Raw genomic sequence first — 72089 nt, 5'->3', positions numbered from 1 at the left:
ATTAAGACCTGTATTTTTTAAAAAATAAATAAATAGTACAGCTATCTGCAATTTCAATACCTTAATATATATGTTTTTTCCTCTTTAGTGGATAAGGCCTCCAGCGGCATATATTTTTGCAGTGTAAAATTTATATTATATGCTGTTACTTTCTTGTTGCATTTTTTCCTTGTGTGTATGTGGTAATGATAAGAGCAATTAAGCCAACAATACTCAATTAAAGCATCATTTTGGAAATGTTAGTATATATAAGAAAATATCACCTTCTGCATTGATGCTATTGTTGAACTGCTTCATTATGCATCGTATGATGAAACAAATAGCAAGGAGAAGGAAGGGATATAGAAACGTTAGCTATCTATAGTCTTCCAATAATGGAAATTTGATAATTGAGTTCAATGACAGCATCACTTTTTTTCAAAGTATTCCTATGAATAATTATTTTAGAACGAGAGTCTAAAAGATGACTTCAGAGTTACAAGCTGGAGAATTTGGCCCTTCTTTTTTATTACTGTACCTGCATAGTAATCTTATAATAATTACACTTGTAGTGCATATTTTATTGATACTTAATATGCTTTAAGTTTGAGTCAGCTCATTGGCCTGGGATTGTCTATTCTAATATTGGCTTTCTGAGGTCTTAGATAGATGTCTCATCTAGCCCTACTATCTGAGATTCTTTTCAAATTGGAGATGATGCAAATGGAGGCTGCAATGCAAATGGAGGCTGAAATTCATGTGCCTGCTGATTTTAGTATTTAAAAAGCCCCAGGCACTCTGGGTCTAGAGTCTTTGTCGTTCCTAATCTCTCATGTTCTCAATAATGTATCAACCCTTTGCCCGACCAGAGTGTCACCTGTCTAGGTGAGTTGTGCCATCTTCTATCTAAAGTGACAGCCATCTTAGAGTACCAATATCTTAACTGACTTCTCTTTTATCATCTCTGTTAGAGAAATAGCATTTTTGACAGGATGTTGGGTTTTCTTTCTCTTGTTCCCTCCGCTTTCCTTTCCTTTGACCCTCGAGAGCACCTGATTAAAAAAAATAGCTGAAAAAGACTATTTGCTTCCAAATGAAATAAGCTCAGATGAGATGGAACACAGAAAGAAAGTGAAATGTTGATGGTGGAAGTTAATGAATCAAGTAGAGAGGGAGCATTATTGATGCGGCATAACATGCTCTAACAGCTTTCTCTCTTCTTCTTCTTCATATAAAGATTGCATGGCAGTTAGTTTTGTGGCTTGATTCTAACATCTGTCCTACCTTATAACGGTAATTTGTATAAGTAATGGAAACAGGTTAAATGCTCTAATGTTGCCAGCAGGGATGAAAATGATTGGGTTTTTTTCCAATTAGAATATTCTTGACAGTAGAGTGGCGGATGGTCTGATTAATATACAGCTCTCTTTGGTGATCAAAACATAAAAAGAAATGTTTGAGTGTGTGGTTTATCTAACAGAGAAAGAGCCATTCTTTCTATTAGCATTAGAGTGCAAGCTGCTTGTCCCACTACTTAAAAATATTGCCTAATAACTCTAAAGACCAAAAGGGTGGACTGAGAGGGAGGAGGTGAGAAGTTATCAGATTTAAGCATTCTTATTAGGTACATTATGCAGAAAAACTGCTGATACTGTAGAACTCTGGCATTACTTTGTGAGTACTTATATTTTGACATATTTCCTCTTTTCAAATTGGTAGTCAACTACATTGTACTGTATTTTTCTTCAATGTAGAAACTGTTCAACGGTTATTTTATATATATGCATACGCAGACTGAATCCTAGGATTGAGCTAAAACCTAGAATAATATACCTATTGGAAACAGAGTTCAAATAGACATTATTAACTTGTCTTTCTTATTTCATAGAGTCTTTTTGACATGTGACTCAGTTGGGAGCCAATTGTCAGGAAGGGAAAGTTTGATTATTTTGGATACTTAGGTTGTCTTTGGACAGAAAAGTAGACAGAAATGCCCAGAAACTTTAAATTATATCCACAAAAGTGATAGACATAATACAGAAAAGTTACCAATTGATTTATTTGTATCTGTCATTAATATATTTTGGTTCATTAATAATCCTAACTTGAAATTATTTCATAACTGCTTAATTTTGTCTAAACCCATCAATCAGTTACTCGGAGGTAGATCTACAGCCATGAAGTACTTGAAGCTGAAAAGCTTGGGATTTAGCCAGTTTATTAACCTTGAGGTCAATGCTGTTAAATGGGCTAAATTGCAAAGACTTGTATTATACAGAGCTTTTGATGTTAGAATAGTCTTAACTGTTTTGCAGATATATTTACATATGTGCATATATATTGCTATTCTGTACTCACCTAGAAGGATTTTCTTAATGTGGTTCTCTTTTATTCAGAGCAACAAAAAATAGCTATAATCTTGGGATTTTCACAAAAGCTATATATTTTTATGGCCTTTTAAGTGGCTTCCAGCCTAAATGGTTTTTTTGTTTTTTGTTTTAATTTGATTTATATGCCGCCCTTCTCCGGAGACTCAGGGCGGCTTACAATGCGTTAAGCAATAGCCTTCATACTTTTGTATATTTATACAAAGTCAGCTTATTGCCCCCACAAACTGGGTCCTCATTTAACCTACCTTAGAAAGGATGGAAGGCTGAGTCAACCTTGAGCCTGGTGAGATTCGAACTTACAGTAATTGCAGATAGCTGATGTTAATCACAGTGCTTTTAGCCTGCTGAGCTACCAGGCCCGTTAATTGATAATAGGGTATATTAGTGATTCCTCTGCATTCCATAGCAAAGGGTGTTGATAAATATTGTATGGTGATAAATAATCACAGTATATATTGTAGTTCGGTATACTATATGTATTATATTAAAAGTCCTCCTTCACCAAAGATAGTAAGTTGATTCAGCAGGACATGGTGCTTTTCCCATGCAATTGCAGTTTCTGCATTTACTATTTATCAGTGAGAATTAAGACTGCTGAAAATTGAATGCTCCTATTTGTAAGTGCCTTAGGAGTCTGGGTGAACTTCAGCTGGATTGCAACGAGTATATAACAAAAGCATTTGTAAGTAGAGGCTTAGTTATAATACTGAAGTAATCTAATTATATCGAGCACAGTTAAAAACAAATGGAATCTGCAACCTACTGAAGTCCATCTGAAATGTGTCAATAATTTTAGTGGCTATGGGTACTTCTGTGCCCATTTTTTAATATTCCCAGCTTTATAATTGTGGAAAATATGATTAATATAAATAAGAGTGATCATATGGCGAGAATAGCATGATACGTGTTTGTGCAACTGATTAAGAAACAATGACGATGCATTTAATATATTTTAATCAGACAATTTGATTCCGCCAACATCATTATGCTTTGGCTTTTCTGACAACCGGCTGACTTATTTACAATATATCATCTTTTTACTGAAGCAAATCTTAAATGTGCTATACTGTTAACAGTTATAATATTGCTATAGTGGTAACAATACAATATATAGTGCTTCATGTTGGCTTACATTGGAATGCAGACATTTTAATGTTACTCAAAGACGATAGTAGATCTTTGGGGTGATACTGGTATCCAGAAGATATGTCATATATACAAAGATTTTTAACATGATATAATAATAGAAAAATAAAACAGGTATCTTCAGTCTCCAGTTAATTTTGTTCTATAATTATAATTTGTAGGATATTCCTCCTGTGAAAATTCAGAGAAACAGAGGGTCTTAGTTTTACTGTGCATTGTAATACAGAATGTACTGTAACCATATTTTTAGGTATTTAAAATCAGCATAAATCTAAATATATTGTCTGTGATTCCTGATCACAGATCCATATCAAGCTTTTTAAAAAAATCTATTGAAACACAGGGAGTGAGGAAAATTATTCACTGGGCAATGTTTCATCACAGTATTAAATTATTAGTTGACCTCTTTGGTGCTATCAGATCCTAGCAATTTAATGCAAAGCTATCTTTTATCTTTAATACTGTAGTAGCTGGCTTCATGCAAGACAGGGATTCGTGTAAGGCAAAATACTAAAATCTAGTTTGAATATATTCTAAAAAAATCTAACCTTATTTTACTACATTTTCTTATTTTGGGGCTTAAAAACATTGACCTTAAACACTGGATGTTATTTTTGTTATAACATATCAATGTTATTGATATTAACATTGAAAAATCTGAAAGCTGTTGTACTTTCCATTGACAAATATGGATCAGTGATATTGAAGTAAATTTTGGTGATTTTTATCATGACGAATTGAATTATATATTAGTTAGTCTGTGTGTTTACTTCTTAACATTTCTGCATTGATATAGTATAGCAAAGTTGTATAATACATTTATCTGACAGTAGAAGTGTTTCTCAAACATAGATAAAAATGCCGCCTAACAATTTAATCCTTTATACTTTATAATGTCTGTAGAAAAAGTCAAGTAACCCAAATAAAATGTGTTGTTGTTTTTTTAATGGAAAGGGATTAAAACCAAAGAAAGTCAGTCTCAAGGCCTGACTTGTTTTTCCCTTTGTCAGTGAGCATCAAACTTATTTTGTATTTCTGGCTGCATTTTGAACAGTGAAGAAGAAAATATTTTCATTAAGAAAAAACAGTTTATCTTGAAACTAATAATAGTTCAAAAAAAATGCAGTTAATTACAGAAGAGTAGGATAATATCTTACAAGGCCGTCTGAGATAGGAACAATCTGTCCGTGTAGTTTTTGATGTTCTTTATAAATTCAACCCCCCCCCCCATTTTTGCAAATATCTGTAGACATAATATTGCTCAGGAAATAAGTGATACAAATTCTTTCTCTTTGCATTGCTTGTATTATAGATGATTTTAAAAAATTCTTAACAGAGCAGAAATGTCTATTCTTGTTTAGAAAATGTAGTTTTATATATGTTAAATCAGAATTAAGTTTTACAGTCTCTAGAATTGTAATTTTTGTTATTGTGAAGTTTATACTAAATGTTGAAAAGACTCAAATATGCTTAGTTCATATGCTGTTGCAATATTAGGATCATATATATTCAGCATGATGTATTAAACACAAAATGCAGATTTTTTATGGACAATACGTTTTTAAAACCTTGTAAAATGCATATTGTTATGATAGCCCATGATAATGCAGAGTTTTCTGATCCTAAGCTCTGAACTGGCTTGTTGGGATATGCAAGTATACAGTAAATATGACCATTGATTAATCAGTCAGTTTTTATACCCAAATGGAAATGTGTAGATATATATTCAAATATAAATACAAATAATAATACATTCAACAATGTTCCACTGTGTTTTTAATCATGACTGAATGTTTCTGGTTATAATTGGGTGATTTCTATCAATTTTATGTCTTTTTGCTTTATTGTAGATTTTGGGTTACAAAAATTGTGAATTAAATAAACAGACAAAGCTTTTGTCAATTTTGTAGGTTTTCCTTAGTCAAGTGAGAGGATGCCAGTTTAGAGTAATGATCTTAGTGTATTAATGTTTGTGCTAACATATTGTAGTATAACAGTAATTTTTTGGTCCTTTGCTCTACTCTCTAAGGTAGCATAATATAAGGCAGAAGGTTACCTTCTCTCTCTTGGCAAATAGTTGTGACCTCTGTGTTGAAACAGAATCTGTTGGGGAAAAGGCATTTTTAGCAATGTGTAGGAGAAGGAATAAATAACTATATTTATTTTACTTTTTTCTCAAGTTCACTTTGTTTTAATACACAGTTCTGAATGAAATGTTTATTAAGAAATATGTGAATTTGTTCTAATAGAAAAATGAAGCAAAGCAAACAAAGTCAGTCTCCTCATATTTTAAATGAAGATCTATGATTTGGAAGCAAGAGTGGACAAGTTCTCCTTTGTCTTTCTCGATCAAAAATGATCAAGTATAGGAATCACAACATTTACAGAATGAGATAATGTAGAATGAGGTGAAGGATAGAATAGAGACTCACAATAATTTTTAATGAACTATAACCATAAAGCTGGATTTATAGATCATTTTTCATAGATTTTTGTTAGAATGTAGTATATTAACAGATGGCAGTCTCAAGTGTTCAAAAGCATTCCAGTTGGGAAAATATTGATTTGTCTTCCTTTTGCTAGATCTTTATCTTTTTAGCTTTCGTATTATTTAATGTTATATTATTTGAAGAACTTTTCCATTATTATTAAACTGTCCTTTCAGTAAAATAAAATAAGATTTGGGAAAAGGACGAATTCAGTGGAGTGAAAAATAAGTACTGCAGAATACTGGTAAATGAAAGGGGAGAAAGAGGCCTCTTATTTTTTGGCAGGCAGATTTCAGAAATGTTGAATGCTACTGAGAAATGGGTCAGATGGGAATATCACGAATTTTAGCATATGTTTCTAAGAAAAAAATATAGAGATTTAACAATGAAATTATATACACACATCCCTATTTAGTAGAAAGTCCTCTAGAATTAAGTGGAACTCACTTTCAGGTGAGTGTGCATCAGTGTGTAGTCACTGAGTTATATACTATTGATAATCTCTTTAAAGTAAAAAAAAAACAAAATGAACAATATATATATATATATATTAAAAACACCCAATTATAAAAGTAAGATTGTTTGGTCTGGCAGCTATGCCTGCTGGTGCTTTTCTTCTTCATCCATCCAGTTCTGTTTGCTTCTGGTCAGATCATATATCTGTTATTTAATCTTCCCGTGGTAACAATTCGTATTCTGAATCTAAATTTAGTATAATACTTAGGTGTATATAAGACCTTTTTTTTGAAGTGGGCCCTTAGAATAGATGTATTTTGATATAGTGACCATCTGCTCATGAATATCACATTTGTTAGTTAAAAAGAATAGTTTGATTCCAATAAATACGTAATTTTGGTTAGATTGTATCATTTCACCAGGTGGCAACACAATAGCAAAGTTTGATAATCAACTTGGATATGTCATTGCTTGCTTTATGCTTGTCACTTTTAAATATTTATCTCTTATTTTATTTTTAACAGCAGACCACTCTTGTTAAAATTGTTGCATGACATCTGCGTCATAGATTGGTAGGAGGCTCAATGCCACAGGCCAACCTTAGTAGGAGGCAAAATTCTGAAACAACCTGTCATGTTTAGTTTCACCATTTCTGTTTAATTATAGCTTATTAATAGAATAATGCACGGAATTTAAAATCAAGCAGTGGTGCAGCTGGTAGTGTTTAGACCTTGGACCCAGTGGTCTTAACTGGGCCATTCTTTACTGTATCTTACTACAATTCCATCCCTATTACTGCTTCTGTTCCTTTTTTCCCAGGAACAAAGTCATTTTTTCCAGCACTTAACAGCATTGAAAAAGAAATATTTTGAGCATGTAGAGTTTTAATCACTTAAACCATGGGATCAGGTTTTATAGGAATGGACTGAAATTCGTTATACTAAGGCTTTTTTTCTTACTGAAATGAGTAATGTATTTTGGAAAGTAAGAAACAAATAAGTAAAATAGCTGTTGCCACTATGTAAATCTTTCATTGTCTGCTTTCTGATTATTGTATAAAGCATTAAAAAAAAAATGAGGCAAGAACAAAAGGGTAGCAAGCGGTATAGTCTTGGCAGGTCTGGCCTACCTGTGCTGACCCTGGACCTCTTTGATGTTGCCGCTAGAGTTACATTCCTGAGGGGTCATTTCATTGTTGATCTGGGTGACAGTTATAATAATCTCAGCCCTGAATATCTGTCCGAAGTTGTACTATAGGAATTATAAATGGACTAATAAATTTATAATTATTTATATTAGTCAGGACTAAAGCCTAATATTTATTACAGTACTGTCTCTTTTTCTTGCTGACAGTATTACAGTACCGTCTCTTTTTCTTGCTGACCAAATAAGTTTGACATATTTCGCAAAGTCTTGACTAAATAAAGAACAATTCAATTTTTTTAAAAAAGGTATAGATTTATATTAGAGTAAATCCCATTGGTTCAGTAGGGGTTTCTTTCAAGCACATGATCAGAATAATTCTGAGATTTACATTCACAGATAAAATTTCATCCTTGTCCAAGATCTATACATACAGCTTTTTTTCTATTTAATTGTTTTGTGGTTGAATTTAGAATGGCTAACCTACTCTGGTTAGCTATTATAAAATACATAGTCTATTTGGATTGAAATGAACTGTAGCAAGCCCAGTCTTTTCACTTCTTCAGCTTGTCATGGAGAGATTAGAAGCATTCAGTTTTTGTTAGCTGAAGGTTAATGTTATGTTTGAAGCTTACTGGGTGATTGCTGAAACAAACCAGTTTTATAATATGTGGTTTAACACTAACACATACCACATAAGGCATACCTATATGTTTTAGAATTCAAGAAAAATTATGTATTATATGTTTTGCAAGATAAACAACCATATAAATATGGGAATAAATAAATAAGGTGTATTTTAAATCTATACTATATATTGTAATTACACATTTTAAATTTATATTAGAGCTAGTTTGGTGTAGTGGTTAAGGCATCAGGCTGGAAACCAGGATACTGTGAATTCTAGTCCAGCCTTAGACACAAAGTCAGCTGGGTTACCTTGGGCCAGTCACTCTCTCTCAGCCCTAGGAAGGAAGCAATGGCAAATCTCTTCTGATATTTGGCCAAAAAGCTGCAGGGAGTTGTTCAGGTAATCATGAAGCACTGATTTAAAAAGTAAAAAAAGAAAAATCCTATATTACATATTGTAATTACATTACATATTGCAAGACTTGTGCTGACTGCCAATGGGTTTCTCTGTAATAACTCCTGTGTAACTTCCAGTTTTTTTTCTTTCAGAAACTGGTCAAAACATAATTGTTCTGGAGGGTGTTTGGAAATTAATGGATGTTGCCATCTGTAATGGGCTGTGAAAGAATCTTAAGAGACAGGATGAGATGCTTCAGTGTAGACAGTGATGTGATAAAAGAAATCTGGGTCCAGAGTAGGAATGAGGTTGAAGAAAGCATTTCAAAATTGACTCTCCCTAGTTCTCTGGAACATAAAGGCAGGGGATGGGAAAAATATTTCAGACTTGCAAGACTGGGTTATTATAACCTTACAATAAATGTTGTATTAGTATTCTTTGTTTTGATTTCCCAGTCAAATCTGGGTACCTTGTTTGGATCTTGTTTCAATGTTAAAACTGAACATAGATTAATGTGGTTTTTGTATTGGTTTTATTGCTTCGAGATAGTTTAACTGTATTATGTTGTAGAATTTTATTTTACTGTTAACCGCTGGGAGTACTTTGTTATGTGGTAGTTAGTTAATTAGTTAGTTAGATATAACTATATTGTAAATTGTATATTGCAACCAAGAAGTGGATCCCTGCATATTCTCAGGGTCTCAGGCTTGGGCAGAGAACCAGGGCCTTACAAAAGGCCAATATTGTCAGGGCCTTCCTGTTTCCAGAGGTAGAATGTTCCACAGGCTTGGTGCTATGGCAGAAAAGGCAACAACCAAAACTTTGAATTGTACCTGGAAGCGCACTGCCAACCAATGCAACTCACAAAATAGTGACATTACATGGGCCAAAAAACTGGCACAATTTACTACCCGTGTTGCTGATTCTGCACCAGTTGAAGCTTCTGGGTGCTCTTCAAATGCAACCCCATGTAGAATACATTGCAATAGTCCTGACTGGAGGTCACAAGGTCATGAGTGATAGTGAGCAGAACCCTGTTTCAGGATAGGTAGTGCACAACCTGATGATGAGTTCTTCAAGCTGGAATCATTAGTCCAGATTACCCATAGGTCTGTCCGAAGCAGTGCCACTCATCCAAGGCCAACAATGGAAGGCACCCACTAGCAGAAGGTGAACCAAAGCTATTTTGTTTTGCTTGTGTTGACCTGTTGCACCTCATCAGGTTCCCACAGCTTCCATATATGGGCTAGGCATCACTTAGGAAGCTAGGGGTGGAGATACAAACATGAGGGTCATCCACTTATTGATGATACCCCATCCCAAACCATTGAATGAGCTCATTCAGTTAAACTGGAGAGGAGAAGAACTAAGCTCTGTGGCCTTGCACAAAGTAGGAGCTGAGGACTGGACCTCCCCCCCCCCTTGACAGAAACCAGACCTAGAGGAAGGAGTAGAATCAGCAGAACTTTACCCACCCCAAACTCCAAGAGCAAGTCTAGAAGGATACCCATGATCGATGGTATCTAAAACCACAGCGAGGTCAAGAAGAGCAAGAATAGATGCATTGTCTCCATCCTGCTCCTGTCAGAGGTCATCCAAGAGTATGATCAATGCTGTTCTGTCCTATACTCTGGCCTGAATCCAGACTGAAAGGGATTTAGAGAATCAACTTTCTCACAATAATACTTTACCGATTTTTAGAATTCCAACAGATTTGGAAAAATTGAGGATTTAAGTTTTTTCCATTGTTTGTGCCAATTGCTGCTATAATATTTAGCAATTAACAAATAATTATATCCTTCATTGGAGTATTAATACTAATTAGTATTCTTACATTACTGTTCTAATGGAATACAGTATTTGTCCAATGGATTTATTCTGTAATGTTGCTATACGGACGATGAGACAATTAATGGACGCAATTTTTAGGCTCTTTGTGTGTAACTTTGGAATCTAAATAAGTCCTGGATACGTATTATAATAATAGAAATACTTAACTGTATTTCTACCCTCCAATAATGTGTTAAGAAAACTTAGTTGCCTAGTACCTATTGTTATTTCTATTCAAACACTTAGTTGTATGCCTTTTACCAGGTTGATTCTTTGTATTGTATTTTATGGATAGGTTGTCTCATCCAAATAAATTGGGGTAGATTTTAAATACAAAATTAGAATTTAGTTTAGCTACAGGTTTAGTCTTTAAAGTAAAAATAGCACCATTCAAAAGAAAAAATTGAGGAAAAATATGAAGAAAAAAATGCATTGTTTTATTAATAATATAGGCATATATAACTCTTAATGATAACAATACTTAATTAGTATTTAATTTAAACTCTAATATGATTTTTTTTTAGTTTTACTCTATTTTCATAGAACTTTATAGTAATACTGTGTTGCATAGACTGGATTATTGAACATAGTATAATGAAGCTAAACTGGATAATTTTCTATCGTTCTGGAAAAAAATTACAATAACCCATCCATTTAGCAATCTGGTAAATGAGTAAATAAACTGAAGCCATAATCCTCAGATTATTTATTCCTTGTTGGATACGCCAGCAAAATTGTAATGTAATTATATCATAATAAATAACTGAAGAATGTATTTTAGCTTCAGTCAGACTTGGTTATTCTGCTGGTAAAACATTAATCCTACTGAGGTGTCATGCCGATGTTTAGTTGTAGAGGGAATGCCTTAATTTGAGAAGGTATATTATCATACTGAACTAAAAGCTATGAATATGTTCTGTTCAATATAACCCTCATTTTTATTGTAATAGTTACAGTGTGGAAAAATGGATACATTCTTTAATTCTTCTTTTCTCTCTCTCTCTTTTCTTCTCTTTCTTTCAAGCTTATGTTCCTGAAGAAGAACTGAAAGCAGCAGAAATTGATGAAGAAAGTGGGGAGGATGATGGGCTATCTCTGGACATCCAAGAAAATGAGTACATGTGCCAGGATGAAACAGAGATCAAAGAGGCTCAGAGTTACCAGAATTCTCCAGTCAGCACAGCAACAAACCAAGATGCAGGTTATGGTTCACCGTTCAGTGAAAACAGTGATCAATTGGCCCATTTCAAAAGCTCTTCCTCTAAAGAAGAGAAAGAAGATCACAAGTGCTTGGACAATGCTTCCTACCCACAGGACAGTTTAGCACAGATAAAAGCCGTATATGCGAATTTACTGTCAGAATCTTGTTGGTCTGGTTTAGCATTAGATTTAAAAAAATCAAAGAATAATGAAGACAGCCCGAAAGAAAGCACCACTAACAGCACCACTAGTATCAATACCCCAAATACAAGTGCCAGTACCAGTACCAACACTACTACCACTACAAGCATCAGTAGTACTAGTAACAGTAGCAGTGGCAGTTCAGGTTATGACTGGCATCAAGCGGCTTTGGCCAAAACTCTGCAACAGACCTCATATGGACTTCTACCAGAACCCAGTCTGTTCAGCACAGTGCAACTTTACCGGCAAAACAATAAACTGTATGGTTCTGTGTTCACTGGTGCCAGTAAATTCCGGTGCAAAGACTGTAGTGCAGCATATGATACACTGGTAGAGCTTACAGTGCACATGAATGAAACTGGACATTACCGGGATGACAACCAAGATAAAGAATCTGAAAAAACCAGACGGTGGTCAAAGCCCAGAAAGCGATCACTTATGGAAATGGAAGGCAAAGAGGATGCCCAGAAAGTACTAAAATGCATGTACTGTGGTCATTCATTTGAATCTTTACAAGACTTAAGTGTCCATATGATAAAAACAAAGCATTACCAGAAAGTGCCTCTGAAGGAACCAGTACCAGCCATCACCAAACTGGTGCCTTCTACCAAAAAACGAGCACTTCAGGACTTGGCTTCACCTTGCTCACCTGAGCCAACAGCAATTACTCCAGAGACTACACTTAGTGAAGCAGCAAAGGATCAGAAAACTGCCAATCCATATGTAACTCCCAATAATCGCTACGGCTATCAAAATGGTGCTAGCTACACTTGGCAGTTTGAGGCCCGCAAAGCTCAGATACTAAAATGCATGGAATGTGGCAGTTCTCATGACACTTTGCAACAGCTGACTGCTCATATGATGGTCACAGGACATTTTTTGAAAGTAACTAATTCAGCCTCTAAAAAAGGAAAACAGCTAGTACTGGACTCGGTAGTTGAAGAAAAGATACAGTCCATACCTTTGCCACCTACCACTCATACAAGATTACCAGCTACAAATATTAAAAAGCAACCGGATTCTCCTGCTGGATCTACAACTTCTGAAGAAAAGAAGGAGCCAGAAAAAGAACAGGTGATTGTTACTGAAACGGACAAAAAAATTAAAGAAGAAAATGAGGACTCTTCAGAAAAATTTGAGCCAACAGCTGTATATCAGTACCTCCGAGAAGAGGATCTAGATGAAAGTCCAAAAGGTGGAATCGACATATTGAAATCTCTGGAGAACACAGTGACCACAGCTATAAGCAAAGCTCAAAATGGAGCACCTTCCTGGGGAGGCTACCCTAGCATTCATGCAGCTTATCAGCTTCCAGGAACCGTTAAATCCCTTCAGCCAACTGTGCAGAGTGTTCAGATTCAGCCATCGTATGCTAGCAGTGTAAAGTCATTGTCTTCAGAACACAGTGCGCTGATCCATTCACCAGGCAATCTGACACCCCCTCCTCATAAAAGTAATGTCTCTGCCATGGAAGAGCTAGTAGAGAAGGTCACGGGCAAAATCCATATTAAGAAAGAAGAAAAGCCTTCAGAAAAAGAGAAATGTTCTCCAGTCAAGCCATTGTCCCCTGCTCCTAAGGAAAGCAAAGACTTTCCAAAATCAGAGGAAAGCAACAAGCAACAACAACTACATCAGCAGCCACTGCAGCAAAAACAAAGTCCTGAAGCTGAGGTTCAGAAGGTCAAAAAGGATGTTCTAGCTGATCCACATGCACTTAATGGTACTGAACCGCCTAAAGCAAAAGTCACCAATGGCTGTAATAACTTGGGTATCATTACAGACCATTCACCAGAGCAATCATTCATTAACCCACTGAGTGCTTTGCAGTCCATTATGAATACCCACTTAGGCAAAGTCTCTAATCCTGTAAATCCTTCTTTGGATCCTTTGGCCATGTTATATAAAATTAGTAACAGCATGTTGGACAAACCCATTTACCCCACAACTCCAGCCAAGCAAGCTGAGCCTATTGACCGGTACTATTATGAGAACAGCGATCAGCCTATTGATTTAACAAAGTCCAAAACCAAACCACTGATTTCCAGTGTAACTGATTCTGTCTCATCTCCTCTAAGAGAAAGTGCCCTAATGGATATTTCTGACATGGTAAAGAACCTCACAGGGCGCTTGACTCCCAAATCTTCTACTCCGTCTTCTGTGTCAGAAAAATCTGATGCAGATGGAAGTAGCTTTGAAGAAGCTTTGGATGAACTGTCTCCAGTACACAAGAGGAAGGGTAGGCAGTCAAACTGGAACCCTCAGCATCTTCTCATCCTTCAAGCCCAGTTTGCTTCCAGTTTGAGGGAGACACCGGAAGGCAAATATATTATGTCGGACCTAGGCCCACAAGAACGGGTTCATATCTCGAAGTTTACTGGTCTTTCTATGACCACAATTAGCCACTGGCTGGCAAATGTGAAGTATCAGTTAAGGAGGACAGGTGGAACTAAGTTTTTAAAGAATTTGGATACAGGTCATCCTGTTTTCTTTTGCAATGATTGTGCCTCTCAATTCAGGACTGCTTCCACGTATATAAGTCACTTGGAGACACATTTAGGGTTCAGTTTGAAGGATCTGTCCAAATTGCCACTTAATCAGATACAAGAACAGCAGAATATTTCCAAGGTCCTTTCAAATAAGACTTTAGGCTCACTTGGAATTGCCGAGGAGGACTCGGGCTCCACATTCCAGTGTAAGCTCTGTAATCGAACCTTTGCAAGCAAGCATGCAGTCAAACTGCACCTTAGTAAAACACATGGGAAGTCTCCCGAGGACCATCTGATCTATGTAACTGAGTTAGAAAAACATTAGCGTCCAGGTAAGCAACCAGGTATGCAAGTGACCACAGGAACATTGCACTAAACTTCATAGTACTGCACTAGGCCTGATCTGAGCCTCTGAAATCAGTCTTACTTTTGTTGCTGAACTGCCTATCTGGAGCTTGGTTTTTCTTACATACGTTTTGTAGTTATATTTATATGCTCTTTGTCTGATCTGTGCATGTTTTTAAAACCTTTTTTTTCCCTTTCCTTCCCCCCTTCTTTTTCTGTGAGTCAAAGTCTGACCTTTATTTTCAACATATGTCCTTGATGTTAAGCTATCTTTTGTAGACTATAGTGGGAGACACTATTGAGAGACATTAATTTAGCGGTAAAGAAAGACACAAAGAACAATAACAAAAAGACATTCTAAAATTACAAAGTTGCCATGACAATAAAGGTCACAGAACCCCGTAGTGTCAGTTTTTAACCCTCTGAGGACTATAATAGTATTCTGTGCCTTTCCCAAAAAGAAGGTGTGTGTGATTTTTTTTAAAAAAAGCATTTCATCCTAATATAACTGGGTCAAATTCACTTACATTTAATAGGTTTTTCAAATGTCAAAAGGCGTTTTTTTCTCTCTCAAAAAATGCAGTCTAATTTGCAAAGAAAAGATGCATGCCATTCTTGAATAATTATAAAAAGTGATCAAATGCTCAAGGAGTTAGACACGACCCATGTTTTAAAAAATAAAATCACAAACCAATTTGCCACTATGCCCAAATCCTCTGAATGCTGAATATTGCCACTTGATTGGCATAAAAAGTATGCAAGTTATTTTAAAAAATGTAAAAATGTTATTTCTTTTTCCTGTAAGATACTGCAATTTATAGTTATTTACAAATGTAAGCTTTGGTACAGGCTGATCTTTCTATAGTGTGCTGCATTGGTACATGAAAATGAAACAAAACAACAACAACAACAACAAAATGGGGCAAGTGTTGGATTCTGATCCTTGTAAATTGCCAGCATCAGCTTAGGTTAAAAAAAAACAAAACAGTACATGTTGCATATTGTACCATTTTAAATTGTTCAACTTCCTTTGTACCTTCTGGCTGTATGCTTTCTCTCTTAACTTTTTATATTGTCATTTTATATTCAATTTCTGTGTATATAATGTAAAAACACACTTTTTTGAATAAAATTGAGTTCCTTGCAGCTTGAGTTAAATAGAGAAATTTTACTGGCACCTGCATCTTCCCAGATGCATGTACTCAAAGGAGCTATCTGACAAAATAAATAAATAAAAATAAAGCAAACAATGCACTATGAATTATACATTTTGATGTTTTATCATTAATATTGTACAGTACCTTTTTGGTTCACGCAATGAAATCCACTGTTTTCTCAAATGTAAAATAAACCCACATGCAGTTCTTGATTTGTGCATATTGTGATGTCATCATTGCTTTGCCTTTGAGGTCTTCATTTCAGCAGCGACAAAATTACAGCCTGAAGTATGTTTGAATTGATTTCTGTACTCTAATATGCTCCATTCTGTTACCTACCCAATGGTGATGTTCCAATTGTTACTGCACTAGTTTACAGATGCTGATGAATACATTGTGTAATTTTTTTAATGTGTAAGCCTTTCATCTGCTTTGAAAACATGACTTTTGCCCACCTGAGTGGTGTATAAGTTCCTGATAGCTACCCAGTTGGACCCTACTCATTAAAAAGCATCCACTTGCTCATCTTCATCTTGATCCCTGTTTTTGTGTAGCAGAAATTGGCAACTTCTTTCAGACTGAAGCCACACTTGGTTTTTGAATGGAATGCTGCTGACTACACTTCAGACAGTAGGAGGCAGTTAGGACAAAAAGTACATTCTATTTCATTTATAGTCAGTTAATAGGTGTCCTCATAAATAATATATTTAATACATTTCCTTTTATATTGCATTAAAAAGAACAGTTTGATACATTTACAAGCTCTTGGTGAGCTTAAGATACATGTTTCTATTGAAGTTTACAGCTCCTCAGATGGAGGCCGAAAGTCATGAACTACATCTCTTACAATTTCCCACTTCAGAAAAAGTTGCATGATGATTATGACTGTGTCCTTTTCTTATGACTGGTCTCTCTTAACAATCGTTTGAAGTTGCGACGGATGTCATCAGAGCTACTTACAATCTGGTTTTGGAGTTACATGGTCACATGATTGCATTTTAGGACCTCTGCTTTACAGCTTTTTGCTACATTCTATTGTAAAGTGACTTGTGTTGTGCAATTTATTTATTTTGCTATTTTCTGGCTTTTATTCCAGTATGTTTCTGGCAAAAATTGCCCACTGGGAAAAATTCATTACTTACCAGTCATCTTAATGACCATCACATAAAATTAGGTCTGATCACATGTCACCACAACTTATAACTGCAATGGCTTACAACCATAATTGTGCAGTCAATTATTTATATTCTTTATTAAATTTCTTTGTGGCCCATCTCACTGCGAGGTGATTGGGCGGCTTGCAACATTAAAATGAAACCAATTATAGTAGTAAGTCAAGACTTACTTATCAGTACTTATCAAGACTTATCAGTACAGTACGAGGGCTGGCCTTTTAGCCCTGTGTCCTTGCTCTACAACAAATAGTGGCAACTTGATGCCATCCAGATATTTGTAAACCTCAACAGCCATTTTCAGTGGGAAAACATAATGGAAGTTCATCCAACATATCTGTAGGTCACCTGGTTTATTCACTTCTATCTTCAAATTCATTTATTTTGGTTCATCTGTTAATTGTTGCCTTGGAGTCACTTGTTAATTGCTAACTTGGAGTCATATTTTCTTCTCTGATAGAGAATATTTCTCACTTATTGCTCCTCCTGTCTCTTAATAAGCATATATACTATATCCTCTGAAGCCCCTAGATATAACTGTAGGTAAATATGACTTTTACATACAAACGCTTCTGATGGATCAGGCGTCTTGGTGCAACACTTTGTTTTTTACAATAGCCAGCTATCTCTGAGCTGCCAGAAGTGGGAGGTGAAGACATTTTCTACTGACATATTTATTTCCCTGCACTGAATTTGGAAGCATGCTGTTTGCAACTTGGAGGTATCTTTCAGTCTTCGAAATTATAGACAGACGAGGCCACAGATAGGGTACCTGTCATGGTAGGTTTTGCTCTTCTGGGCATCAATTTATATTTGCTTAAATTTACAGGTAGTCCTCGACTTAACAACGGCAATTGAGGCCAAAATTTCTGTTGCTAAGCAAGACATTTGTTAAGTGAGTTTTGCCCCATTCTATGATCTTGCCGCAGTTGCTAAGTGTATCGGCACAGTTGTTAGGTTAGTAACACGGTTGTTAAGTGAATATGGCTTTCCCATTGACTTCAGTTGTCATAAGGTGATCACATGGCCCCAGGACACTACAATAGTCATAAATATGAGTCAGTTGCCACATGTCTGAATTATGATCATGTGACCATGTGGATGCTGCAACGGTGGTAAGTGAAAAATGGTCATAAATCACCTTTTTCGGTGCCATTGTAACTTTAAATGATCACTAAATAAACTTGTAAGTCCAGGACTAGCTGTAGCTGTCCCATTTTGCATTTTGTTCATCCATTTAAAAGCTTGTTAATTTTTTCCACTTGTTTTTTTTAGCACTTTGAATGTCTTCGGAAACTTGGCCAGGTCACTGCTTACCATTAAGTAAATATCATTTATGAAAAGTTAAAAAGCACCTGTCTAATGCAACTCCTTGTGCGCCTGCTGCTTTTTTCTACTGATAAAATTATTGATCTATATTGTCTATATTTCACTTTCCCTTTTTTAAAAATTAGTTGGCAATTCATAAACAGGCATATTCTCTTATCCGATGCTAATTTTCCTTCTACCATGCTTGTTTAGGGTTCCTCCCAATGTGCCTGGAACATATTATTAAGATGACCAGCCTATAATTTTCCTTCCTTTCCTTTTAGGAAATTGGTATCACATTGATAACATTCTAGTTCTCCTTAAAAGTATTTCTGAGGGGAAAAGTTAAATATTTTGCTATTGGAGTAGTCATTTCACTTCAGTTCTTTAAGAACACTGCAGGTGAGTGACACTAGGACCCAGTGATTGGTTACTGTACAAAGTTATCCTAGAATATCTTCTCTTGTTACTTCAATTTCCTGTAGTTATTCCTTTGAAAGTCAGTACAGGCTCAGATCTTTGCCCTGTATATTCTCCGATAAGGACAATAACAAAAATGTGTTCTCTTTCAATCTCTATTCTCTTGACATTTCTCAGAATTAGTTGTTTATTTTTCTAATCAGAGAATGGGACATAGCAGGATTTATATGTTGGTCTGGTATATAGGCTTTTCATTTTTTTTTTTAAAGAAATGTAATTTGAGAAGCAACCCTCACAATCTAATTCAGCATGTTTATAATGGTTGAAAGCTTCCTAATAAGATGGCCTGCTTAATGACTTGTTCACACAGTACGTTTGAAAAGAATAGGTGTAGCATTTGCTAAAGATTAATTAAATTGTGGAAGTTCACGGCAATGAAATAGGTGCACCAAGCCATATAAGACCGGTTTAACACTGAGATTTCTATTAATGTTTTCAAAGTGCATGTAAGGAAGCATCCATAATGCTACAAAATTAAATACCTTGGGAGGCTGAAAATGTCTGGCCCTGCTGCATATCTTGCCGTAGTTAGGTTGAGTTAACACTGGGACTGTTGGAATGCCCTATATTTGGGCTCCGGTCCAGAACTAAATTAAGACAGTGGGAGAATTTATTATCAAATTTGTATATTCAGGCACCCAGTAAAACTGTGTTTGCGTGCATGTGTGCACACATGCCTGCATATGTTGAAAGGAAAAGGTTAAATTCTGCTGTTTGCCAACATTTTCATCTTTGCCCTGTTCTATGCTAATGGGTTGGTTTTTTTTTTCAAAAAAGGGAGGGGGGAATAAAAAGACTTCAATAGAATCCCATAATATAGCTTGAATCTTATATGATCATAATCAAGTCTGGCTTGCAGACATGCACCTGTTTTTGTTTTCTACTATTTTCATGAAAAATATGTAGAAGCAAGTTGAAACTGGGGCTTTTATCTGGTTCAAAATATCCAGAGAATCACTAGATGAGAGCAAATAGACACAGTCAGTTTTTAATTCTTTGTTTCCTCTCTTCTACAAAGAGTAGCTGAAACGATACAGCTAGATAAGAAATGATGTTCAGTGCTCATTGCACACCAAAAGCACAATGGAAAGAATGCTAGGCTAGAAAACATTCTACTTCTTTAAACTTCATTTCTCTGTATATCTGGGAGTTTTTAACTCCAAAGGAGTAAAACTTAATCTACTGTTATGTGAACCAGGAGAAACTTGTTGATTATCAAAAGACGTACTTTTAAAATACTAAATATGTTATTTGTTCATATTATACAAATTAGAAAAAGCACAAGGCAGCTCTGAAAGTAAATAATATCTCTTTCCACCAACACAAGTCTGTTCCTTCTAATCCCAGTAATTTATCATTCTTCTTACATTCCTCACATAGCTATCCATCCATCCCTCCATCCATCCATTCCAGGTGTAATAGTCCTCCAGAGTTTTGACATTAGGGTACAAGGAGACAGAACTGTATCTTTTAAATAGTGCATTTTGAGATAAAGTCAAATTCTATCACAGCAGGACAAAATGTCCAGTATGGATATTACTTATCAATGAGCTGCCTATGCTTTTTTTTTTTTTTTTGCTTTATGCTATGAAGGCTGTAACAATTAACACATGGAAACCCAGGCATTCGGTATGCAGTGCACATGTTAAAAGGGCATTCTGTAGGAGTACCTCAGAGATTTGCTTCTCAGGTGAGAAAAGCAGTAACAGTCCTTTGCAGTACATGGAACGTCATATGAAACTTTTGCACTGCTATAATTTGTGATCTGACTTGGATTGATCTGGTTTTTAAGTAACTCAGATTGTCTTCTTCTAAATGGCTTCTTTATGAAGTTAACTTGGTCTTAATGTAATTGAGGAATGGTGATCTTCTGACAGCCATTTTTCACAATTTTTTACCCCAAATTTTCCACCAGCAAATAAATACTTAGTTGCTAATATTATACAGAGTTTATGGATGCATGGTAGAAGAATAGATATATCAATGTGAACAGAGTACTATATTTTTCAGGTAAAGATAATTTTTGAAAAATTATGTTGCCAGATCAAAAGATTGATTCTTTGTTAAATCTGAAGGGTTTCCTCAAATTGTCTGGCATGTAAGATCCCAACTACAAATAACGTTCTATAGTTGGCTTCAAGACATTTTTCTTGAGGAATTTGACAGTAAAATGTCAAGGTTTCATTACTTAGTAGCCTAATGTCTTTAAAAGCTTAATGTTTCCATTACTGTGAGCTATTATGACACAATTTTTCTAAATATTAAATTGTTTTAATTATTAATTTATTAGTTTTAAAAGTAAAACAATGGACATTGCTCAACGTCTCTGGTTTCTAACATTTACGTCAAAATCAAGTTAATAAGTAATTATTCCTTGCTCTATATACAAATTTACATATCTCCTACTTCATTATATATCCAGTATTTTACTTCCTAACCAACTATACATATATTTAATAAACCAATATTACAGTCACAAGTTCAATATACATTGATATGTTAATATACATTGATATATGCATTTCCAGACATTCGTTATCCCTTGTTTTTGGCATTCTTCCTCTTATCTAACCAATTATAAAATTTATTCCAAACTTCATGGTATGTTGATTCACTTTTGTCTTTGAGTTCTAAAGTAAGTTTGTCCATCTCTGCACAGCTGTAAATTTTGTGTATTACTTCTTTTAGTAAGTAAAATTGTTTTGTTTTATATAAACAATTGTGTGTATATGTGTTGAAAAACCAATACCATAAAAAACAAAATACTTTGTTTAAAAAAATAAGTATTTGGTAATAGTCAAGTCTAGATTTGAAACTATGTTAATCTAATATCACAGAATTGTTTATTGCTTCCATGTCTATTTTGTTTGTTGGTTTGTTTCAGCAGCAAACACATGTATTCTTACAGCATTGTATGATTTAGGCATTTTATTTAATTTGTTATTGAATGATGGTGCATTTAAGCCCCAAAAGTAAGAGAATCAAGAAATGAAATAAATAGGACTAATTTTATATTAACACTCTTTGAAAATTCTGCATAGAAAAGTATCTTGGCATAATTAATACTCTTTTCCCAATTGTAATGACTCTTATTAGTATGTGATTTAATATCTTTTTTATGTTCCAGATGTGACGACAGTTCTCCATCACTGCTTTTTAACAATTGAATTAATTCAGTCTTATTCTAATAAATAGCAAGACTGTGCTGTTGAATATACAATTCTCTTTGGGTTATTTGGTTAGAAAATAAGACGTATAACATAGGTTAGAATGTTAGCATTACAGTTGTTATTTAATGCATTAACAACACAAATGGTGATCAATAATAAGGCAATGGGATTTAGATAAAATAGTTTTCAATAGTGTTTATATGTATATATGAATTCATGTATCTATGTTTTAATGTTAAAGAAGGCAGCTGTTTTTATGAACAGAGATTCATGATCACCTGCATAACCCTTTCAAGGCCCACATAAAGAACAGTCAATATAGGTTTGCTATAGGGTGTGCCTATACTATAAGTCTTTCTCTTTACTCTGATTATATTTATTGCATGTTTTCCCCTTTTTAATAGAAGTACTGGCTTCCATTTGTTCTGAACACATTTTTCAGTGTTTACTTTTTGGCATCTAGGAATTTGAATGAGGACATTATCCTTTTTCGTAAGTGAAAAGTTTGATGATTTTGAGGGCCACTTTCTTCAGAGTTTTTATATATTTCTCTGATGTTCCTGAATGGGTATTTGTTATTTCTAATTTCCAACAGATTCTGTACTTTAATAATGTCCATACATTATTCTTTTAAACACTTATAATACTTGCCATTTCAGATGCTTTGGAATGCAACTTCATAGTTTCCTGTCAGCTTAGCCAAAAGAATTTACACAAGTTAGTTCCAACCATCAGGAAGATATCAGGAGAAAGAAGACTAATTTATAAACTCTCTGACAATGCAGATATAGAACTGGCTCATAACAACCGTGATTTGCGGTACCCAAATAGACTTGTGAACACATGCTTCCTCCTATTTTCCCTTCTTAAATTGATTTCATATATTAGCCATGTTTTTATATATATGTCTATATAGAAACCATAATTAATTCAAACCATAAATTACCCTCTCTTGGTATTACCCGCTCTGAGCCTGTGTACATGGCATGGGGTGCGAAGTCATTCTAAAGTGGAAGTGGTTCTAATTTGCATAAGTATTCAGCCTTAGGTATTTGGATATTGTACAAGACTGTGCCAGTAAGGGTTTCCTCTATATGAACTGCACTTGGAAACAATTGCACATACACAAAAGGAATGTATAGGGGATGGAATGTGTATGCATTAACTTTGCCTAAAATCTGTATGGTATTATCTGTACTATAGGAAAGCGATTGTACCTGTTCATATTTGAAGATTCAGGCATTTTGCTGAGATAAAACTTTCAATTTCAACTTAAAATGTTCAAAGTTTCCATACTGTGTAAACTAAAACTGTTAGCACAGACATATATTAATTAGTAATATGCAAATGTTTTGAATTTGAAACATTTGAAGCAACTGTTCCAAGTTCATAACAGGTTGTTCTGATCTTCTTGGAAGTGTTCCAGTGCTGTTCTGACCATGCCAGCAATGTTTGAAATTTAAAATAAGATGAATATGAAATGTTTTAGATACCCCTGAGTGTTATCAGTCAACTACCAGTAGATTGCAACAGCTTCTAAATCAAAGCTGGGCATCAGACAAACACTGCCAGATCTCTGATCTGAGTGTGAGCTACATAGTACAATAAGCATGTAAATGACATTTAAAGGATGGTGATTTCCCAGGTGAACCTGTTTGATTATTGAGATCTTTGTTTCTATTCCAAATGCTTTCACATAGCAGAGATTCAACAAATAGTGATCAAGGATAGGACCTTTACAGTAGGTATAAAACTATCTGTTTCTTTCAATATCGATAAATGTAGTTCTCTGATCCGGCCTCTGGAAATGAAGGAACCTGTATAGTAAGTTTGCTTGCCTTATAGTACCTAGGATATCATAGCTGTTTACTGTAATTACCATATTTTGATTTTTTTCTGGTGAACTGGTTTGCTATTTAAATATTAAGTATACTATTTAAGTTTATAGTAGAAAGATGAAGGGTAAATATTTTAAATAAAGCATACATGCAAGTGGGTATAAAAAAGAGAGTGAAAAGATCCTGGATCTAATCTACAGGTTTGTTTGTTTTTTATAAATTAAACCAAACTGCTCACTAATAGTTTCATATACTTTGGCAGGAACTCTTGTAACAATTGTGAATGTCTTAAACAAGACAAGCACTTAAAGTTTCTTTAGGGAAGATCCACATGAAGTGTTGATCATATTCAGCAGTAAAGATGACCAAAATCCAGAAAACTCAAAGGAATGGTAGGGTATATTACTTAAAAGTTGAGGTTTTAGTGTGAAACATTCTTGCCATTAACCATGACTGAAAGCAGTGTCTAAAAGGTATGAGAATACTGTACACTTTATACTACAGTATGCGTGACTCTGGCTCATGACTCGGCTGAAGACCTGGTGGCTGCCTGGGATAGTGCGGCCGCCGGGGCTTTGGACTGCGTCGTGCCTTTGCGGCCTCTGACCCGGCACCGAACTCACCTAGCTCCTTGGTTCTCCGAGGAGCTGAGGGAGTTGAAGCACCGGAAAAGACGCCTGGAGAGTAATTGGAGGACCAGCCGCTCCGAATCCGACCGAAGACTGGTGAGGTCTCATATTAAGACCTACCTAGTGGTGATAAAAGCAGAGAAATCTAGCTATTTTGCCGCTCTTATCGCATCATCAGATAATCGCCCAGCCGCCCTGTTTAGGGTGACCCGCTCCCTCCTCCATCTGGAAGCGCGGGATGATCCCTTGCAGGGTCGAGCTGAGGATTTTGTGCAGTATCTGTATGACAAGGTCGCTCAGATTCGGGAAGGCCTGGCCTCTGACTGGGTAAGTCCGGATGGGATGACTGAGGCAGGTCTTGAGAGTGTTATCTGGGAGGCATTCAATCCTGTGGCTCCTGAGGACGTGGACAGGATCCTGGGACGGCTGAACGCGACCACATGTTTATTGGACCCGTGTCCCTCCTGGTTGGTACTGGCTTCCCGGGAGGTTACACGAGGCTGGCTCCAGAGGATTGTTAACGCTTCTTTGAGTGAGGGGGTCCTGCTGGCCGCTTTGAAAGAAGCGGTGGTGAGGCCCCTCCTCAAGAAGCCCTCTCTGGATCCAGCTGTATTAGCTAACTATCGTCCAGTCTCCAACCTTTGCTTTGTTGCGAAGGTTGTTGAGAGTGTGGTGGCGCGGCAGCTTCCCCAGTACCTGGATGAAGCTGTCTATCTAGACCCGCTCCAGTCTGGCTTCCAGCCTGGACACAGCACGGAAACGGCATTGGTCGCATTGGTGGATGATCTCTGGAGGGCTCGGGATAGGGGTTGTTCCTCTATCCTGGTCCTGTTAGATCTCTCAGCGGCTTTTGATACCATCGACCATGGTATCATGTTGCGCCGGTTGAAGGGGCTGGGGGTTGGGGGGCACCGTTCTGCGGTGGTTCTACTCCTACCTCTCTGACCGGTCGCAATCTGTGTTGACGGGGGCAGCGGTCGACCCCGAGGCGCCTTGCGTGTGGGATGCCACAAGGGTCGGTCCTCTCGCCCCTTCTGTTCAACATTTATGTAAAGCCGCTGGGTGAGATCATCCGTGGCTTTGGGGTGGAGTTCCATCAGTACGCTGACGATACTCAGCTGAAAATCTCCACCCCAGGCCACCCCAACAATGCCCTTGAAGTGATGTCCCAGTGCCTGGAGGCCGTGTGGGCCTGGATGGGGAGAAACAGGCTCCGACTCAACCCTTCCAAGACCAAGTGGCTGTGGCTTCCGGCGTCCCGATATAGCCAGCTGGTGCCATTGCTGGCTATTGGGGGCGAATCACTGGCCCCCACAGAGAGGGCTCACAACTTAGGCGTCCTCCTGGATGCACGGCTGTCTTTAGAAGAGCACATGACGGCCGTGGCCAGGGGGGCTTTTTATCAGGTTCGCCTGATATGCCAGTTGCGCTCCTTTCTGGATTGGGACTCCCTATGCACGGTCACTCAAGCACTCGTCACTTTCCGCCTGGACTACTGCAATGCTCTCTACATGGGGCTCCCCTTGGGGTGCACCCGGAGGCTACAGTTAGTCCAGAATGGGGCCGCGCGGGGGATTATGGGAGTGACGGGGCACTCACATATGACACCTCTCCTGCGTGAGCTGCACTGACTTCCTGTGGTCTTCCGGGTGCATTTCAAGGTGTTGGTGACCACCTTTAAAGCGCTCCATGGCTTAGGGCCGGGTATCTGCGAGACCGCCTTCTGCCGCCAATAGCCTCCCACCGACCGGTTCGCTCGCACAGAGAGGGCCTTCTCAGGGTGCCGTCGGCCAGACAGTGCATGGACAATACTGGTTCCTTCAATTAGGAAACAAAGATTAGCACCGCCCCCTAGAGTTGGACATGACTGGACAGAGGAAATCTTTAACTAGTAATGAAGATAAAGATATATGCAATGGTGGAATCAAAAGGTGTTTTTTTTTTTGTTTGTTTGTTTAGGAAAAAAAACTAGTATAAATAGGAAATCAAAATTACTTCACTCTGTTATAAATCGTCCCTTTTGCATTTGTTTTTGCATTTTGTCCTGAATAATCCCAATGAAAATAAGCCCTGAAGTAAGGTGGCCAAGATATAATATCATTTTTAAAGGATTGTCCTTTGGGTTTCAAGTCTAAGCTTGGCATGAATACTAAGGCAACATGCACATGCATGCACACTTGTCCCCCTTTTCTGCTGTCATTTCTTTCCCCCATTGTTCTGTAAATGTAACATGAACATTTTTCTTTAAGCCCTGGTTAGACTTGGGTTGTCACTGTGAGGTTCCAATGTATAACATCTTATTTGTTGTCATGGAAGCAGAGTTACAAGCTCAATGTCACAAAAAAGCCATCCTCCAACAAAACAAAGAAAATTGGCAGAGCATCTCAGCAAGTCACCATCCTGCTGTAGATTCTCAGGGAGAAAGGAAAAAAAAACATGGTCTTTTTGAAAGGGAGTACATTTTGAATATTTCGGGTGCCTTTCTTCATTTCAATCAGAGTAGATTTCCACTGATGAAATGATGATGCACCTGATCCTAGCCAAACGGAGCAGAGCAGGGTATTTTGCTGAATGCAGTTCTTAAAAATGGGGTTTTTTTGGTGTGTTGCTTCTTATTGAAAGTATTTTACATGAAATATTACCAATAGAACAAGTAATTTCATGGTTTCTACAACTAAAAGAAACATGTTATGAGTAGACATTCCTTGCAGATATATCACAGAAAAGCTTTATTGCAGTGGTTCTCAACCTTCCTAATGCCGCGACCCTTTAATACAGTTCCTCATGTTGTGGTGACCCCCAACCAGGGGTGGGTTCTAAATTTTTTTACTACCGGTTCTGTGGGCGTGGCTTGGAGGTCATGTGACTGGGTGGGCGTGGCTATGTGTATAGGGACTATTCAGAGGGCTGAAAAAAGTCATTTCTGACAGGTCCTCGCACTTTTGACTGGTCTTCGCACTTATGACTGGTCATCATTTATGCCCATTGTAGCATTCTTAACAACTGTGTCACTCATTTCACAACTGCTTCTCTTCACCATGGTGACAAGATAGGGCAAAAACATAAAATGTGAGGACAGTCGTAAGTTTGAGGACTGGTCAAAAGTGCGAGGACCAGTCAGAAATAACTTTTTCAGCCCTCTGAGTAATCCATATGCATAAAAGGATACAGCAATAGAGAGGGATGAAGGAAGGGAAGGGAAATTAGAGTAGGAGTGAGGGTAAGAGAGGGAGGAAGAGAGGAGGAGAAGGAGAAAGGAAGAGGAAGTAGGGAGGAGAAGAAGAGGGGGAGGAAGAGAAAGTAAGAAGGAAAGAAAAGAGAGAGGTGGTAGGTTTGAGGAGAAAGACTGCTGTACAATAAAAAAGATGAAAGGGAAGAAAGCCAACCCCAAACAAATATAAAGATATTAAGATAAAGAATGAATTGTTAAACTTTAAAGAATAAAAGAACAAATATGAATAAATAACAATAATTAGAAACACACATACAAACATACAATGTATTTTCTTTGAACAGAGTTTGGCCGGTTCACAAATTTAAACAGTGTTTAGTCATTTCAATTAAATTTACAATTTCTATATTTCCTTTTTGCCATATTTATTCCTCATCTATTTTTGTAAAAAACCAATATTACCCTTCATCCTCATCTCTAATCTTAATCAAATTCAATTTTTCCCTTCTATTCTATATTATACCCCTTCCCATTGTCATCTATTTTTATATCCATCCTCACATTGGTTAATTATGTAATATTACAGTTGTTTAATATGAATTCAACATTTTAATATAAATCAATTAGTTATATAACTAACTTTTTTGTATATTAATCAATATGAACATAAATATTCCAATTATTTCCATGCAATCCAATTTCTTACAAATCAATTAATTATATTTACCAATAATAACAAACCAAATAATTTCCCCCATATATTCCTCCAAACACAACTTAACCATTTCTGCTTTCAACACAATATACAATTAATAATATCTCAATTATTACAATTCCCTAGTTAAATAGAGCTTTTTTTCTTTTGTGTTTTAAAATCTCGAACTCTCCTCTTTTTCCCTAAATTTCCCATTGTTTGCACCTACCTTTTTTGGTGAGGAAAAAGAAAAGAAATCTGCCTGCCTAATTTTCCAACGTTGCAGCAACAACAAAGCCAACAGCCTGCTTTACTTTCAGTTTCGTTTTTCAGCATAGCTAGGGGAAAAAATATCTGCTCTAGCAAGCAGCAGAGCCCTGAGCAAAACAGCTGAGAGCAAATCAGCTGAGAGCGGGAGCCGATCTAATCAAGGGCTAATTAGCCTATGCTGAAGCTCCGAGGGGCAATAAAATTACAAAAAAACACCAAACCATTTGTTAAATTGCTGGCTCGCCCGCCCCTCGCCCACCACTATTTATTGGCAATAAATAGTGGTGTGGAGGGGCGGGGCGAGCCAGCAATTTAACAAACGGTTCAGCCGAACCGCCGAGAATCCCATCACTGGCTATAGGGCGGCCCTTTGAAGCCCCGCGGCAAGAATTTAAGCAGTTTTCTTTCCTCTAGCCATCAGCTGGGACTCAGGAGGCAGCAATAGATTGGGAGTGGGTGGGATAAGCGAACGGCCGGCGATCCAACAGAGCAGAGAGTGAGGGTGAGTGAAGGCGTGGGGGGTGGGCGAGAGAGGGCTTTGGCGACCCCTGTGAAATGGCCGTTCGACCCCCAAAGGGGTCGTGACCCCCAGGTTGAGAACCACTGCTTTATTGCCTCAGATGATTTTGCACTAAACAGGAGACATTGGTATAAGCAGTCTATTGTGATTCTCAACTCCTACATTACCTAGCCCTCAGGTAAAATAATTAAAAAAAAGTTCCAAATGTGTAATAGGTAACCAATGAATGAGATAATTAGAAATATTGCCTAATAATTAATAAATTATCATTGTGCCCAGCAAATGTTGGCATTAGACTTACAGCTGTAGGAAGTTAGCACCCACCCCTTTCCTGGAAGAGTGCTTTTATGTGTTTATTGTAATGTTTAAATAATTATGCTTGGAGAAAATGCAATACATCTCCACTTATATCCACCTCTTGTTGAATTCTTGCTTTTTGTGCTGCAGCTTGCAGATTTCTCTGCAAGGTGGTACCATGGATACATATCTTCTCTGTAGTGCTGGTTGGCTGTAGAATGATCTCCCCAGTGTGATACATCAGGCCCTAATGCTGCTGTATTCCAGACATCTTCTTAAGATTACATGTGTATGTCAGCCTGTCTCAACAAGTCCTTCTAACTTGTTTACTTGGTTTTATTCTATTTTTCTCTTGTTAGGTACAACCAACTTCAATTTCGCTTTTTTTTCTCTTCCTCTACCTGGGAAAGAAATGCTTTAAAATTTCTCTAATATTGACCCAGAGTAAATGTGCATTCCCCCAATCTGGTGATATATAACAGAAATGAGAAGGTAATTTAGTGGATCCAAGCATTAACCTGTTGGCTACAGCAAATATATATTTGCATTTACTAATTAGAAGTCTGATGTCACAAAGACAAAGAATGTATAAGGTTATGCAGAGATTTAAAACATTCATGTCACCCCTATATGGCTGGACTTCTCACAGCATTTGAAGATATGTTATATAAGAATCATGTATTATAGTCTGCCTTTCTGGAGTGAAAATAGATCTGTATTGCTATATTACCTGAAATGGGCATGAAAACAGAAACTGGTGTATGCAGTTTAACCAGGACAGTTGAACATACAAATACATTCCTCTCTCCATTGAAACAACACTAATAACACACAAGAGCAGTGGAGTGTAAATCTATACACCAACTAATCAATGATTAAGGCACCAGGCTAGAAGCCAGGAGACTATGAGCTCTTGTCCTGATTCAGGCATGAAAGCTGGCTAGATGACTTTGGGCCAGTCAGTTTCTTTCAGCCCAACCTACCTTACAGGACTGTTGTTTGTGGGGAAAATAGGAGGAAGGAATATTAGGTACGTTTGCAAGCTTGAGGTGTTCATAAAACTCTTAAATGGATAATTGTTGGAATATTACAAATATTTTAAATCCTGTCTAATTTATAGAATTTAAAGAATTTAATAACAATATTGGTGGTATTTATTATAAAAGTCAGCCCCAACCCATTAAGAAGCCAAGCAATAATATAAAAGTATAAATGTTCATGGACTTAATTGATGAAAAGAACTACCAGGAAGGATTTTTTTTCCTAAACAACCTCTCAGAAATGGCAACGTGTATTTTGTCTAAATCAACATCACAAATGTGATTTATTGTTTCTTCTAGTTTCCTGATGTAGGAAGAAATATCCTTCTGGGTTCTGCTCCAAGTGGGGAAAAAGACACTGGAAACATGGAGACTACTTGGAAAGATGGTTTAATGGTGGACAGGATCACCTGGCTTGAGTTCCTGAACAGAAAAGGGGCAGATACAGTGAATCTTCGGGTTTTTATGCTCTCTCTGGTTTTGCATTTCCTGGAGCCCCAAAAGAGTATCCTGATTGGTTGTCAGACTTCCAGGGGGTGGGGGTCTTAGCTAGCCTTTGTGGCTGATGTAATCTTCCCAGGTGCCATGTGGTGAGTTTCTATCTAGATGGGTCCCATTGTGTTAGTTTCTGTTGCTTTTGTGTTGCAGATTATGGCCCATTAACAAAGGTATGGGGTGAGGGGGAGGCAGGAAGCTGTTTGTTTTTTAAAACATGCTTCTCCATTTCTCATACAGGGAAACATAATATTCTGACTTTTTAATATTTCCCAAAATATTTCATTCATCCAGGAAAGGGGTGGGTGCTAACTTCCTACACTGAGTTGGTGAATTGTATTTCTTGACCATGATAATATAATTCACTGGCAGCTAGGCGGGGTCACAGCTAATCTGTCCTAATTCTAGGTTAGTACCAGCTGCCTTCAGGTACTTTTTAATGTTAAGAACCTAGCGAGAATGTGAGTCCAGACAAATCAGCATAGTCCTTTTAGGGTTAAAGTTCCCTACGCTTTAAAGAGAATATATAAAAGATTTTTTTCTGAAATAATTTATGGAAATGCCATGCTCCCTTTGAAGGTTCCATGTCACTGCATAGCACAACGCAATGTTCTTTTTCTTCACCTGTCAGACAAGGACCACCTCGAAGAGTCTCACTACTGATTACTAGTTAATTGTCATTAATAAGTGACAACTGACATTATGGGGGCTTAATGCAGAGAGAACAGAAAAGAGCCACAGATATTCTAATGAGCTGACTCCTACGTGCCCTCTATTGTTGTCGAAAATGAGGAGCTGTCGTCATTGTTCAAGAGATGGGCTTCAATTGCTCTGGAAGAAAAAAAAAATCTCTTCTAATTTCTTTATGCATAGATAATTCTAGTGCCTGCTCCCTTTCTTTCTCTTTTTTATTCTGTCACATATACACACATGCATGCGTGCACACACAGACACACAGTACATACTACACACACACATACACACATTGAACTTTACATACAGAAATATATTTAGCTATTCTAGGAATGTACTTATTCCTTTAACTAGCTACTTGTTTTCCTTACAAAATCAGTGGATTAGTAAAAAAAAAAATAGATATGTAAATTCATATTTTTGTGTCTGTGTAGAAAAGAGAGAATATGCCTAAGAGAATAGACAGAATCAGATGTTTAAGTCAGAGGGTGAATATTTTAAATTAATCAGAAGGGGGGGGGAAAGAAATAACTGGATCGGTAGAGAACTGCAAATGGATTTTCATGACTTGACCATGATAAAAAAAATGGTAGATGAAAATGCTTGACCTACCATGCTAAGATCAGTTTATTTAAAGAAATGCTCCCTCTGCAGTGTCTCTTCAATTCCCATTTCAACAGTGTGAAATACTTAACTGTCAAAGCTTTGGAAAATGGATATATATCCATCAGAGGTAATAACTTACATGGAGTTTGGACTTTCCTTCCCAAGAACATGGGCAGGCAGATGTTATTTTATGGTGTTAAAGGTATTGTTGCAGAATGTAAGCAAAGCTGTCTTTTGCAATTGATTGATGCTGATTTTGTAAATGCTGATGGTGTTCATGTGGTGCTCCAGATGTATTGAGTTTGTATCCAAGGCACCTTTTACTATTGGTACTGTCTTTGCCATCTTTTGCCACAGTTGTTCTGCTTCTATTTGCAAGTCTTTGTATTTGGTAATTTTCTCCATTTCTCCTCTCCTCTCCTCTCCTCTCCTCTCCTCTCCTTCCCTTCCCCTCCCCTCCTGTTATCTCCAAGAATTGCAGTGTCTACTATCCAGACTTTGTGATTTTTCTCATAGGCAATAGTTAAGTCTGGAGTCTTATGTGGCAGGTACTTCTCTGTTTGAACACTTTAGTTTCTTCATTTTCTATTACTTTGTCCAGTTCTCGTTTGCAGGCAAATATGTTACTTGCATATACCCCAATGCAACATTGTTGTTATTGTGTTCTTGTCATCTGAATGAAAGCAGCATTTGGAGATAAGGTTTGGCTAATTTAAAAAGTGTGTAGGTGGGAGGAGGCAATTCCTGAAATATTTAAATCCCCAATATTCAAAGTAAGCACAAGTACTTTGCGTTATTGTTTAAAATTTAATGGATTTCCATTAAGGTTGTTAAAATATAGGCAATATATCAGTTCAAATCACTAGCTGTTCTAATCTTCCATAACATAAATGTCTAATCCTTTTTGAAAAGCAATATTGTACTATAATACTTGGCAACAACTAAAGTGAGATATATTTATTATTTATTTATTTATAAAATTTATAAGCCACTCATATTACCTCAAAGTAATATTTTTGTGACTTATAGAGATGAAACATGATGTTCCAGCCAGGACAGCTTTGCTAAGAAATAATTTGGTTTGCTTAAGGTTCCAGGGTGATATCCAAGCCTTATTTTCTTTCAGGAGTGCAACCCTGTCTGCATATATTTTTCTGAACTTGGTAAATCAGGGGACCTCCATCTTGTCAGATTTAAATCCAGTATGGAATAAAATCAGGCCTGGGTCCAGGAATCCCAGAAACATTGAATTTTGATGAAAAAAAGAATCTGAAATAGAGAAATTGGACTGCAACATTAATTAGGCCATGTATCTACTCAGGTAGTTAAGCTCTCATCAATTTAATGTACACCAGTCTTTAATTTTATTGATTACAAACATAGATAGGAAAGGGAAATCTTAGGTAGGTTGAGGTAAAATAAATGGCAAGGATAAGATAAAATGACAACGGTTGGTCAGATTTTAGTCTGAAACAAAAGTAAAGAACCAAGACAGAATAGATTTAATTATGCAAAAAAAAAAAAAAAAAAAAACCAACAACCCTACTCTCAAAAATAGGATTGTATTCTATATCCATTTCTTCAATGATATTAATAGGCAATCTATCAGAGACTGGCACATGTTAAAAAGAGAAAAAAAGTAAGTTCTAAATGTAGGATTAAAAGAATGATTTAAGTAGCAGAATGCTGTATTGTTCAGATTGGTTCATCATCAACATACTGGAAACATTTCATTCAAAATCTCAAGATTTCATGAAGCTATTAGATATCCTTATATTTTTGGACTTTGTTATCAAAAAGATTCAAAATTCAACCCAATCTTAAGTGATGGTCATATGTAACATGTACAAAACCCCCCAAAATAGCAAGAACATAGAATACTAGGAATATAATTGGGTAGGTTCATACGGTAGTATGTAATTTTTCTTTGGACAGCATACCGTTCATTTCAAAGCATTTATTCTGACTCATTGTAGAGCATAAATAGCTCCAATAATTTTACTATAACTGATTCTATTTATGGGAAGCAAAAGATTGTCCATATGTCCTAAATAATTTTAATTTGAAATAATCAAATTAATCAAATCAAGTTGAAATATAAGAATATTTTGCTTTTAAAAAGGTTGCTTAGGACGAATGTTATTTTGTACAACATTCCTCATCTTCCGGTTTTTATAATGAATACTTTGCTTTTTTTCTTTTTTCTTACAAACGCCTGGTTGTTGACAAGACAGTTCTAGCCAAAGTTTTCCAATCAAGCTTCAGGCCATGAGCTAAACATAAATGCATTATTTGTTCTGCAAAGGCTTATCCTCACACACTAAGTGGATATTCAAATACCTCAAAGGCCATATGGCTAAATTATCCAAAATATGGTAGAAACTGGTTTCTTTCATAAATACCAGCGAGGTTAGAAGAAAAATCTGAGGCCAGTCTGAATCAAAAACTCTGAAATAAAGGAAGTTAGCAAAGAAAAAATGTATTTGCAAATTACGTCTTCAAGACTATAAATAGTTGTTCCTTTGTTCCCAAAGTTCCCAAACCAAGAAGTTTGGACTACTGTCTTCAAGAGCACTAATATCTTAATGGTTTCTAAGCAGACAGGAAAGCTTAGAGATCATTAATGTAATGTAAAGGAGTTTAAAGGATAAATAGTGTTGTACATAATTTATATATAGCTATATGTGTCATGCTGCCATGTGTCATTCTAAATATAATCCAAAAATAAATATATAAAAATAAATATGAGCCAGCAATGAAATAAGTTTAAACAAAGGAAAGAAACTAAAGAGTGCAAATCAATCTTGAAGTTATCTTGAGGTCTCCAGAGGGCCTGCTGTATTTTATGGATGGAGCGTCTACTAAAGACATGATTCAAACTGCACTACTGTGCTCTGAATAGTGAGTAATGGTAGGGTTCTACTCAAAGCACTAGACAAACTAAATGCAGCCTTGGTTTGGTATGATTTTTAAAGAAAAATTCCTCCCCCTGCCTCTCCATTATTATCTGTTTCTTTTATTCCCACTCCTTTTTCCTAAGCATTTGGAAAAGAATGTTACTTGGCAGAGGGGATGTGATCCTCTTCAGAGTTTACCATGACATCAAAATGACATGAAATCAATACCAGAAGTGGTGGTGAAGATTTCATTGGGTTCTCCCCCACCCCCTACTGTTTGGATTAGCTGATTGACATGGTAGCAACACCACACAGGGACCATTTGCGGCATCCCAGTATTCATGAATAGCTAAGAATAATAGCTAAGAATATGGCACTAAGAGTCTGCCTTCTAGTCTACTTCATCTCTCAGCCAGGCCAGAAGGAAGGCAATGAAGTTGGGCATCATGGTGTCAGCACAGGAGCGAGCCATATCACCTATAGATAGCAACTAAAGAAAAGGTATAAAAGAGATAGAAAGAACTGCCCCATGCTAGCCCAAAAGAGTCATTTAGAGAGTAGGTTAAAGACCAGGATATTTGGGGGAGGGTCCATGAGTTTACAGTATGCAGAAAAAGAGAACAACTCCAAACTCCTCAGTGTTAAACCAAACTTGAAAAGATGAAGCCCTTGCTATAGAAGCCAGATTTCCTATAAGAGTTTTAAAAAAGGGATATCAAAGATTGAAGAATTCCAGGATTTTTTCCTCTTGTCTCCCCAAAATGTTCTGCATATGAAGCAATTGATAAGAGTGAAGGTTTGCAAAGAAATAGTTCCTGGCCAGCTGTTCTGGCAGATTCTGCACTCCTATTTGAGACTATGTTTTCTTTGTTGTTTATAACATCCCTAACCTACCCCAATCCTACAGGTAGTCCTTGACTTACAGCAGTTCATTTAGTGACCATTCAAAGTTACAATGACACTGAAAAAACTGACGTGTGACCGTTTTTCACATGATGGTTGCAGCATTGCCATCGACACAGTCAGATGCTTGACAACTGGTTGATATTTTATGACTATTTCCGGGTCCCTAGATCATGTGATCACCTTTTGCAATGTTTTGACAAGCAAAATCCATGGGGAAGCTAGATTCACTTAACAACTGTGATGTTACTAACTTAACAACTACAATGATTCACTTAACAACTGTGGCAAGAAAGTTCGTAAAGTAGGGCGAAACTCACTTAAGAAATGTCTCAGTTAACAACATAAATTTTGGGCTCAGTTGTGCTTATAAGTTGAGGACTACCTGTATTTGGGTAACAAACAACAGAAGTAAAATTACAGAGGGACTCACTTTCCTCTAGGAAACTGTCTGTAGATCTCAAAACATGTTTTGTCCATCAAGACTTTAGTTTTTAGTTTACTCCTAGAGGGATTAGAAAAGTGACTGAATGCTAATACTATAGACTAGCCCTGTCATTAAAGTCATGCTATTAAATGGAAGGGGGGAGGGATGGGAGGTTGAACCTACTCAGTCAGTTTTGAAATGGTTGGCCGTCTTTGATGTTCTTTTGTTTCTCACATTTTTCATGTAATCTAGAATATTAATTAGGTCTTGATACCTAGGTATCTCTTTTTTTAACTTTATGATACAGGTAGCTTGAGACTGCTTACACTTAAGATCTTTTTCTAGTAGACATCATATCATCAAGATGCAAGTTAATGTGTGTGTTTTTTTTTAAAAAAATCCCAAGTTATATATTTTGTACAAGAATCTAGTGATGCTTCAACCTGGTTGCTTTTTTATTCCAAAGATTCACTCATTCACTTTATCATAGCGCACAGGAGATTTATTTGCCTTCCTTTTGTCCTAAATCCTTATTACCAAGGAAAGTTTTGGCATATGGTTTATGCTCATAGGGCAGTCTGATTTAATTTGGATAGTTCTTCAGAGATTTTGGAGATCTGAAGGGTTATTATTGCTTTTTCGGCATCAATCTATGAGGGACAAAGAGACACAGACTTCTATTTCCATTGGCTTAAAGAATGTATTTTGGGGGCCTTTGCAGCCATGTGCAAACAGCCTCCAGCGAGTAACATGGTCTTGTCACTTTTCAGGGTCACTTTCGGATAGAAGAGATTTGTAGGGCTGCTACACACATATTGGACATACATTCATCAAACATTATAAGACAGAGAAAAACATGTATTGGCATCAGCAGACTTTGCTAGTTAACTCTGCTGGAAAATAGTGGCGGTATAGTCTGCCAGAAAGAAATGGAAAATTCTTCTTCTTTTTTTTTTTAAAGGAAGTAGATGCCCGTTTGTTAGCTTCTTGAAAATTGGAACTCTAGAGTTTTGTTTGCACTATATTGTAAATGCCTAGGGTAGTAGTGTTGAATTGAAAAATCAAAACAAACTAGGAAAAAGAAAAGAAAAGTACCTTAGTGTTCTACTAACATGTATTTTGCTTTCTTCTTGCCTGTCATTGTTTATTTTCAGAGGTGTTTAGTTTTCAAAGAGTTGACAAAACAACCTGTTCTTCCTATCCAGTCTGGAAGGCAAGGAGTAAAGGACCTGCAGGAGGCACTATTCCCTAGATGAGAAATGTCCGCTTGGAAAATTGAGAAAGAAAATTTGACCTTCTTGTTAATTTTTCAAGACAAAATGGAATTGCCACTCTATGTGTCAAAATTGTTTCAGTAACAAAGAAAGGCATACCATAATATTCTACTAATATACAGACTCTTAAAGAGAAGATGGAAACGAAACGCTTAAAATTCAGATGCTTAGGATCTACTAGTTTAAGCGCCTGGCAAATTTCCTTCTATCATTTAATTCAAGCATATATAATTTACTTTGGGTTGGATTGTTTTCTCCAGATTTATAACAGAAAATTAAGGAGAAGTTTGGAAATCTGCTTTCACATATAAAAACTGCCCTTTTAAAAAATTTTACACTGGGAAGCAAGAGAGGAAGGAAAAATGGTGACAGATAGTTAGCTTTTAACAACAAAATACATATTTTTATTATACTGCCCTGTATGAGAAGACCTACCACCCCCATGAACAGATGGGAAGTGAGTGTGTGGTCTCTCAGTCACTGCATTGAAAATCTACCCCTAAGGGTGCATATAAATTGTAGTTATTGACCATGAGAAATGTGCTCTTATGAGCAATAAGGAGACTGAAAAGCATAAACATGATTTCTGAAGTTATAACTGATATTTGTGTACTTCCTTTTTACTGCCATTTATTCCTAATTTTTGTTCTATCTAGATTTCACATAGATTCCATGCATTATTTATATATTAAAAAGATATGAAAGACAGAGAAAAACAATGCTAGCAACTTATTTATTATCAAATTAGGCCTCAAAATGATAATTTGCTGTATCTCTAATGGCATTTTTCTTCTTCAGTTCAATCGTGTCCAAGTCTCTAAGACTGCCTAGACAAGCCCCTGCAGTTTTCTTGGCAAGGTAAATTCTGCATAATCTCTTTAAGTAACTTGCAATATATATTCTTTAAAAGGGGAATAATGTGAGAATGTCAGTGGAAAAACAGCAATAAGATCTTCAGCTTTTTCCTGATGAAACTACAAAGAACTTACTGCCTCTTTTAAATTGTTTGCTCTTGAATGCTATCTTATATTTGATTATGTAAATTTGGAGGGTAATATACAGTAGTACAAAGATTTTGGAAAAATTTGATTTCCCTTCAATGCCTAATAGCTACAAACCTGAAAATATTAGCAATTGACAATAATATTGGTAGCATTTCCCTCAGTGTTAGCAAGATGTATCTCAAATAAATGGAGGGAAATAAATGCAGTGAAAAGCAAACTTCTCTTACATCATTTTTTTTTAGTTCAGCAAACAAAATGAGTGGATATAAAATACAATATTTCCTCAATGCCCTGTAATAATTTATTTAAATCTCTCAGCATTGGAATTTGCCAACATAGTTCCCCCGCCCTATTTTACATCTACTATACATCTAATTGAATGAATGTGGATGAACTTGGGAACTATGTAGGGTTAGTCATATTAGACTGACTTTGATTCTTTTTTGCCAGTCATTACCTTTCTCACAAACATTATCAGAATAAAATGGGGGGAAATCTCTACATACACTGCCTTGATTTCTCACAGGAAAAGCAACATAAACATGCAATAATACATACATAATAAAAAAATAGACATCAAAACTATCCTATCATTGATCTGTTGACAGTTTTCATACTACTTATTATTTTATTAACGGTTAACTTAAATAATTATTGTTTGCATTTGCTCTGCTTCTTCTTCCAAGTTATTTTTTTCTTTCTTTCTGTAAAATCTTTTTTAGACTATAAACCAGGCAACAGGGATGCTATTACTTAGTAGTGATCTATAAATTGCCCTGAAGATCTGAGCAAATCTGTTTTTGGTAACAAAATAGCCCCTTATATTACAATTTTCTTGATGTATTGACAATGAACGTAACCCATTGCACCAGCAGCTGCCAAGCTGGAAAACAGAAGAAAGAAAAAAGCTGGATTTCAGAGCTTTGTGAACTCCATCAAAGCATGAGGACTTTTATTTTAAAAAAGAAAATATGTGGTGTGATGTGTGTGTGTATGGAGAAGGCTCAGAGTGAGATGTGTGCATACATGCCTGCATCTGTTAATATAACTATTGTTTTATACAGATTTTTTTTTGGTGGGGGGGAAGCATGGATTAAACTCTGTAGAAGTGGTTCTTTGGATTTTCAAAAAGCTTACCAAACTTTTGATTTAACAGACAGGGAGGAGAACCTGAATCCTGCTCTCAGTTAATAGTCAAAGCAAACTGGAAGAATAAATTGCCAGTTGTCCCAATGGATAGATGCAAGCATTCAGCTCTATTTGTATCATTGTTTTTGAATATGTTCATAAACAGTTGGGCATATTACAACAGTAAATTAGTACTGCAATCATAACAGAAATGGAGGGCAATGACTTCAGTTGATATTTCCAAATTTAAGGAAAGGGGATTCAGGTGGTAAAAGTAGCTAATTATAAAATATTGTACCTTAGAGTGATGTCCCTCAACCTTGGCCACTTGAAGATGGGTGTACTTCAACCCATAGCTGCCTGGGGGATTCTGGGAGTTGAAGTCCATCCATCTTCATTCAGCCGAGGTTGAAGAACACTGCATTAGAGTACAAACAAGAACCCTATCTTCATATAGCTACCAAGAGGAACTGAAATAGGGGTGATTGGACACGAAAGAATTCTTCCCTTGGTGAGGATCATTAGGAAATAAATAGAGAATAAAACTGGCAATATCAAAGCATCTTCATAAAAATCTATGGTGCAGCCAGACTTAAAATAGTGTGTGAAATTTTCATCACCACACCTCAAAAAAAACTATCACAGAAACTGTAACAAAGGGGCAACCAGTATCAGGATTTAATGTTACTGCTGGAAGATTAATAGATTTATTTATTTATTTTGAAATACAATAATTGAGCTTGCAATAGGACCAGGATGGAGAAGACCTAGGTTCAATCTATTCAAAACCACAAAAGCAAAGTAGGTGACTTTGGAACAGCTTCTATCTCTCATACCAGCTGAGTAAGTAGACACAGTTCCTGAGCAAAAGGCAGAATATATCTCTAACAAATAATAGTAACACTACCAACCACAACAGAAATATAAATTTATTCTGTGTATCTTTCCCACTTCTTGAAGCTCAGGGAAACCATTCATGAGATTATCCATTTTATCTTCAAACACCCTCTGCAAGGAAATGTGGACTGAAAATAACGACTGGTCTAAGTCAACCTCTCCTCTCTGGCCCTAGTCCACATTTTAATCAGTAAATAACCCCAGCTGAAAATTTAAAAGGTTTAAAGGTTTCCCTTGTTCAGTCATAACTGACTCAAAGGGGCAGAGCTTATCTCTAATTCTCAGCCGAGGGAGCCTGTGTTGTCTGAGAGACACTTCCATCATCATGTGGCCAGATGAAACACAGTAACCTTCCTGCAGAAGTGTTACCTATTTATCTACTAGCATGTTTTCAAACTGCTAGGTTGGCAGGAACCGGAGCAAGTAAGGGGAGCTCACCCCATCATGCGATGCTAGACTCTCAAATCTGGGCTGTCATCTTTCCAGCTGACAATCCAGGTTCTCAAATAGGGAGACAGCTTTTTGATTTGTGGCTACCTTCATTATAGGAAAAAGACCACAACTCAAAATGTACTTTCTGTATGGGCCCCTTAAGGGGATATAAAGAGTCTGCTACAAGAAATGAGTATTGTATCTATAGTTACCTTCTGTACATTTTGATACTTGGAGTCATTTTAAATGTTATATAAAACACTCCTGAATGAAAAATGAAATGTAATTCTAACAAACAAAAATCCCTCCTACCCTTGCACATACACACTCGGCCCAGAAAATTTTACAGCCCAAGTTTTATATTACAATATGAGTCTGACTTCTGAATTGATACTTGTGTGCTAATTCAGTATTAATTCAACATTCAATTGATACTTTAAATTGGGTGCCTAATTTATTCTTCAAATTCAGCAAATGATTAAAAGAAGCTTTGGCTTGATGTTACCAAACTGACTGTGCTGAGATCAATGTTGTAGGTTCCGGTTTAAATATTACATTCTTGTGTAAAGAAAAATACTTGAAACGAAAAAGACCCTCCATTAAAATATCTTCTTGTGGATTTTTCCGCTTCCTGCCACACTTTGTAAGGTGTCAGAACATACTCTGACAGCCAAATTTCAAAATGACTGAACTCTGACCCTCTAAGACCCTTTGATGAAAAGTCTTGCTGTTGAAATTGTTCTACGAACTTGTAAGTGCTTTCGGGATCATAACATTTAGCACCTGCACATATGCTACAATTTCCATGCATGCACCACATAAATAAAGAGAAGTGTTAGCAATCTGTTTAGAAAATGCCATCACTTCAGCTGCAAAGGAGCTGTTACAGTCTTGATGTCATTTTATACCGGCTGTTGCAAGCTGAAGACAAAAAGGGTGTTTAAGGTGCAATATTAAAACAGGATGCATTTGTGAGACTTGAAAGGAAATGGGGGGAAATGGAATCCATGATAAAGGGGCTAATCAGCATTACTAGAGCAGTCACAGACTATGAGAATCAATGTCAAAGATCAAAGATGAAGCAAGATTTGGAAGAACGAATAAGTCATTAAAACAATTATAAATATTAGTACACGAGTGTGGGTGAGAGAAACCCACAAAAGCTTCCAAAGGCTTTTGAACTACATGCCGTTTATTTATAATGTGCACAAATAAGCAAGCTGATTCCAGATAGTTAAAATAGTCTGCCTAAACTTTGTTAAACAATGTCAACCATTAAGACCAGGGGTGAAATTCACTCCCCTTCCCTACCGGTTCGCAATTGTGCGTGTGCTGCATAAAGCCTTCTGCGCGTGTGTAGAGGCTGAAAATAGTCGCAAAAAAGTCTGCGCAGGTGGGTGGAGCCTCCTACAGCCACTGCTACCAGTTCTCCCGAGCCAGATAGAACCAGCTGAATTTCACCCCGATTAAGACCATTCATGTAAACAACTGATTGATTGGCTACATGCCATCAGTCATTTTTGACTGCTAGCAATCACATGGTTAGATTTCTATCTCTAACCTGGTGTCCCAAGGATACACTCATTGCCATTGTAACCTAGTCCATCCATCTTGCTATTGGTTGTCTTCTTCTCCTTTCTACCTTTCCCAACATCAGAGCCATCTCTAAAGAGCTGGATCTTCAAATAATATGTCCAAAGTAGGGTAATATGAGTCTGGACATTTGTGCCTCAAATGAATTCTGGGTTGATTTGTTCAATGATCCATTGGTTCGATTTCTTGGCTGTTATGTCCTTGTATTTCTCAGGAGCCTTCTCCAACACTAGTCACAAAATTACACGTACCTTTTTGAAAACTTGCATGTGAGGAAAAAACAACAACCAGTCATCTATGAAAATAAAAAAAAACCCAATTATTTTATTTGATGTTCTTCGCCAGGTTTAGAGGTATCTGATTTGAGCTGTGATTTTACAAAGAATCTATTGAAACTGTAAAACATATTTGTTATATTGCACGTTTCATAATGGCACATGTTCAGAGTTGATAAGCCCACATTTAAGCAAATTTCGTAGTCCTTCTCACCAGATTTTATTAGTTTTAACTCTGAAAAGTGTACCACCTGGTCCCTTAGTGTAGCCAGATTCTGCTATGTCATTTAAATGTAAAGTGCACAGATGATTAATAGCTCCAGTTAATTTTATGATTTGTGCTTTTCCATACATATGTAACGTTTTATATTGTTGCATTTTATTGTGTGCTGTCTTTTACTGCAATACAGATTTTCATTCATCTTAAAACAATTGTGTAAGGGCATTCCATTTAAGATGCATATAAACAAATGTAGTCTTTTTGTCTAAAGTATTTGACATCAACATAAAGAATTGTAAAATTGGCATTTATTGTGAGAGCATGAAAGGATTCAGTTATTCAGTTATACAGATTAGAATGACATCACCACAAAGATTAAAAATCCAATTTAATCATTATTTAAAAGTGGATTTGTAAAAGTAAACTGATGTCAATGGTTCTAGAGTGCATTATAATAATAGACAAGGTAGGGCCTTTCAATAATTTGAACCTGGTAGATGAGACAGGAAACATTCATAAATAATTACTAAATTATTATCTTTGTGATGATGTCATTTTAATCTTTATTTTGCAATAAATGAATGCTTCCATGCTCTTAGCAGTAAGTACCAGTGTTACAATTTTCTTCGACAGTTGTTACTATGTTGTACTGATGTAAATGGATTTCTTCACTAATGAAAACTGAAGTCCAAAATGTGCAAAGGAACAGATATCCTCCCCTTAGCGTATTTAACTGAGCCTTCTTCAGTCATCCTGGTGTGTTATAGGTTGTGACTGATTAACTAGAAAAATCCATAGACTTCAAGCAAGAGGGTTGACACTGATACTGTAATCCTATACACATTAACCTGGGAATGAATCTCACTGAAATCACTAAGACTCACTTTTGAGAAAACATAAATAATGTTCTATTATTGCATATTACTGTGTCCTATTTTTCCTATAAGTCAAGGAACACCAACGTTTTAAAATGTGATGTAGAAATTCACATCATCAGAATAGAGATCATTCTTCCATTCATTTCTTCAGAAAATATCACTCTAAAAGATTGTCTATCCAATAAAATATAATTTATAAAAGGTGTAAAGTTCTATCTTAATTCAGGTAAGAAACAAAGCATTTTATTATTTTCCCCATGTGACATATCTGTTGTTGGACTGAAAGACTAACAGGATAGCTGATAAGGACTTTGCTCTGGTAAAATGTAGCCACAATGGTCCTGATTGGTTTGGTATTGTGGCGGAATATGGGTCAGATTCACAAGAGCGGGTGGCTCTTTCCCAGGGACCAAAGAGACAAAGAAGATAGAATCTTTGGTATCCAGAAAAAGGGCAATGGTGGACCCACCCCTGCATTTCTGCAGGATATATCTAGTAGATATGCAGATAAGTGCTTTAGTTTGGTAAGATTTCTGTCAATAAATGACCAACAACAAAGAAATTCCTCTGAAGTAACTCCTTGTGTCATTTTTGGTTCATTGGACCCAACATCCGGCGACTCTGCCCAACACAGGAATGGTGTGAAGTTTCATTATATCAGCACTTATTCATTTCCCCATCTAAACCACACAGAGCTTCTGACCTTCTCCTAATCCTGTTTATGATGAGACCTACCAGAGAGGAGTCTGAGGGTTATGCATTCATCAAATGAAGTTTGGAGTTCTCACCATTGACACCTAAGAAGTGAAACACCTTCCCTTGCCTTTGGAGATCTAGTTTTCAGTGCTAGCTGACAATGATGATTTTCTCTCAGGGTTTTAATTTGGTCTATGGTAGGTTGGGGAAGGGGCTGAAGTAGTTTTCTTTTCCTTAAAATATGCTGATGGGTATGTTTTTGGATGTTAAAATGATGTTGTATAGATTGTCAACATCTTGGGATGGTTTTCCCAGTGATAGATAGACAGACAGATAGACAGACAGACAGACAGACAGACAGACAGACAGACAGATAGATAGATAGACAGACAGACGGCAGACAGACAGACAGGCAGACAGACAGACAGACAGACAGAGCAAAGTGTGACCACACCTGGAAATGTTACAAAATGTTTAATGCTAAATCTACTATTTATCATGTTTTGCATCACAAAACATGGTGTAAACATTTGTATTAGTTGGCAAAGGTGATCTCAGCATCCCTTCTCATTCCTTGCCCAAAGACATGGCAAGGCAAGTCAGTTTGGTCACACTTGAACTTATTGGAATTGCTTGCCAAGATTAACCCTTGTCTCTTGTACAAGTATAGGGTACCAAAATCCTGCCCTATTTTCCAAAGCCATTGGAGCACAAGAATGGATGATATGTTCCTTTAGCAATGTCTCAAGAATGATTAATGTGCTGTGATTTCCATGCAGGAGCACTTGAGATTTCTCCCTATATCAAGCCTTTTCTATAATAAAAGGTCACAGAAGAAATGCTACAGATTACTTGGATATCACTCAATCACTGCAATCTGAAGCTGCTGTTGTGATTCACTTAATGAGTTTGATAAACAGTAATGTTTTCCGGTTCTTTTTAAATTCCTGAAAAGCTGGAGAGATACTTTTGATGGTTCAAAAAACAAACAAACAAACAAACAAACCCCTTGTTATTTTAATATGACTTTTCCTTGCTTCTTGCCTTTCTTTTTTTCTTATATTAAATACATCCTGGTGAAGGTTTTTTTTTGGTGAGTTTTTAGTGGGGGGAGGCGGCCAACCCCAACTTGGACAGGCCTGGCCCATCTTCCCCATGATCACGCTTGGAAGCCCAGAGTTAGCTCTTCGAGGGGTCAGTAGCTCACCCCATGGTCTCTGCTCACCAGCAGCAAGAAAGGTGGGTGCTTGGGAATACAGCTAGTCCTCAACTTACAGCAACCGAAGTTACAACAGCACTGAAAGATGTGACTTACAACCATTTTTCACACTTGACAACCTTTGCAGCATCCTCAGGGTCACGTGATTTACATACGTGTGCTTGGCAACTGGTTCACACTTATGACCATTGCTGTGTCCCGTGGTCATGTGATCCCCTTTTACAAGCGACGGATGGAAACAAATCAAGGAGAGAAGCAAGCTAGAACTAAGAAGGAATTTCTTGACAGTGAGAACAATTAACCAATGGAAGAGCTTGCCTCCAGAAGTTGTGGATGCTCCAACACTGGAAGTTTTTAAGAAGAGATTGGACTGCCATTTGTCAGAAATGGTATAGGGTCTCTTACTTGGCCGGGGGGCAGGGGGGTTGGACTAGATGACCTACAAGGTCCCTTCCAACTCTGTTAATCTGTTAAAGCAAATGGGAGTCCAAACAAGGCAACTCTGAAATCCAAGGAGTGGGGGGGCGGGGGGAAACAACCTGCTTTGCTTGAAATAATTTGCACTGAAGCAACATTGTTTTTGCAGCACTGAGTTATAACTGGAGAACTTTTCTGATGTTTAAATACCCTGTCAAAAAGGGTTCTTTTTCTCCCTGGAATTTTCAGATCATTTTCAGAGAACGTTCTATGGTTGCTTGATAGAGTGCTTCTCTCCTTTTTCCTCTGATAATTAGCAATCAATTTCTGCAAAACAGCAATGTCTCCTAATTGTCTATCCTGCTGATTAATCCTTGGTGAACATTTACACCACCAAGATATCTGGGGATACACCACAATAACTACAGGTAGCCAGACACTGTTTTTAACAGCAGTTTAAGACAAAGGGCACAAATTCACTGAATTTGCTCAGACTAAATCTGTGGAAATACACTTTTTACTAATAAGCCACTAGTGGGTTGAAAACAATGCAGCCACAATGTATTTATTCTTGAGGTTATAGCTGCCTTGTTACTACATAATCCCCATAACAAATGTGTACAACCCTAATCACTAACTTTTCTTGATTCCCAATTGCCGTACCTTAAGCAGTGAATTTATCAAAATGACACCAAGAAGCAGTGGGATGCAGGTTTTTTCCTCTCTATGCTGCACACACGTGCAAAGGAAAATTTAAAAAACTCACAAATCAACACACAACTTTGGTTTGCGACCACTACCATACCATCTGTTAAAGACCTTCATAAGATCAAGTGTACAAACACTGAAACATGATGTAAAGATGTTCTTAAGCTGAGTTCGACTGCTAGTGACCACAGGTAGTCCTCATTTACTGATTGGTCATTCAGCAACTGTTCAAAGTTGCAATGGTGTTGAAAAATTTATGATTGATCCTCAAAGTTGTGGTCATCACAGCATTCCTGCAATCACATGTTCGGGATTCAGGCATGGCCAATCAATGTGCATTTACAATGGTTGCAGCATCCCATGGTCATATGACCACCATTTGCAACCTTCACAGCCAGCTTTTGACAAGCAAAGCCAATGTGGAAGTTGGCAGGAAGTGACAAATTTCAGTCACGTGAGTTTGCAATGAACAACCTGCAGTGATTTGTTTAACAACTGTTGAGTAAGTCAATGTAGTTATGGGATTTTTCACTTTATGACTGCAAGGGAGCGGTCAATCTCAATTGCAGCCAGTAAGTGAGGTCTACTTGGATTTCCATGCCTTTTTTCTAGCTATCACTAGACATATTTTATTGTAAAAATCAGGGTTCCCCCAAAGTTAACACTGACACTCAACCCAAGGCCTCTATAAATAGCTGAGGTCGAAAAGGGGTCAGTAAATATCTAAGACTCAATAGGTACCCTGTTTTCCCAAAATAAGACCTTCCTGGATAATAAGCCCAATTGGGCTTTTGAGCGCATGTGCTAAAATAAATCCTCCCTGAAAATAAGCCCTCCCTGAAAATAAGTCCTCCTTGAACATATTTAAACACATGCGCAGCCGATCCCAGCCATTTCCTCTGGCTAGGCAGTGGTGGGATTCAGCCAGTTCACACCACTTTGGGAGAACCGGTTGTTAACTTTCTGAGCAGTTTGGTAAACTGGTTGTTGGAAGAAATCATTAGGGCACAGAACCGGTTGTTAAATTACTTGAACCCCACCACTGTGATTAGGGTTAGGGAGACAGAGCTGGAAATCAGGTAAGATGGCAAGAGGAGCTCTGTCTTGCTCCATGCGGTCCAAAATAATAAGACCTCCCTGAAAATAAGGCCAAGTGTTTATTTTGGGGTTTAAAAAATATAAGACAGGGTCTTATTTTGGGGAAAACACAGTAGTTGATAAATGAAGGAAGATTGATTGGGGTCAATCAATTTTTTGGGGCATCTCAAGCTCCACACTCAACAGTGTGCAGGCTAGCAACAAGAACAATGTTATTTAGGGTTAGGGGTCAGTTGCCAGTAAGAATGTCCTTGAGTTGTTTTTATTATTATTCATACTACTATTAGTTAAAAGTAATATTTGTTAAATTATTTTCATATAAGACATGCTTGTGAGTCAATGAACAATCTGAAACTTCATGAAGGGGTTAACGAGCTGAAGACCTTGAGAATAAAAGGTTGCTCTAAACCTAAATAGATCTTGGGTGGAAAGGACATTTTATATTCACTTCAGCCCCTATGGATTGTTTCTAGTCCACTTCCAGAGACAATTTAACAGTGTGACAATAATCAATAAATCCTGAAGTAACTTGAGCTGTGGGAATCAAAAGAGCCACATCTTCTAATATTATCCTTATCACACTGAACTTGGTGGAGAGCATCCATATTGCATAGCAACATGACTAGGCACTAGGATATTATATGTGCTGGTCTGGTTAGGAAAAAAATGAGTCAGATATTTATAAAATAAAAGTATTTCAAAAAAGATATATGGAAAAATCAAGCCCTTCTAGTTATGATGTAAACTGACAGATTTACCCAAACAATTACTACATACATGTGTGTGTGTGTGTGTTTTATGAATATGTATTACCGTGGGTGATCTACTAAATCTCTTGTGTAGCTTTGCCTGAACCATCTCCCAATTTTGCCTTGATTTCAAAGCATGTGTCACTATGCAAGGCACCCCCAGCATGTTCTTCCTCCAACATACAGCCTTGAACTCCCAAGTAAAGTTTGCATTACAACTTGAATGTAAATATTGTAATAGATTTGTTTTGGAAATTTTTACAGCTCCCTTGTGCCATTTGTAGGGAAACACTCTGATGCATGTGCATGCACGTGCTTTTCCTGGGAGATGGAGATGTCTGTGTGCTTGGGGGTGACTGATTGAATTTTGCTTGAGCTAAATTATATTTGCGCATTCTGGTAATTGCAAAGGGCCACACAGAGGAAACAAAGCATTGGCTGCTTGTGTGCAGGGATTTCCCCAATGTATAATTTCAAATTGATATGAAAAAAAGCCTTCCTATGCATTAATAATAGCCGAAAATGCAACTCACTTGGCCGCAAAACAAGCAATAGACCTCAGATGGATAACATTTATTGTTAGTATGGCTTTTCTAGTGCACAGCTTCAGAAATGCAAAATAAATTATTTATATTGTCCAGATCATTTTACATGACATGGGCTATGGTGTATGCTATAGGTCTCTCTCTCCCTCTCTCTCTCTCCCTTTCTCTCTCTCCCTCCCCCCCTCTCTCCGTATTCATAGATTTTCTGTAGTAAATTAATAATCCTTTTAATGATTTTACTGCCTATTTCGCATTTTGGGACATTTCTAAAAAACCAAAGTTTTATTATTTCAAGATTTCTTTCATGAAAATCATCCTGAGGCTTTTTGTTTGTTTATTTTGTTTCGTTTTCCTCACAAACTGTACCTTGGAGGCAAAGCTAGCTTTAGGCATTTTCTAAGGCTTAGAGCGTTGTGCCTAAATTCTTTTTAAAGACCCACTGTTGGAACTGTAAGGTGAGTAGAGGAAACACAGACGTCGTGATCTAAGAACCTACCCACTGAAAAGAAATGGGAGGTTGCTTTGTGTTCCTGCTCAATCTGTGTGTCTCTGCATTAGTAAACCATGTGATACAGCAGGGGTGAGCCACATGGTTTCTGACATCGGCTGCTATCCTTCATGGATAATATATTGGGGTCTTTATGCCAGCTGTGGGTGAGGCCAATGCCATTTATTCTCTTTGGTTTTGACACCTCTTTGCTCTGTCTCAAGCAGCAGACGTCAGTAAAGGGATACAGCATTTACTGGAGATCCAAAATGATTGGTTAGAGAAAGTGTTTGAAATTAGGTTAAGGGCTACATGACACTTGAGCTACAAGCTGCTTGCTTCTCTTTCAATCTAGAGAAAGGGCGATAGTAGAGCACTTGGTTCATCTGCCAAAATTCCCAGCTTCAGTTCATAGCATCTCCATGTAGGACCTGAAAGGACTTCTGTCTAAAATGCTGATGAGCCTCTGTTGGCCACTCTAAGTAATTCTGAATCACATGGAACAAAATGCTAACTCAGTAGAAATTTAATTCATATGATGGCTGGCTTTCTTCTACTAAGTAATCTTGTTTTTTCAACCCCTGAGATTAAGTACTTAACTTCAATGTAAGGGTACAAGAACAATCATAATAACAACAAATAAGAGCGATGGATTTGTTACATTAAAAGTGGTCTATGTGGGTGTAACACAGGAGTTCTTAAAACATTATTATAGTGATGTCTCTATTTGTCAAGAAAAGGAGTATTTCAGATTTTTCTTCCCTCTTTCATGGGTGTTCCAAGCCAAAATGATTAGATGATTCCCTTGAAAGTTTCAATCTTAACTTCAGCTCAAGAGCAAAACAAATAAATTTGCCCATACGAGCCACTGCTCTTGCTTTGAAAGAACCTGGGATTTTAAAAAAAGAGATTGCCATTGATTCTAATTCAAGGGGTCATTGATTTTTTAAAGGTTTTTATCTGTACCAAAGAAAGTTCAGAAGTTATTTTTCTAAAGCTTCTCCCTCTTTGTGTACTCCAACTTTGCTTTTACCCTACCTTTTCCTCTTTTTTAATTTTTTCATTGCTTTTTTTGTATTTTACACGTTTCTGAAATTTAATAAAGTTTTGCAAATCAAAAGGAAGATTGCCCTATTAGCTGTATTGTTGATCATGAAACCACTGGCAGAGCATGGAGTAGGAGCTGATGTCCAAACATATGAGTACATTTATTGAAATCATTACAGAATTTAGCTTTCTTAAGCTTTGAGAAAAGACACATTCTCTCTCTCAAGAGCATCTGGGGGAAGCGATATCAAAAATATCAAGATGCCTTTTTTAACGTGTGGACTTCAGTCACAAGGTTGTGGCTGCCATCTCCCCATCACTTTTGTGGACCTCCCTGCTTTCTGCTTACTGGAACGTTCTGAAACACTGAGCTTTGTGGGAACCCCAGCACAGCCTTGAAGTATGTGAAAAATTTTGGAGATACTTTTCGGTTTTCAGGAAGGCTAAAACTCTAGTTGCTAAAGACCAAGATTGTTGCTGTGATAGTTCTATGCATGTGTCATATTGGTAACTTACACCCTTATCTCAGAAGAGCTAATGATGGACTGACTACTCTTAAAAATCATGCAAAAAGCTCAGAAATCTTGATTTTTTTTTTTAAAAAAAAACCTGTTTATCTGACTTTTTGTGGCAAGCAGGAGACTTAATAACTGGGAATGAACACACTACAACTTAATCTTTTGGTGATTTTGTGGCCATTGTTATAAAGTCTTTCTAAATGGACTAAAAGAAAATGCTGAAGAAGTACATACAGAATTAGCTATATGTAAGAATACAACATCCCTCCAATTTTGGGTTGTTTCGCTTGATACATTTGGGATGCTGTGTCCCTGTGTGTTGACATTTGCTCATAATTATATGGTATAGGGCACAAGCATCAAGAATGTGATGTCTCCATGTCATATTACAAAAGAATTTTGTGACTTTCAAATTCCCACCAGAGACTGGAAAGTCAGTTTCACACAAGTCAAAACTGAACTCAGCAAGATTTCATTTAGCTCTTTGGAGTTCAGTACAAGTTTTTCTGTTATGTTTTTTCTTTTTTAAATTACTCTGTTTTTTCCCTTTTGACCTGTGACTATAATTGCTGAGAAATAACTTACAAAGGAGGAGTATATTTCTAGTTGATACTTTTTTTTGGTGCTAAATTGGCTTATATAACTAATTTGGCCAATTTTCAAGTAGCAGTAAAGTTTTCTTACATTTTGTGAATATTCAAAAGACAGCTAATGACAGTCTGTATTTGATATAGCTTACAAACACATCAAGAATACATAGCTCAGTTATCACTGTCTTCTTGAATTATAAAGTATATACGCATAATTAATTTTGAAAATATTTTTCAATCTTTCCTTGTACACCTACACGTCAGTCCTGAAGACATTAAGTTGGAAATTAAATGAAATGATGCGTACCTTGAACTTTAGGGAAAAGAAGTCTTTAATGATAGAAATTCTAAACTGTATGGCTCCAAATTACCATAAAAATATCTCTCCTCTCCTCTCTCTCTCATCTATTCATCATCATCATCATCATCATCATCATCATCATCATCATCATCCCTTTTTTATTGAAAGCCACCAAGGATTTCTACAGGAAATTGAAAGTAACACAATAAATAGTACAACCAGCATATAGATGACAATTTCTTTAGAATCATTTCTCTGACAAAATATTGTTTTGTCTTCTGTCTCTCTCTGTCTGTCTCTGTCACTCTCTCTCTCTCTGTCTGCCTGCTTGTCTGTCTGTCTATTTGTCTCAATTAGCTATTCTGTCTGTCTGCATATCTGCCTGCCTGCCTGCCTACCTGCCTGCCTGCCTACCTATCTACCTACCTACCTGCTAATCTGAAGACAGCAAGCATACCTAATACTCTTGCCTCCTATTTTCTCCCCAACAATCCTGTAAGGTGAGTTGGATCCCACAAGTGCAGGATCTGCTTTTTTAAAAAATCAAAGATGTCATGGGTGGAGGGCAGGAGTGGGTTCTACTTACCTTTACTACCAGTTTGCAACGGGGCCGTGCACGTACTTCTGCGCCTGCGCAGAAGCTTCCTGATGATGTCAGGGTCAGTGGGCGGAGCCTCCCACCAGTTTTACTACCGGTTCTATAGAACCGGTCTGAACCAGGGGCAACCCACCACTGGTGGAGGGAGAATGATTGGCCCAAAATCACTCAGTGGCTTCCATGCCTAAGTGGAACCAGAACCTGCAGAGTCTTGGGTTCTAGCCTGGTACCTTAACTACCAAACCAAATTGGCTGTCTTGTGTCAAGAGGGTGGGACTGTCCCAAAATCACCCAGCTGGCTTTCAGGCCTAAGGAAAGCTGGAACTTACTCTTTGATTTTCTAGGTCAATACTTTAGTAATTAAATCAAAATGGCTATCTTGGTAAAATGATATACCAAGCCAAAATGATATACCAAGGTAAATGAAATTCTGCAATAGGAAACCTGATTTGTAAATAGTATAAATTACTCAGTTTATGCTTGAATTCTTAATTTGAATGATTTCTTTTTTTACTTTTGCTGGTCATTCAAAAGAGAAGTGGCTATTCATGAAAAGCCAATACATTCATCCCTGTCTATTGAAAATATCTGTTCTCCAATGTTTACAAGACATCTGGTATTAAAATGTTTGTAGCTTGGATGAGAATAACATTATTATTATTATTATTATTATTATTATTATTATTATTATTATTTAAACATGAAACTCAAGTCAACTGAACATTTAAAAATGTATCACAAATATTATTGATTGGCACTGATGGTTGATATGGGTTGCTGCCAGCATCTTAGGTATCGACCAAGTATTTTCTTAAAATGCACGATGTTCCGAGTAGATTTTATTATTATTATTATTATTATTATTATTATTATTATTATCATCATCATCATCATCATCATCATCATCATCATCATCTATTAAATTTATTTGCTGCCCATCTTCACACAAGATGATTCTGGGTGGCTTATATTAAAATGAAACCATATGATTAAAAATAACTCATAAATTAAAAATAAAAACAAAATAAGACAATACCGATTAAAAATAAGCAAACTAAAAAGCAAACTTTATTATATATGAATGTATATATAATATATTGAATATTATGGTCAATTACTCTTGCCGAAAATGAAAAGATCAAATCTCTGGTTGCTGAGATACATAACTACCAAAGGTCCAAACTGCTTGAGGTTCAGTTACAAAGAATATACAGATAAATAAATCACTGTGATCTAAACCAAAGATATAGCATCATCTCAAATACCAGCATCCACCCACATGTATTTGTACAGATAATATTATAAATTTTAAGCATTTGCTCCTAGATACTAAGCTAGTTGCAGGGAACAGCTGACAGAAATTTGCTTCCTCTCTCCCATTCAGCTGAGTTCACATGAGCAAAGCAAAGCATCTGCATCCAATGTTTAAATAAAATATTGAGGTTTCCTTCATTAGCCTGAGGTAAAATTATTCCCTATACCCAATGGAGACAGCCAAGAAAAACATTTTCCTCATTAAGAAAACACAGAGATTGAGTGTGATCCTAAGCCTCCAAAATACGTTCTGTAGCAAACAATGGTATCATTTATTACACTTACAAATGTAGGATTGGGACTGAAGACCATTGTTACTGTGATTTACAGCGTAATTCTAATTACTCTGAATAAGGATGAACCAGACTGGAGCCTTAGAACAAACCATATTGAACACTGCATGACCTACTTTGAGCAAGTGACTAGAGAGTAATGTGATTGACGTCTCACTCGACATTTCCACAGCCAGTCCCTAATGCAGAAAGGAGATTGCATGGAATTTAAGGTAACCAAGCCTTCTGTTTTAATTTGCCTACCGTTCTTTCCTGGGAATTGGCAGGTGAATTCAATTCGTGCTGCTGAATTTTTCAAAGGAATTAAAAGGTTTTCCAACTCACCTTCCTCTCTGAACGACTTTGTCATAGCATCAAACCTGCCTCTAAATGCCAACTCTGAAGCAAAACTGAAGATGATATTGTGAGGTAGAAAGAGTGGAATGATTTCCTAATGCCATGACTTTGATTTGGATATTTTTCATCAGGAGGCCATTTCCCCAGCAGGTAATACTTTAGATTTGCTTGGAATCTTTGCATCTTCCTTGTCCTGGAGCAACTACTTGAAGAGCATCTGTTGTACAGGTAGTCCTCAAGTTACAACTGCAATTGGGACTGGGAATGCTGTTGCTAAGTGATGCTGTCATAAAGCACAAAGTCATGTGACCCCATCACTTAGCAATGACAATCCAGGCAGTGCAGGTTGTTGTCGAGACATGGGGGTCATTAAGTGGGAAGTGGAAGGAGTCTCAAGTGAGAGTGTGGGGATGCCACAAGGGAATGCGGGATGTCCTGAGAGGCTCAGAACAGCCTGTGCATGAGTTGGAGAAGGTGGATTCTGTGATCTGGTACGGTGTAGTGCAAGCTCAGGGAGGCCAGGAAAAGCAAATGTGTGAGCACACGGAGGACAGGGAAAGCAAACATGGGTATGCGTGAGTAAAGAAAGGCTGGGGGTGTGGGAGACTCACCCAAGCAACTTGCAACTTGTGAACTACATTGGTTGCCAGTTTACTTCCAGGTCCAATTCAAGGTGTTGCTTATGCCTTTAAAGTTGTACATGGCATGGATCCAGGTTATCTATGGAATCGTATTGGCTCTAATATTGTGATGGTGAACCTATGGCACGTGTGCCAGAGGTGGCATGCAGCGCCCTCCCTGATGGCACACAAGTCGTCGCCCCAGTTCAGTTCTGCTGCGCATGCGTGTGTGCCTCCCGCCGGCCAGCTGGTCTTTGGGTCTCTGCTGTGCATGAGTGGGGGCGGGGCGCATGCATGGGGGCCAATGCACGCATGTGTGAGAGGGCAGGGCACATGTGGGGGGCCACACAGGCATGTGTGTGCGGGCTGGGGCACATATGGGGGGCACACGCACATGTGCGGGGAGGGGCGCATGCAGGAGGTGGCACGCACATTGCATTTTTGGGGTTTGGGCACATGCTCTTTGGGCACTCAGTCCGGAAAAGTTTAGCCATCACTGCTCTATTACATCAGCTTCCCTACCTGGTCAGACAGGGAAGGTATGTTATGGACCTTGTTAGTTAAGGAATACTGACTGGTGGGGTCCTGGAAGAGAGTCTTCTCTGTCATTGCCTCCACTCTGTGGAACATTCTCCACTCAGAGATGAGATGGACTCTCACTGTCCTGGTCTTTTGGAAAGGTGTGAAAAGGTGGCTTTGCAGCCTTGCTCGGGAATCACAGAGGAATATTATACACAGCCTTGGGGCTGGGTAGCACCTTGAAAGCCCACCACCCACCTTTTAATTAACTTCAACACTGATTTTTTTTTTTTTTAGTTTTAATTCATCCTTGCCTTTTAAAATTTTATATACTGTTTTAACACAAAACATCACTCTGTACACCATCTAGAGTCCCTCTAGGGAGTCAAATGGGCAATTTTAAAATTTGATCTACAAATAAGCAATAAATAAAGCTTCACTGATTGACTTTGCTTGTGAGAACCCAGCTGGGAAGGTCGCAAATGGCAACCACAGAGATGGGAACTGGTCATAAGTGCGAACTGGTTGCCAAGCACCCAATTTTATTTGTTTTTCAAACTTTTTTTAAATTAAATTATTAAGTATTATAAAATACAAAATATAAAAGTAAATAGAGCATCATTAAGGAAGGAAGGGAAAGAGGAAAGGGAAGTGAGGAAGGGTAGGAAAAAGAAAAGAAAAAGAAGCATTGACTTCCAGCTCTCTCTGTTGCAGTAAAATAAAACTTCAAGTCACAACTTTTTGTTTTTTCATAATAAAATAAACATTTCTATAAAGATCTATCAATCTAATCTGTAAAACCCAAAGTCAAAGTTACATTCTCTTCCACATCAAGCACGAAATTCAGAAGCGGTTTCCATGTGGAAACAAAAGTACTGTTGTGGCTCCGTTACCTGAGCCTGTGTTATCGGCAGGAGAGGAATCTGAGAGTGAAGGAGAGGAGTTGGCAAGGCCTCCCTCTCCAGGACCCTCCTCTCTGGCAATGCCTCCGGTGTCCTCTGAAGGGCAAGAGATAGGGCCGGGGCCAAGCACTTCCACGCAGCCGCAGGTGGACAGTAATGATGATGATGATGAGTCTTGGCTGGACCCTCGCCAGCGTCGCAGAGATAAGCGCGCGCAGGAGAGGAAGAGGCGTGCCAGGGATTAGGCTGAGTCACTGGACCACATCCCACAGGGTATAAAAGAGGATGTGGTGGCCGGTTCAGCTCTTTGACAAGCAAAAAACGGATATCGGACAACCTTCTTTGTATTTACTGGACTTTGTTGATTATTGTGTATTGGCTTTGTTCCTGGACGAAGGGAGAAACTCCCCCCTTCGTGAGTAAAGAATACCTGGCAGCCAGCCACTGGGTTGCTGCCAATTCTGATACCGGATAAACTGTTGTCGGCTGAGTTCTTTAACTGTTGCCTGTCTGTGGGGGTGCGTGTGTGAGACGGGGACAGAACAAGTACTTATATTCTTCTCTTTAATCAGAGTTGTCAGTTTTGCCATTTCAGCCAACTCCATCAACTTCTGCAACCGTTCTTCCGTGGTAGGTATCAAACTGTCTTTCCATTTTTGCGCATATAACCATCTTGCTCCTGTCAACATGTATAGTAACGAAGTTCCAATTTTTTTCTCCAGCTCTTTTTCCATTCGCCCCAAAAGGAAAAGTTCTGGTTTCATTTTATCTGCAGTTTCAGGATTTTCTGTATTAGAGTGTGAATCATGCCATTTTTTTTTTATCACATGTCCACCGTAGATGGTAAAAAAAATCCATTCTTTAGTCTTACATTTCTAACATTCAATAAATAAAGCTTCAGTGATTGACTTTGCTTGTGAGAAGCCAGTATGCAATCACATGACCATGGGACATGGGAACTGGTCATAAGTGCGAACTGATTGCCAAGCACCCAAATTTTGATCATGAGACTACAGGGGCACTGCAACAGCCAGAACTTTGAGGACTGATCGTAAAATCCCTTTGTTCAGCGCCTCATTAACTCTGAACAGTTGTTGAATGAATGGTCATAAGTCAATGACTACCTATAATACCTGTAGGCAGTGGTGGGTTGCCCCCGGTTTAGACCGGTTCTATAGAACTGGTAGTAAAACTGGTGGGAGGCTCCGCCCACTGACCCTGATGTCATCAGAAGTGATCTGTGCATGCGCAGAAGGCACGCACACAAGTGAAGTGTGAACCGGTAGTAAAGGTAAGTAGAACCCACCCCTGCCTGTAGGGCAGAGGTCTTCAAACTTGGCAGCTTTAAGACTTGTGGACTTCAACTCCCAGAATTCTCCAGCCAGCATAGCTACTTAATGAGGCATAGCTGGCTGGAGAATTCTGGGAGTTGAAGTCCACAAGTCTTAAAGCTGCCAAGTTTGAAGACCACTGCTGTAGGGATTACATGATTAATCCCTTTACTACTGTAATATGCCATAGGCATCCTTCCTATCTCCCAGTAGTTAAATGCTAATGAATTCTGCTTTCAGGAAGCACCCATGTTCCGCTTGGTACATTATTATGTGAATGCCCAAATAGAAAACAAATTTAGTTGCCCTTTTTTCCCCCATCTGTGCTTCCTGCTAAATTTTATTCAGAAAATGGAAAAAATACTTTGCTAAGTGGCATGTAAATCTCTTGCTTACAAGCTAAATAAGATTAGTTTTTGGGAGAAAAAGTCTTCCAGTCATAAATCAATGGAGTAGAAATAATTTAAATATGCTTATTGCTGGGCTGTGCTTAAGTCTGCCTTAATGCTAGAAAGCATACAGTGAAATTAGTTAATATATGTAGATGAAAATTATCTATATTTTTTCCTAATCCGTTGAAGACTAGAGGTTACCTTACACACTTGTTTCTTAGATTAATTCTTGTTCACCCTTGAGAAACATTTGGCTCTTCCTTTTCCTTCCTTTATTTTGTAAACTTCTCCCTCACCCCCCATCCCTTTTTAAAGTTTGCAAAGATCTAATTTCAATTAAAGGTATTTGATAATCATGCTTCTAAACATGTGCTGTACTTAAAAAAAAAATGAAGGGCTTTTGTATAAGCAATGCTATGTAATAAGTTTCTCAGTGTTATTCCAGTATCACTTCAGTTTTAATAAAGCACTCAGAATTTTCTGAATTTAGAGTTTCCAAAGAATTTGCAAAAGGAATGCCAGCACAAACTGGTCATTATCTCCAGCAATATTAAAATGTTAAAGTCAAGTCATGTCAGCCAACTATTTATTGCTATGGGTTGTTTTCCCTATGTCAGGTAGTTGAACTCTAATTATAATACTATCCTAATTCCATACTAATTCTTAATTCCATTCTAAGTCTATTCTATTTCCAATTCTAATTAAATGCTAATTTTACTCTAATTCTAGTTCTAGTTCTAATTCTATGCTATTCTGTTCTAAATTTTGTTCTATTCTAATGCTAACTCTAACTAATTCTAATTCCAATTGTACTCTATCATATTCTATTCTATTATAATTCAAATTGTATTTCAATTCTACTATATTCTAATTCTTTTCTAGTCCTAATTTTATATTATTCGATTTGATTCTAATTCAATTCTAATTTTAATTCTATAGTTCTCATTCTAATTCTGCTTTACTCTAATTCTAATTCTGTTCTTATTCTAATTCTACTCTAGTTCTATTGAAATTATTTCTATTATATGTAATTCCAAACCTTTTCAAATTCTATTTCTATTTCTATTCTATTTCTATTCTTCTATTCTATTTCTATTCTACTCTTTTCTATTCTACCCTGTTTCCCCCAAAATAAAACATCCCCCGATAATAAGCCAAATCGGGCTTTTGAGCGCATGGCAATAAGGCCGAGCACTTATTTCAGGGTTCAAAAAAAAATAAAAATAAGACAGGGTCTTATTTTCAGGGAAACATGGTAATTCTGTTCTATTTTAAATCTAATTCTATTCTAATTCAAATTCTATTCAAATTATACTTCTAATTCTCTTCTAATTCTGATTCTAAAATTATATTCCAATCTAATTCTCTTCTAATTCTAATTTCATTTTTTTGTTCTCATAATTCTATAACTAAATCTAGTTCTATTAAAATTCTTAATTGTCTTCTTTCCATTTTCATACTAAAACTATTCTAAATGTACTTGAATGCTAATTTTAATTATTTTTTAATTCTTTCTATTCCATCTCCATTCTATTCTATTCTATTCTATTCTATTCTATTCTATTCTATTCTATTCTATTCTATTCTATTCTATTCTATTCTATTCTATTCTATTCTATTCTAGTCCATTCCATTGCATTCCATTCCATTCCATTCCATTCCATTCCATTCTTGCTCTAATTCTATTCCTTGTGTTCTAATTCTAATATTTATTATGTTCTAATACTATTATATTCTGATTCCTATCCTATCCTATCCTATCCTATCCTATCCTATCCTATTTTAATTCTGTTGTACTCTGTTTTATTTCTGCTCTAGTTCTGTTCTGGTTGTATACTATTCTGGTTCTCTTCCACTCAAATTCTAATTCTTTTCTAGTTCTAATTCTGTTGTAGTTCTGGGGGAGGGGGAAACAGGGTGGACACAGGAAAGGAAGGAGGCCCTGTTCCCCTGCACTTGGTTCTCCCCCTCTTCTCTTCCCTGCATCCCTCTTCCTTCAAGTGTCAGGCCAGGAAGCCATTTCTTGCATTGGATCTTCAGGCCTGCCACATTTACTACTGTGGGAAACTGGGAGGGGGGATTGTATGGAGCAAGGGTGATATATAGTCATAATAACATTCCATTTTCAGAGAGTCAAGGACATCTTGCCCTGCACTTGGAGGGCTGGAACTGGGAGGCATCTCCAGTTGGGAAGGTGCTTTGATTGGACCATGTGATGGACATGTGGGTGCTGGGCAGGGACTTGGACTTTTCTTTGGTTGGAAGCTTTCAGATTCGGGTTTCCCCAGATGTGCCAATAAGACATCTCTAATAAAATGGAACTTTGAGGAATTTCAAGCCTTTGAGTCTTTTTTTGTTGGGGGTGTTATTTGGAACCCAGATATCAGGATTCCCTCTTCATGAACCTGTTTATTCCTGTGGTCCTCCCTTGGTCCACCCTTGCCTCTCCTTGTCCACGTCCACATCCCCATTATCCTTGTCCTTCTTCGGACCTTCTTCACCTCCTTCACATCTGTCTTCTCTCTGTCTCACTCCATCTCTTTGTCCCCCCCTCTTTTCCTCCTGCCTATCCCTATCCTGCCTCTGTCCCTCTCCTCTTCATTTCCCTCATTGTCCCTCTTCCTTCCTCTCACTTATTTCTGGTGGCCTGCAGGGATGAAGGTTCCCCCCCATTTGTTCCTGCCTGTCCTTCTCCTGCCTGTCTAATCCCCCTGCCCTTTCCCCCCTCCCACCCGTTCCCTTGCTCCTTTTCTCTGTCCCAGTCTATTTCTTTGTCCCCCTCCCACTTCTTGACCACCTGCCCTTTCTGCCTCTTCCTCTCTCCTCCCCATGCCCTTCACCCTCCCTCCCTCTCACTTACCTCTGATGATAACCTTCATGGATTGAGTCTTAAAGACACTTATCTCCCCCCTACCCACCCTTCTTTTCCCTGTCCCTTCCCCCTCCCCTCCACTTGTTGCCCCATCTCAACCCACTCTGCTTCCCCTATCATTGCCTTTTCCCTTCCCTTCCCTTCCTCTCCCCTTCCTGCCTATTGCCTTCTCCTCCCTGCCAATTATCCTCCCTCTCCCTCCCTCTCCCTTACCTCTGATGGTGGCCTGCCTGGATGGAGTCATGGAGGCATTGGCATTCCTCCATCCCTATTTGTGCCTTCTCTCTCCTGTCCCATCCCATCCCCTCTCCTACCAGACCTACTCTACTTCTTTGTCCCCCTCCCCTTTTTCATGCCCCTCCTTTTCCTTTTCCCTGGACTGTCCCCCTCCCCGCTCAATCTCCCCTCTGCTACCCACTCCCATTCCCCATCTTCCTTTCCAACCTCCCTGACCCTCCCATCTCCTCCTCTTTTTACCTTTTCTTTTCATATTCCCATTCTCCATACCCATACCCCTTCCTGTCCCACCTCCCCCTGATCCTGACCCTCTCAACCTCACCCTTTTGCTCAGCCTGTCCCTCAATCTCAGCCTTTCAGCTACAGCCTCACCCTCACTGTAACCCTATCACCCTCACCCCTACCCTAAACCTAACCCAAGCTCTCACCCTCACTTATCCCTCTAAAATTTGGCTACTGAAAGAGAAGCTTCCCCAGAGTCCAGGAGCCCAACTGAAGAGCAGCTTACCTCTAGAAAGGCATCTTCACTCTGATAACTGATAACTGATAATAACTGACACTTTAGTCTGCAGGGATGAAGTCATAAACCATTAGAATTCACAAGGAGATGACCCTCCTCCCTTATCCTCCTATCAAAGGGCACCTGCTCCTCCACCTTTTTGACCTCCACCTATGCCACACAAAGGTCTCTAGGAGGGTACCAAGCCAATCACAAAAGCTGCCTATTTGTCATTTTTTTTGCACAGAAAGCATTGGTCTTTGGATGAGGATTGCCTCTTGTTATAGAAGCTCCACTAAGTGCTTCAGCACTGCTGAGCAGCTTAATAGTTTTCTGTTTGCTTTCTAAAGTCAGGGGTTGGAAGCAGACTTGATGGTATTTAGGATAGACCTTGAAATAGATTTGTCCCCTTGAAATCAACAGGACTGGATCTAACAGATCTCACTGATTTTTAGTGGCACAACTTTAAATCCAGCCCATTGTCTGGGAGACCAACAGGTTTCTAAACCAAATTATTCAGCCTTTCACATTGAGATGCATTGCAATACATATTGTGCATTGCTTTCTGTTTGAGAAAGGGAAAAAAATCTTTTAAATTTATTACTTTCTTCTCCCACTGTTTGAAGTCTCTGTCTTCCACATACTCTACGTCTGTTGCCTGCCTTATTTAGTCAGTGACGTTCCTTCTGTTTTCCCCATCAAAGAGGCAGGGCGCTAAAAATAGTTGAGAGATGACAGTAGAAATGGAATATGGAGGGCAAATTAAACTACACGGAAACCTATCCTAGGGGATCAATCTGCTTGTGTGCATCAGTGACAAGAGGCTCTTCTGCTTGAGCAGAGGGTTGGACTAGAAGACCTCCAAGGTCCCTTCTAACTCTGTTATTCTGTTTAGCTGCTACTTTCCAAATCAGCCCAACGTCATCCTGTCTTCTGTCAAGCCCCTTAGGTGCATTGTAGGAGGAAAGATTGGCTTGAAAAGTATTTTTATTTATTTATTATTAACATTTATTGGCCATCTATCATCTCAGGATAATTCTGGGGGGGCTAAATATTTTCTCTTCCTCAGGAAACAAACAGTCCAGGAGATGCAACTGTTTTAGGTAAAACACAATTAGGGATAATGCTTATGGGTCTCCTGAATCTGGGAAGTCATAAAACAGCTTTGGTGGCGCAGCAAACTAAAGCACTGTTAAGTAACACCAGCTGCCTGCAATTACTGCAAGTTCAAATCTCACCAGGCTCAAGGTTGACTCAGCCTTCCATCATTTCGAGGTAGGTAAAATGAGGACCTGGATTGTGGGGGCAATAAACTGACTTTGTATAAAAAAAAAAACACAGCTTGGGGGCCCCCGAAAGCCCTACTAAGAAGGTATATACAAAAGTATGAAGGCTATTGCTTAATGCATTGTAAGCCGCCCTGAGTCTCCGGAAAAGGGTGGCATATAAATCAAACCAATACATAAATAAATAAATAAACAACAGAAGTCAGGAAAATATTTGTCTACATTTGTCTGGTGAAGCAGTGGCATTTTTTATAAAATCAGTGTTGGTAGAAGTCAAAGGGAATAAACCTACTCAAGAATATATGCTGTTTTGGAGGGGATAAGGGCACATTTAGAATATGTTGTATATTTTTTAACTGTTATAGAAGAAGAAATATAAGGGGGGGGGAAATGGTCTCCGGGGGTGGGGATCCACTGTATTATTTGTATTTTTTGTATTTAGATGTGTATGTATATGTTCGTATTGTTTGCATTACTTGTATTTAAAATAAATTTTAAAAATTAAATTAAAAAAAATACAAATAAAAAGGAAGTGCTTTATTTATTTATTTATTAGTCATATTTCTATGCCGCCCACTCTCCGAGGACTCTGGGCGGCTTATACCAAAGACAGTATACTAAATAGCATATTGCCCCCTAACAATCTGGGTCCTCATTTTACCCACCTCGGAAGGATGGAAGGCTGAGTCAACCTTGAGCCAGTGAGATTTGATCCGCTGATCTGCTGAACTAGCAGTCAGCTGAAGTAGCTGCAGTACTGCACTCTAACCACTGTGCCACCTCGGCTTATGGCAACTTATTCAAACCTTATTCATCATCATCAAACACTCTTTGTGGTGCTACTCTTAAAAAACGTTATGAGACTACATTTTAAATAAATATATTACATCTACATTAGTGGACATTACCCTGATCTTGGGACAATTTAACTTTTCAGTTTTTTTTCAAGACTCATTGCAGATTATTGACTTTGATTTATAAAGGCTTTGATGTTTGGAGTCAGAGTTCCAGAGGGACAATCATGTTCCAGAAGAACTTCCCCATTAACAATATCAGAGTCCCCTTTTTGGAGCATCAATCTAATTGTGGAATTCAGTTGAGATATGTGTGCTGACAAGCTCCTTATCTGAACTGCATTTGATGAACAGTTTCATACTGGTATACATTGCACCCTGCATGATTGAGTCATTTCTCTTTAAATTGATGTTGCTCTTAAATGTTATTGTATCATTTCTGTTATTGATTCTATGGTAACTGATCCTGAAAGTTTTTCCATGTACCAGTTTGGGCACCTGTTTAGTAGAAAATATACTTTATGAAATGAAAGAACAAACCAAAACTTTTATTTGTCCTCATTGATGAATCTGTTTTCAAAATATCCTTCTAAATAGAGGGGTAAAATAAATCTGGATTCCAATGAATTTTTGCTTTTATTATAAATAAGTCAAGGCTTACTAAATTACTACAATTAACATTGTAATAAGTATGAAGAAAATACCCTTCCAAGGAAGAACATTATTCTTAAAACAAAAAATATGACAAAGAAGAAAAAATCTTCTTGAAGATCCTTGTTCAATCTCCAGTGATTACCGTAAACTCTTGAAAAAAATGATATTGATGATCCACAGGTACAGTTTTCACAAGATTTTTGAAACTGGGAGTAAAAAGTGTCTTTGTTAATAGCTTAGAAAGCCATAATGGTGAACCTATGGCATGCGTGCCCTCTCTGTGCACAGAGCCCTCTCTGTGGGCACACCAGCTGTCACCCCAGCCCAGCTCCACTGCACATGGACGTATGCCTTCTGCTGGTCAGCTGATCTTCGGGTCTCTGCTGTGCATGCGTGGGGGGCAGGGGGGCAGATGCATAGAGGGGTGCAGGTTGGTGCAGGCACAAAACAGGCCATGGGGGGACCCCCCCACACACCCTGTTTTGGGCTTGGAAAGCCTCCTGCACCAATCCGGAAGCCAAAACGGGGCACAGGGGGCATGCGTGGGGGCAGGGCGCATGCGTGGGAAATGCATGTGCATGCGTGGGGGCAGGGCACATGTGCAGAGGGGCACTCACATTGCATTTTGGGGTTCTGGCACATGCATGTACATTTGCATGTGCAAGCACACGCTTTGGGCACTCGGCACCAAAAAGGTTAACCATCACTGTTATAAAGGATCTACGTCCTAGCAAAGAATGTGACTGCAGAAATAAGAAAACTAGTTCTTACACACAATTTTTAAAATATGTGCCGCATCGTTTGAATGCCTTAACTTTTAAAAAATTTAGTGTTTAGTTAAAATTGGAATCAATTTCATGCAGGTGCTCAAGTCTTACTAGAAATAATTTCTGGTACTAGATATGGAGATTGCTCATTAATTTTATGGGATTGGAGAAGTTGTGTGATCATAAAGCTCTCACATAAAATGAAGTGCAAAATCTTTGTGAAGAAAAAAAAAAGTTTGGTTTTGTCCCCAGTTGGCCAAGAAACAACAGCACAGAATTGTTTTCTTTGTACGCTGATTACTTTAAAAAAAAAAAAAAAAAAAACAGCTTCCATATATTGAGCTTAGTGGGTAAACTCTTTATATCTTCTTCTGAACAATTATTATTGTGTTTACTGTTCCATAATTGAATGACTTAAACGTGATTCAGAAAACTTAAGAAACGAAAAGGACAGGACTCTGGAGTAATAGTGCAAACAAATGCTAACTTTTCAGATCAGAGAGTTAATTCGATGAGATTAGTAGAAGTGAGCGGAAGTAGAAGTTTCTGAACCACATCTCACTCTCTTTCTGCCCTGTGTAACATTCGGTGAATTGCATTGTAGGCTTTGATATTACCACGGCGAGTTTCTCTGCCTCATTTTGCATTACCTGATTTATTTAATGATTTATTTAACGATTCATTTAAGACAATTATACATGACTTCCCATTAAAAATCTCCAATAACCACTTTATTATGGCCTTTCTTATATGGCACACTCCATTTGATTTTAGAGCACAAACCCTCAAATTATGGCTGGAAAGTGTGAGAACTATAAGTCTCAAAATATATAAAGGATGCAAACTGGAAGAAATCTGGGGCTTTGGATATTAGAGACATCCTATTTTATGTAGAGAAAAAAGCAATTATTGGTGGCCAGCCACAATCTGTTCATTAGTCCTGCTTTAACTTACTTTAATTTGTCCAGCAATAAAGCATAAACAAACATCTACAGCTGTTTCCTTTTCTTAGGTGAACCGAAGATTCGAAAGATCCGAAAGATGAAAAAATGAATAATAATCGATAACGTATAATTTGTTTTGATTAACAAAGTACACAATATCAATTTAAAGTGTGCTGTGTTTGTTGGAATGGGAGCTTTATGCAACTGAAATGGACAAAATTCCTATTTCCCCAGATTATGGTAAATGACACCTATTGAACACACAACAAATAGTTGGCAATTCCACTGACAAGTCTGAAAATTGGGTTTGGGCTTCTCTTGGATGTCTTCAGCATCTTCAGCACCATGGTTGTGGGAGCTATCCATTGTAGCCCTTGAATCAGGGGTGGGTTCTTTTGAATCAGCCCTTGAATCAGGGGTGGGTTCTACTTACCTTTACTACTGGTTTGCAATGGGAGTGCGCTTGCACTTCTGCGCATGAGTAGAAGCTTCTGCGCATGAGCAGATAATCAATTATGAAATCCGGGTGGGTGGGCGGAGCCTCCCGCTGCTTTTACTACCGGTTCTAAAGAACCGGACAAAACCGGGAGCAACCCACCACTGCTTTGAATGGTCCGTAGAAGGGCATGTATTGGTGACATTTAGTATTTTTACCCATGCTTTTATATTTACAGAATTTCAACAGAAAAATTGTATTGATAAGACAAAAACAAAAACATGAGTGATATGCCAGTAGTACTACTACAAATAAACTTAATTTTATAATAAATAATACTTATTTTAAATATTAACAACCTTGTGTTACTTGAAATGTGTAGATGATGGATCTATTGGACAGTTACATATCTGGACTGGCAAAGGCTCTCCTAGGGCTTTGATAGTTATTTTTTTTCTAATTCTTCCGTTTAGTTTTCTGAGCCTAGAAATATAAAGGGTGTGCCATGTTTATTAAAGGACTCATATATTGGGAGGGAGGGAGGGAGGGAGGGAAGAATGGAAGGAAAGAGGGGAGGAGGGAGGGAGGGAGGGAGGGAAGGAAGGAAGGAAGGAAGGAAGGAAGGAAGGAAGGAAGGAAGGAAGGAAGGACCTTTTTATTGTAAGTGTAACATTACTGCTGTTGTTATAGTATAAAAATCCATATGTGAAACAGCTGTTTCTGATGTTGCTTTGAGAGGGCTAAGACCAGATCCTTAAGGAAAATCACTGGAGGAGCACCACAATTCTTGTGCTTTTTTTTTTTTTTTTTGCTATTTAATGCAGGTATCACTATATAGAGTAGTATTTTAAAATAACTTTTACCCACACAAATACCCTCTTGAATATTTCGTTTTCAGTGAATCCTTCAGCTTTCATGCATAAAACCATAGAATACACACCTTTTCTAGGAAAATAATGTTCACATAAGAATTATTTCTAATTCAGCACATGCCGCTGAAAAAAAAAATGCTCCAGTTTAAGGTTGCTATTCTGAAACTTTTTAGGCTGTATATCTTTTTGCAAATTATCTGTAACTTTGCTTTTAAAGCAGAGAAATGCAGAGAAGAGAAATTATTATCTCTTAATAATTCGGCTTCCCCTTCGACTTCATTTCTTTTCCAAGAAACAAAGTTTCACTCTGGACTACAAAAAGTCTCCCTTCTTTGCCCGAAGTGAATTGTAGTTGTTACCAAATATTGTAATTAAGGTCTATGAGCTGATTTTGGCAAATACAGGAAGAAATTTGTCAAGAGATTTCTTACGTATCAACAAAGGCATTACAAGAAGGCTGCTGCAAGTATTCATTACGTATTTTGAACTTCTTGAAATTCTGTTATCTTCTTTAGGAAGAGCCAGCAAATGTGATCATTGCTGGTCTTAGATCCTCAACGATGGTCAAGTGACACATTGCTTTAGACATTATCTAGATAAATTCAGCATTAACACCCAGACTTTTTCATTCATATAAATCCTGACTCCATCTACAATATTTAGTACCATATCCTCCACCATTCTCAAAAGTTAAAGAACAGTTGCTGGAATTGAGTATGTCTAATTTAATTAAAAGAAGGACCAGGGGTGACATGATAGCAGTGTTTCAATATCTAAAGGGTTGCCACAAAGAAAAAGGGGTCAACCTATTCCCCAAAGCACCTGAGGGCAGGACAAGAAGCAATGGGTGGAAACTAATCAAGAAGAGAAGCAACTTAGAACTAAGGAGGAATTTCCTGACAGTTAGAACAATTAATCAGTGGAACAATTTGCCTCCAGAAGTTGTGAATGCTCCAGCACTGGAAGTTTTAAAGAAAAGATTAAACAACCATTTATCTGAAATGGTATAGGATTTCCTGCCTGAGCAGAGGGAGGTCCCTTCCCTGTTATTCTGTTCTGTTCAGTTTTTTCATACTGGTTTTTCAGAAGAAACTGTAGAATGCTACTGGAACAAGAGACACAAAATCCCTCTTCTGCAAGCAGAAGTTGCCAACCAGAATTTTTAAGATGCACATCTCCTTTATTAGTATCTCCCTTTATGAACACAAAGGTGTATTCTTTCCAAGAACAATGGAATTATTTCCACTATCCAGAATCATAGATTGGAAAAAACTTTGTGCGAAATATATTACAACCCTTGCCCAGTTTGGAATGGCATATCTGAGACTGGCAGCTATATTGTGCCATTTTTTTTTCATTGAAACCCAGATTTTGGTTTTATATTGATCATAACAGTATTCATAAATGTAGTCAGACAAAAATCATGTTCTAACTATTGCTCTACAGTTTAGTGTGGCAACTGCAAAGTCATTCTGAGTGGTAGATAAGTATCCACAAGTTTGAGATACATGTGTCAGTTTTGTGAGCACCGTGACAGGTTAGATGAAATTCAGATTGACGATACTCAAATAAAAGAATTCTGTTCTCCAGTATTATCCCACCTCCCATCATGCCCTTCATTTACTATGTTACTCAATACTTTTAACAGCATGTTTATAGGGAGCATAAAATACTCCTGAGATTAAAGGAATGATTTATTAAGTAAAAGACTTGCAAATAACTAAAAACTTCAATGAACATTCCCATGAGGAAATAATTCAAGTGTTCTCAGTAGAAATGTTTCCAATCCTGGCTTTTCCCATCTGGTAGTAACCTGGTTGTTATGACTGTTTTTGTATAATGGAAACCAATGTATAATACAATGGAATTAACAAGGTCACAAACCTTTGATATTAGAGAATATTGGAGCAGTTGATGATATGTTGTAGCATACATATTTATAGCCTAGTAGACCTTGGAGGCAATATATGCATACAGGACTGATAAGAAAAAAATTGATTTATGTTGATCTTAAAAACATGGTCTCCAAAGATGTATCTGGTAGCTTTAAGACTTACCGTTTAGGCTCTATTAATTTTACAGTGCTGTCTGGAGTTATCAATCTGTTTAAAGGTTAACTGTCTTTATACTTGTGAAATGGGTATTTCTGTTTTGGTTGCTGCTTTATTCCTGCCAAAGATTAATAAAATAAAGATTTGCCAATCATAAAAACAAGTTACGAGCTACCCTACCCCAATCTTTAATTTAAAATTACATCTTCAACATAGGGTTGATTAGAATGTTAATTTACAGAAAGCTGTGTGGTAACAATATGTACCATATCATAACATATCACGTTAGCAGACACTAGGCATAGGAGTCTGGTAGAAGCTGCAATGACATTAAGTATATCATTAGGTAACTTGTGTCATTTGCATTATGTCATTGATCTTCTACCATAGATATCCAAGTAGCAGGGGTGAGCAATCTACTACTCAGGTCTGTAAAATACCTTCATGTCACCTTCCCCCCTTTTTGTTTTTGCAATCTTCAAGCTCCTCTGCCCAGGACTGAGAAAAAAATTTCCTAATATTTTGACTGAGAAAGAGATGAAATTTTAATGTAAGGCATAAAAAAAGGCATATCATAGCTAAAAAACAAACCACAAACACTCTTTCCACATCAGCCTACATCTACATATCTACCTACATATATGGTGAGATTCCACTCAGTTTGTGATTGGTTGCCCCTTCTGCAAAACTGATAAATGCAGCTTCATCTACCACAAACTATTGTATGTAAGAAAAGCCAACCATATACTGTATATTGATACAACTAATCAAGGTCATATGTGGCCTTCAGCCTGCATGTTTTTCAGTGCACATAATGTAAATCACGCAAATGGAATGCAAAACTGTATCTATATTCCTATAACCAACCATATTGGTTAAATTCTTTTCATATAAGGCTGGATGCTAGCTATCCTTCTCAATGCCAGTGGTCACAAACATTAGGAGAGACCCATTGCACTTTGACCTTGTAGATGAGTTTCTCATTTGCAACTGGTTGGTAAGTATGGGATCAGAATACTAGATTTGAAAGCTTCTCAGTTAGGTCCAACAACTTGCTTCTTAGGTTCATATCTAAGGCTATCGTGGGTCAGCTGAGCTGCACAAATCTGGGCATCCACTAGATGGCAGTGGAGAAGTATAGAAAACTAACTTATTGCTTGACATTGTACTAATATGTGGTATATTGGTAGGAGTCCTGGTGGCAGAGTGGTTAGAATGTAGTATTGCAGGTTAACTCTGCCCACAGTCAAGTTTGATCCTGAGAGGCCTAAGATTGATTCAGCCTTCCATCCTTTCAAAGTCAGTAAAATGAGAACCCAGATTGTTGGGGACAATAATATGCTGATGTAAATAGCTCAGAGAGTCCTGTAAAGACTATGGAGCGGTATATAAGTCTACATCTTGCAGCATGTAAATCTACTGCCCTTACATTTTGATGTACAATATGCATTAACCATAGAATCATAGGGATGGAAGGGACTTTGCAGATCTTCTAGTTCAAACCCCTGCCCAAGGCAGCAGTCCTTATACCATCCTGAACAAATTGTTGTCTAATTTGCATCTAAAATGAAAAAAAAAAAAATGATGTCAGTTACAAATTGGCAACCACGTATTATGAACTGATGGGCTGGTATAATTGTGGCCATTTTTCTTTCTAGATTCTCTCAGTGGGTGATTGTGCATAACCTCATAGCTCAGTGAGAAGATATGATGGCTCCATTGTTGGCCTCTATCTTCATCCACAGATAAAGGAAATAGCAGCTTATCAATGGCAGCATCAACTGTTTACTAGTTTCACATTTGTTTGTTCATTTCTACATGAGTAACCATTTTCTG

The 72089-nt window shown here is 37.5% G+C and overlaps 1 protein-coding gene and 1 long non-coding RNA gene across 5 annotated transcripts in view; one reads left to right on the top strand and one right to left on the bottom strand.

The window, feature by feature from the left end:
• Positions 1 to 16061, top strand: part of TSHZ1 (teashirt zinc finger homeobox 1) — an 85425-nt gene extending 69364 nt beyond the window's left edge. For all 4 annotated transcript variants that reach the window (XM_034429337.3, XM_034429339.3, XM_034429338.3 and 1 more), the window contains exon 2: positions 11485 to 16061. In XM_034429337.3, coding sequence (XP_034285228.2) covers positions 11485 to 14672 — 3188 coding nt within the window. In that variant the 3' untranslated portion in view covers positions 14673 to 16061. The remainder of the gene's footprint in view (positions 1 to 11484) is intronic.
• Positions 16062 to 31587: 15526 nt separating this feature from the next.
• LOC117672582 (uncharacterized) lies at positions 31588 to 62484 on the bottom strand. Its single transcript, XR_009620201.1, has 3 exons — positions 62459 to 62484; positions 43040 to 43083; positions 31588 to 31765 (listed from the first exon to the last, which is right to left on the bottom strand). It is a non-coding gene; the product is annotated as an uncharacterized LOC117672582 (long non-coding RNA).
• Between the last annotated feature and the right edge of the window lie 9605 nt (positions 62485 to 72089).

This window comes from Pantherophis guttatus, chromosome 3 (assembly GCF_059756535.1).
Source record: "Pantherophis guttatus breed Tessera chromosome 3, ASM5975653v1, whole genome shotgun sequence".
Classification (NCBI taxonomy): domain Eukaryota; kingdom Metazoa; phylum Chordata; class Lepidosauria; order Squamata; family Colubridae; genus Pantherophis; species Pantherophis guttatus.
The sequence above is the reverse complement of the archived record's forward strand: the minus strand, read 5'-3'. Positions and strand labels throughout refer to the sequence as shown.